Source organism: Delphinapterus leucas, chromosome 4 (genome assembly GCF_059928025.1).
Source record: "Delphinapterus leucas isolate spDelLeu-1000000601 "Yukka" chromosome 4, BTC_Dleu_Yukka2, whole genome shotgun sequence".
NCBI classification, from domain to species: domain Eukaryota; kingdom Metazoa; phylum Chordata; class Mammalia; order Artiodactyla; family Monodontidae; genus Delphinapterus; species Delphinapterus leucas.
In genome coordinates, this window is record NC_143132.1 from 78,374,433 (window position 1) to 78,446,521 (window position 72,089).

At 37.4% G+C, this 72,089-nt stretch overlaps 1 long non-coding RNA gene across 2 annotated transcripts; it reads left to right on the forward strand.

The window, feature by feature from the left end:
- Nucleotides 1-7,220: 7,220 nt before the first annotated feature.
- LOC149749363 (uncharacterized) lies at nt 7,221-37,901 on the forward strand. Of its 2 annotated transcripts, none has more exons than XR_016393024.1 (3): nt 7,221-10,813; nt 17,311-17,511; nt 27,328-37,901. It is a non-coding gene; the product is annotated as an uncharacterized LOC149749363 (long non-coding RNA). The 2 variants fall into 2 exon arrangements; XR_016393025.1 differs by having other exon boundaries at nt 7,222-9,460.
- Nucleotides 37,902-72,089: the final 34,188 nt, after the last annotated feature.

The window sequence follows — 72,089 nt, forward strand, 5'->3', positions numbered from 1 at the left end:
AATCCAGGTTCCTTTTTCTCCAACCAAATTGCCTTATCAACCACTGCTTTAGAGATGGAGAAATGGAAAGCCTGTGCAGTTGACTTGCCCAAGGTCATGTGGCAGAGCTGAGACAAGTTCTTTCCACTGCATCACCCTGAAATTTCTTAAACACTCCAACCAGACTTACACCTTTTCTCTAAAGAAAGCAAGACAGAGTTCAGAGCCCTTATTTTTAAACCTGCATTAAATGGAAACCTTTGGAAGAGCAGGTGGTGGTGGTAATGCTATGAATCCAGCTCAGCAAGGGAACACTGAGGTCATGATATTTTTCACATTTAGCAACTTCAAAAATATAGGGATGATGTAAACTTCCTAAGACTTGTTTCCAACCTAGTGATACTGGCAACTCTGGCAGCAGGGTATACCGTTGGTCAGGGCAGGGACATGTGTGGCCAATGAACTCTTTCTAGTCAAGAAAGATGCTCTGGTAATGCTTTCAGATGGCTGTCTTGGATTCACATCCTGCTTACAGTAACACTAGCAAGCCTGCTTAAATTTCCTATTAGATACATGACAAAAATATCCTATGATGCTAAGAAGTCACTAAGACCAAATAGTACCTACTTCATATAGAGCTGAAAGATTTAATGAGTGAACACATTTAATGTGCTTTGCACATACTCTGGTGCTTGGTTTTCTGAGTTAAATGGGGCTCTACTCATCACTCAGTCCACCCTGAGCTCTGTTTAAAGTAACCCACCCTCAACAGAAGAATCACACAATCGTAGGTCAGACCTGAAAGGGACACTCATAGTGACCTGGTTACAAATGAGACAACTGAAGCAAACAAAGAAAAACAACAACAACCCCAGACAGAGAAACTTAACCCAAGGCAGTGACAGAACTGGAATTAGAACCCAGATCTCTTTTTTCTCAAGTCCATTGTTTTCTTCTCTGCCCCAGACAGCAATGTTTTTTTTTATTGCACTTTGCAGTCGGCCAACTTTTAAAATTTTCTTCTACATTAAATACTCTTAGCTCCCTGAGGATACAATAAATAGCTCCACCTTTGGACTAGAGGCCCCCAGTATGTCTGTATTCATTCTACTTATCCCACTGGAAGATCACATGACCACACTACATATAGTTCATCACATAGGGGATCACAAGTAGTAGGTCATATCTAAGGACACTTTCAGATCTAAAATTTGGTGAATCTATATTCATAATGATGATTTCAACCAACCATTCTGGAATGGTTCCCAAATATACTATGTAAGAAATAGGTAAAGTAATTAACATCCAAAATGTTTGTTTAAATGACCCTTGAAAAGATAATTATCAATAATTTAGAATTATGTTTTATATAATATTTTGTTCCCAAGCAAAAAGGATAAATGATGAGTTACTGTAAAGGACAGAGGACTTTGGCTTTAAATGTATTTTAATAATAGTTCTGTTGCTAATATACCTCAAATTTGGAGGAATCAGCATTTTCCATTCATGGAGAACAATTCTTGAGCTAATTCTAATTAGAGCCTGTAGTTCATTTTGTAACAAAGTCCCCATGAATTTGTTATCAAAACTAAGAAAACTAAAGAAACATTTTGCGTGACTTGACTCCAGCAATATGCCCCTGTAGGTTTGTATTTTTTTCATAAATCAACTAATTTTTACTATTAATTTACATATAAACTACAAGGTGTTCTGGCTCCATTTGATTGACCTTCAACCAGCTTTTAAGCTTCAAAAGCTAAACAGTTCACCTCTGTGTAGATGGAGGTGGACAAAGTTAACACTCACCCCTCAGCTATTAGAGATGTCTGCTTGCATTCTCAGCAATTTGTCATATCAAGGGAGTTAAAAAAAAAAAAAAGAAGAAGAGTGTGAAGGGCTAAGAGTAAAAAACCTGGGTTTGAGTTCTGGCTTTGGTGCTTTGTACATTGATTGTCAGCTATGTCACTTCTTATTTCTGAGTTCAGTTTCTTGATCTTAAAGTAAGAGAGGCTTCTACTAGATGATTCAACTCCCTCTCCCAATAAGTCAAGAACCTGTCAATAAATACCAAAGGTTTAGGAGAGGGCACAGTTAAATTCTTTCTACACTTCCACGTGCCTAGGAATGACTTAGCAGCAGAAAATAGCCATGTTCCTCTCCATGTGGATTTAGCTTCTTCCAATTCCAAGCAGCTGGACAAGTAAGCAGATGTATTGGTGCTACTGCAAAAGAAAATACAAAGTTGCCTACACTTCTCAGAGTTTCCTTGAGAGGTAATTTGGGATTTTTTACTTCCAGGCTCAGTAGTTGCTAAACGCTGCCAAGCTGGTCTGTGGGTGTACGTGACATTTCTTGTGGGTCCATTCCCCCCTTGTAACACACAGCCAGCGCAGAGTTTATATCCCAGCTTCTCTGACCTGGATCATTTCAATAGTCTTCCAGTCGAAGCTTAGCTTCACTCTCCCTCAATCTATTCTCCTCCCTGTCCCAGTTTGATCTCTGCAGGACAAAAATCTGACCTTGGCCAAGACCTGATTCAAAAATAGATGACTGCTGATTGCCTTCAGAATAAAATCTAAACTACTCCCCTTTACTTGATTTGGTCCCAACCAGTGCTTCCAATCTTGGGTACCTCTCCTCTCATCCACGCATCCTATAGCATCAGATGCTATTCCCTCTGGAATAGCATCAGACTACATTTACCTAATAGTCCCAGGGTGCCAGGTGCTTTACATATATTTTCACACTTAATCAAAGAATACATTTCCAGATGGGTATTATCCCAGTTTTCAAGAGAGGTTGGGCAACTTGTTCAAGCACCCCCAAATCTCAGAGGGGTGAGTAGGGCTCAGACACAGATCTGTATCTCTGTGCTCTTCCTACTTGTCCATGCTGCCTTCCTAAAGACACCTTTCACTTTCACTTTTTCATGCTCTTTCTTCATTCTGAAATGTTCTTGCCATTTCTTCCTGTTCAAACCCCACTCGTTTCTTAGACCCATCTAAAATGTCATATCCTCTGTGAATATTTTTTACATTCTTCTAATGGAATAAATATTCTCTTCTCTTTGCCCCAGTATTTTGCTCATAGACCCACATAGCATTAGGAATTATAGCAGAGATATTTGTGTACATGCCTTAGACTCCTATGAAAATGGAAGCTCTGGAGGGTAAAGGCCATGTTAACTCCACATCTGGCATTTGGTACAATGCCTGGAACTCGGTAGGGAATCATCAATCGTCTTTTGGAATGAATGAATACACAAATAAATAAATTAAATATTTCGATTTTATCTTTCTTATGCTCATTACTAAATTTAGATCAGACAGAAATATAGCAAAATCAATCACTAAACACTACACAGTATTAGCTAGCGGTTGACACAGAAAGGAAACTTAGAAAAGAGCAAGGCTCAAACTTCAAAAATAACAAATCTGTACTCAGGAACATTATACTACTCATGATAAAACGGATTACTCCTAAAATAAACTGCAGCCATTTCCCTGTAAATGACTTAAAAAGAAATGGTTCTACTGATACCATGGTTAAACGTAGCCATTTTGTCTAAATTGCTCAAACATTAGTTGGCTTCCAATCTTGGAGCCAAATAAACTCCCGGTCTTTCCGTGGGGATAGGTGCTGGTGTTTTCTCGCATGAGCTCACAGCTAGGCAGAGGGTTAGGTGTGTCCCAGAGCGAGTGACACATTTTGAGTTTATTACAACAGTGATGACAATTACAAAGACACGAGCACATGGCCAAATCTAAGGCTTCTGTGGAAAGCATTACTGCAGTCAGGCAGCAAGACTTCCCAGATTTAGTCAGACATGGCTATCTACCCACTGAGGATAGAAAATATCTCAGCAATCTAACATGCCGAGAAGACATCATTTGTATGGAACCTGCTAGCTGTTTTAGAGAAGGTAAATAAAGGTGTATCCATGCCAGCAAACTGAGTTTCACACCTCTGAGATGGCATCAATGAAAGAGAAAGCTTTCTGCTGGTAGTAATTGCTAAACACACAGAGACTCACAGGCCCCTCACTTCCCTCTAGGTATCACTTCTCTCCAGGCCCTCCCATCTCTGTCCTAGTAGGGAGGGATCTATGCCACCGTCACCTTCCTGCCTCTTCTCTCTCACATGGGGGCTAAAATAATATTCCTAAAACACAGGTTGTGTCACGTTACAAGTTTTCACAGTAATCTAAAACACTCTCATCACCTAGAATAAGGAACAAGGCTTTCATGGCCTATCTCACTTCAAGCATGGATACCCTCCACCATCCCATAAAACTCCTACACTCCTACATTCTTCAAGTTATAGTTCAATTATCACTTTCCCAAAGAAGTAGCTCAGCTTCAATTCAGATGAAATCTTTCTCTGAATAGTCATATCTATTTTCTTCTGGGCTTTGTATTGAGTTCCTCACTTTTAAGCTGCAAAGGCCCCAAGGGCAGAAACCATGTCTTGTTTATTTTTGTATCTTGCAGAGCATTAATGAAGTGGATAATCAAGCAAATTTTTATGTTTACTGAATGAATGACTAATAAGCAAAAGAGTTTCTTGCAGTTAAACATAAGGAAGATTTAGGCATGACTGCCTTTTTCTCATAGGAAAAATTTCTGATCTCAAAGTTTAATCTCAATAAGGAAGATTCGAGTCAGGTTGTGGAGAAATATGAAGCTGTAAACACTGAGGCAAGGAGTCACATCAAAAAGAATAGATACATATATATGTATACTCAATCACTTTGCTGTACTCCTGAAACTATCACAACATTGTTAATCAACTATATTCCAATATAAAATAAAAAGTTAAAAAAAAATTCACATCATACCCGTGGACCACCTTCATAATTCCAAATGTGCTTTTGTACTATGCTGGTTCTTGGTGTCTTGTCCAAATCTAATTTTATAAATTCAGCAGGCTAGGCTTGTAAAGATTTTTTTAAAATAAAAAACAGGATATGAAGAAAAGATGAATGTCTTGGGTAGTAAAATCATTAAAAGTTATTGCTGGTAAATGCTTTTCAAAATGGTATTTTCTCTTCCAGCCTTTCAGAGTCTTCTGGAAGCAGAGCATCCTCAGTGTTTCATGTTACAGTTGAAGAAACAGGTGCAGAGAGATTAGTTCACCCAAGTCCATGGGGTAGCAAATGATGGAGAAACAATACGAATGCAGGATTTTGACACTGGGCTCATGTTATGATGCCTTGACTAAGCTACTCTTTCAGTTGCCTCCTCTGTGAAACAACACATTCCTCTGTTTACTTTGTTCCTCACAGAAATCATCTAAGAAGAAAGTTTAAGACCTTTCCCCAAATTTATGGCCTGTGCAAGGGCTTGTAACTCCAGAATGTATTCTTGGGATTTTGAGATATAACTTTCATATATGAGATCTGACTTTCCCAAGATATATTTAAACTTAGGCTAAATTATTTTTCAAATTGAAATAACAACATCTTAATTTTGCGAAAGCTCGATATATTTATTTAATCTCCATCAAATGAATTGCATATTTATGGATTTTTTTTTTTAAGTCACTGGTATGGAGTGGAGTAAGAGAAGCCAGGAATTAGGCCTGAGTAAGGATATTCTCCAGAGACAGTTGTCAGTGGAGCTGGAATAAGAACCCAAGACTGAAAAACCAAAAGGTGTTAGTTTCAAAGAGCAGTGTTGCCAACTCTATTTATTTATTAAGTGTATTGTTTTTCTGTTTCCCAGTCCATTGGTATTTGATTTTATCTCCGTTTAATCCTTCCTAATATTTTTTCAAGTTTGTTTTATTATTTTCTATCTAACTTATTATCTTTTATACTTGGTTACTTTCTTTTTTGATTTGTAATGCAAGCATTAAGAAATAGTCCGCCTTTGAGTGTAGTTTTGGCTCTGAATCATGAATAAATTATTATCACTATTGTCAGATATGAATAATGATATATCTCTAAGATGTAATATTATACAACACTTAAACCACTTCTAAGTGCTTTTTATCACAAGCAAAAAAAGTTCTAAACTATTTTATACAGTATTATTCCAATTTTTAATGTATTTTTATGTGTAAAATGTACTTCAATGATACTCAATGTTGATTATCTTTAAATGATGGTTTTATAGTTGAATTTTATTGTCTTCCTTGTGCCTTTATACCTTTCAGTTTTTAAAAAATATGATTAACAGTTATAATCACTTAAGAAAATTTTTCTATTCAATTTTCTGTCATTTTTCTAAATGATGATTAAGACAATAATTAACATGTATAGAAAATGCTTATAATAATTTTAAAAACACTATTAAGTGTGTGTTATAATCTTGACCCTGGAAAATTCAATTCCACAGACAAAAAGATTAGAAGTAAATAAACACAAATATAAACTATTGTGTTCCTTTAACTGGGGAGTTGTGGATTAATTTTCTTTTCTTCAGTATTTTTCCAACTTTTTGCAATGAGATAAAATGGATTCCATAAGAAGATAACAAGAAGTAGATGTTATGCATAATAAAGGCTTACCCCTTCTTTTTTTTTTTTTGTACATTTCTGCATGACCGCTAGGCTGCTGTTCAAAGAGAATTCCAACTACTCTCCTTGCCTCTTTTCTTGTCTGTCTCCCATTTTATTTTCCACACTGCCTATAGGTTCTTTAAAATCACTTTCTAATCACAGGGCTCCCTTCATCGGAACCCTTCAAAGATTCTTTCACTGCCTATGAGATGGAGTTTGAAATTTTGGGCATCAGAAACCAAGCTTTCCATTTCTATCCCCAGAGTGTGTGTCTATGCTTATATTCACTTTTTTTTTCTAAAAAAATTCTACATTCAGGTCAAACTGAACACCAAATTCAGCTCTCCACTTGTAAATACTTGAGTCCTTGAAAGAATAATCCCATTTTTTTGAATAACACCCTTCCCCAGTTGTCATGTGTCAAAATGTAATCAAAATTTCACAGATCCTTCCTGATCGCCTCAACTGGAATAAGCAATTTCTTATGTATTGGAATGGCCCTTACATCATACTGCCTTCAGCTGTAGTCATTCCTGTTATAGGTACATATTAAGTATCTATATACATGATTTTGAATAGCATTCAGTACCTATTTCTCTATTAGTACTCTTTGAAGTCCTGTGTCTTACCCAGCTCTCCGGGCTCACTAATACCATTCCACGGCAAAAGCTTCCTTAGAGTAGGTGCTTAGCAAGAGAGGATAGAAGGAACTTATTAAGTAACCCTTTTCTTTCCTAAGTCATGCTGATGTGATATACCAGAAATCCGGCTATTAATTTTGTTTTCTATTTCTGTTTACAGACCAGCAAATGGTTAAAAACTTGAGCATTCAAACAACAGAAGTAGGTAATAACCCTTTCCCTGCTTTAGGGCTATGAGATATTGAGTCCATCTCAAAAAGAAAATGATAGAAGAGTCTCTAATTCAGAAGTATGGGTGGTTACATAGGTGAGAGTTGTGTGTTTGGGGGAAGTGTGTATCTATCCAATGAGACACCTGAGCAAGTCAGCATTATAAGGACAGAAGAAAGAGCCAGGTGATAGAGACAGAGTGAATAAGCAGTAGGGGAAACTCTGGTAAGTCAGAAGTCCAGTCCTCAGCAACCATCCAAAAGAAGCACTATTGTCCATGCCTGCCTCTCGCATGCTCCCAAGGTGTGATGTGTAGGAGAGTTAGTAGCATTTATAGGGCCAGTAACAACATGGTCCCTTCACATTTATTTTCCCCTTTCTTGCATATTAATAATAAGAGGCATGTAGCTATCTCTAAAGATTAGTGCAATAGTTTCAAGACTTAATAAGCCTCCCCAATTGAATTAAAGGGGGTCTGTTCTTGGATTAAGATATGCCTTACAAAATCTTGACATCTTGGGGATGGGAATAAGAAATAAATTACGAGGACATTTGATTCAAAATATCAGACACAGAAATGGAAAGGGATGGCTGAGCACACTGCCTCGGTCATGGTCATCCTGACCTGTCTCATAGGCACTGTCTGACTCTGCAAACAGAAAGTCTAAAGACAGATTTCTCCAAAACTCTCAGGCACACTGTGACACTTCCTCAGAGTCTGTGTCAAAGAAATACTAAGGAGGGAATTGTCCCTACTTTTGCATAGAAGCCAAAATGCATTTAGTACAAGAGGACTCCAGACCCCTTGGGCCCCTTGAAACTTGTAGTGTATAGGTGCCAGCAAAGGTACAGATGGATCCCAGGGAAACCCAGTAGTAGGTCTCCAAACACTATGAAAAAGAACAGGTTGGCAGCTTCACATATAGTAACACCTCCAGTGATTCCAGAGCAGGAGAAAACAAGAAGTGATAGGTGTGATGTGATGAAGGCAAGCCAAATTCATAAACACAAATGAGAGCTAGTCCTTGGGGGTTCCTAGACGTAATGGGGGAGAACTTTCAAAGAGTTTAGGCCCTATATATTAGAAGATAGCAAGAGTCAACGGGTGGTATTATTAGGCAGCTATGAAAAGTGAAGGATTTGGAGCCAAACAACCTGTCTTTGAAGACCACTGTCTATCCATTCGATAGTGAACAAGATACTTAACCTCACTAAGCTGTGGTTTCCTCCTCTGTAAAGTACGGAAAGGGGACCCATGGATGGCTCTCTAATCTCTGTATTCACTAATTTGCCTTGACTTATGGTGGGAGCACCTCTACTACTTCTCTTACATCACAGTCCTTTGTCTGACCTCATTGGAATTTTCCTAGGGGCAGGGATCGTTCATGTAATTGATCAGAACTTAAGAGGATCATTGGAAAGAACGGCAATGTCTTAAAGTCAAATTTCATGACCTTTCTTTTCCACTCTTGGCATCTGTTTAGGAAGCTGACCACACTCTGTACTTTGTTCTAGGCTTTATTCACGCCGAAGGCTGAATGAGTAGACACTAGGTCTGCTGCTCCTAAGCCTCAGGCCTCAGCTGTTTTCTCCAGTTCTGTTTCATAAGAGTTTTCCTTTGTGTGTTTTCCCAGACATTATTAATATCAGCAGTTTTTTTCCTATTTGGCTGATTCTTTGGTGAATATGCTCTTTGGCTGGGAACCCTGGAGAGGAGGAGGGATGAATGGTAGGATTTGGGAACGAAAACAACCGCACCCTAAACCACACCCAGAATGCATCATTGTGCCTTTTTCATAGGATTTTGGGAGGATTAAAAAAGAAAAATACGTGTAAGTGCTAAGCACAGTCCCTGGCATATAGTACCCACTCAGTAAATGTTAATTATTGTTAATAATACACACGGATTCCAAATATTTGCCATTGGCTACCTGTACCTGATCAGACAGCTTTCAAGTTTTGAGAAAAGTGCTCTGGGTCTGGACACCTGAATGTTTGATTGGCGGAAAATGGAACAAAATAGGTATTTTAAGCTTACTGTGAATTTTCTTACTGTGGTTCAAGAAAGAAGCAAGAGTTCTTCTTTGAGGTACACTACTCTCTCTTCTGAGAAAGTTTTCGTTGTACACGTAAGTACCTACTTTTTGGTCTTTGGGAAGCCAATGCTGGTGAAGGATTACAAATGCAAATTCCTCAAACCCGCCTTGACAGATTTTGCCTAACGCATCATGGAAGTTGGGGGGTGAGATGCTCTTCTTGAAGGTTTTTCCCTTCTTTATTAAAAGTTCATTTTAGATTTCCTCTTGCAGGACTAAAAACGAGAATTGGGCCAAGGTACAGATACTCAGGGAAAGGATCTGGTAGAGACCTTCGCAGTGTGGTGGAAGGCCAGCCGGGAGCTGAGGACAAACACAGGAGCCATAAACTCCTTCTGATATGATTTGGCAGGCAGACTTCAGGAGGCATTGTTGTCTAATAGCCAATATCCAGTTTTCTCATTCCGGCTTTGCAATTCCCTGTTGCTATCTGCATGTCTTTGGCAAATGTTTTGCACCTCATGTTCAATGCTTGGGGAATGGCAGAAGAACATGTCCATGGCTAGGGGAGTTAGCAAGGGCCGAGTATGAGTAGCCCAAAAAAGTGGCTGTGAGACTGCAGAAGGCAAACCAAAGAGCTGGCTTTAGCCACAGTCTGGAGGACTAGAACATGTAAATATTTCTGAGGAATTCTCAGAGGTACTTCTGGAGGGGGCGACTTCTCCAGCAATGTAGATTAGAGTATTTTTTATTATCTTCAGATATGATCAAACAGGATGATTTGAAAGGAGAGAGAACTTGAGCATTACAGCAGAAACCCAGAACTGAGCAGCACAGACGAGCCTTTGGAGAAGTGGTCCTGTTCCTGCATCTTATTCTTTCTGACCTTAAATATTCTTTCTGACCTTTCTTCCCTCTAAGCTTCAGTATCCTCCTCGGTAAAATGAGGGTCAAGGTACATTACCTTTTAGACACCTTTTTACTCTGAATACCATTGACTGCATTATTTTATATTCAATCAAACATATTTGTTTACCATGTTCAGGTGCCAGAAAATAAAAAGATGAATAAGATATGGTCCCTGAACTCAAGGATCTCATATGTAAGGTAGAGAGAGGATGCATAAGTAGGTGATTTAAATACAGTGTAAATGTGTGCACAGGGTGCTATGAGAACATAAGGAGGGGAGAGATGCAATCCCAGATTGAGGACGTTAGATACAGCTTCCTAGATATGACGGTCAAGCCGATTCTTGAAGCTACCTCACGTGGTCCGTTTGGCTCATGTGCTCCCTTTCTTCAATTCAATTTACTGGAATATGGTGAGTACAGGAGGGAATTATTCTTGCTGGTAGGCTTTCTGGCACAAGTACAAATTAGGAAAGAACAGATTGCTAAGCAGTAGGAGCCATAGAGAGATACCTGTGGACTCGAGAGCCGGCACAGGGTAAGGCAATGGGCTGGTTTTCAGTAGATTCAAGTTCTAATTTTGACAGCCACCTACTTTGCTGTGTAACCTTGGGCAATTCAGGAGATCACTCTGAACCTCACTTTATTCTGCAGTGAAAAGGAGATAACTTGGATCGCCTCCCCCAAAGGGCTGTCATGAGGAGCAAATGAAATACCAGATATGAAGGTGCTTTCTAAAATATAAGGGAGCTTCCTCATGGGTGAGAAAGAGACTTTGAAAAAGTCTGGCCCTCCTTTAAAGGCGTAAGGAGAGTGGCTGGGGCAGGGGAGGAACTTTGGCAGAGAAGCAGGCAGTGTTTTACTGGAATGAGAGTTTCTATCAATTTCCTGAACAAGTGGTTCATTGCAGTCCTAGGGCAAGCATCAGGGAGACTGAGATTTTTCCCCAAGCAGTTCCATAGACCTATATGCCATCCACATGTATGTGGAAAACAGGGACAGCAGGGGATGAAAAACAAGAAGGAAGGACAGTGTCAGCAAAGGTCAGGGTGTCACGCATCAGTCACCGTTAACAGCTGCCAGGGCTCAGAGGGCTCCGGAGCATGATGAGGACAGGGGCTGGACTGGTTTCAGCCACATTCCCCAGGCTTTGCATCACACACCAAGGATGGTGGTCTTTGCTCATCTAAGCTCTTTCTCCTACTCAGCCTCCCCAAACGTGTGCTTTCCAGGCTGCTGTATCTGCTTTCCTCCCAGAAAGGATTACTCATCTGTACTCTCACGGCCATGCCCTCAACACCAGGGACAGCCCCTGGCTCCCTGTTGGGCCAGAGGCTCTCCAGACCCGCAGGTTATGAAACACAGAAGCTCCCCAGGCAGATTCCCTGGAAAGCGGACAGGGCTTATGTGGCATGTCCCTCACACCCCCAGTGTACCTAACACTTTACATCTTGTTTGTACATATTTAGAGAAGCAGAAAAACATGCTAGAAAGGGTGTTGGACTTTGAGCCACTCACCTCAGTTCACCTTGAGGGAAGGGAGAGTAATCTACCTTGGAACTATTAGTTGCTGGGTGGTATGTTAGATGTGATCCCAGATTTCAAAAATTTACCCTCAGAGCCATGCTTTGGGGTAGATATTTTAAGCACTGCATTTCAGATCCAGGAATTGAGGCAGAAAGAGGGTAGATAACTTGCCCCTAGGGTCACCCAGTGATTGTGTTGGAACTAGAAATTTAACCCAAATCAGGGCCACTGTAAAGTCCATGCCCTTGGCCTCACCCTCATCGAGCAAAGGAGAGTTGTGGTGATGTCTGGGGTCCCTTTGGTTTCCACAGTTCTATAATCTTATTCAGTCATATGCTCTGGGAGTAAATTATTTCATTTTTTTTAAACAGCAAAAACTATTTATATCTTACTATTCAGTGTGTCCTGTCTTCCTGGCACATATTAGGGGTTTAAAAAGTATTAGCTGAATTGAATTAAAACTGAATTTTCAAAGCCTCATTTTCTTCATCTCTAAAATGATGATAATGGTCTCTGCATCACCAGTTCCAAGAAGCTCAAATAAAATCCTATGTTCGGAAGCACTCTTGGGAACTATACTAGTGGCGTACTGTATGGAATATATTATTGCGCTGGCGTATAGAACATGCATGTCGGCAGGTAAGTCTATGTGTCATAACTGTGCTCTATGACCATAACAAAATGAACACTCAGCATCCAGAATAAGAAACAGAATATTGCCAGAATTTCAGACCTCTCATTGTGCTTCCTTCTAGTGACTTTCTCCTTACCCCAAGGATAACCACCATCCTGACAGTAGGGATAAATATTCTCTGCTTTGTCCTCTACTTAAATTAAATAATGCATATGGGCTTCCCTGGTGGCGCAGTGGTTGAGAGTCCGCCTGCCGATGCAGGGGACACGGGTTCGTGCCCCGGTCCGGGAAGATCCCACATGCCGCGGAGCGGCTGGGCCCGTGAGCCATGACCGCTGAGCCTGCGCGTCCAGAGCCTGTGCTCCACAACGGGAGAGGCCACAGCAGTGAGAGGCCCGCGTACCGCAAAAATAAATAAATAAATAAATTTAAAAAAATAATGCATATGCCCTCTGTGTCTGGCTTCTTTCACTTAACATCTTGGTTGTGAGATTCATCCATATTTTTGGTTGTAATTTTAGACTATTCTTTCTCATTGATGTATATAATATTCCATTGTGGGACTATGCCACAATTTATTTATCTAGTCTACTGCTGAAAGGTATTTTCAGTTTTCAGCAATTGACAATTACAAATAGTGCACCTGTGAACATTCTACTATGTGTCATAGACATATAGGTGGATTTCAATTGAGTATATCCCTGAAGTATATGTATATGTTTAACTTTTTTTTTTTTTTTTTTGCGGTATGTGGGCCTCTCCCACTGTGGAGCACAGGCTCCGGACGCACAGGCTCAGCAGTCATGGCTCACGGGCCCAGCCGCTCCGCGGCATGTGGGATCCTCCCGGACCAGGACACGAACCTGCGTCCCCTGCATCGGCAGGTGGACTCTCAACCACTGCGCCACCAGGGAAGCCCTATATGTTTAACTTTAATAGATACCTTGCCCAGAAATTACGTACCATATGTAGGAGATCATATGTAACCACAGATGAGGCTAGAATCTTGATGGGTCAGGATGGAGGACTTCGGGCATGTTAGTTCCTTATGGGAGTCCTCCAACTAAATAAGAACAATGTAAAGAAACACGTTTGGGCCTTTTTCACAATTTGGGTTCCGCAGGAAGTAGCATATGAGATGGAGTTTTTTTGTTGTTGTTGTGTTTTGTTTTCTTTTTTTAAATAGAGATTTCTTTTCTTTCATAGATTTATAGTAGAAAGCTAACTGGGGAGTGCTTTGGAGAGGAACACCTGTAGGGGAGCAAAGAAGCAGGATTGGGCAGAAGGGAAGCTGAATTGCAATCTAGTCCCATCGAAGGCTTCAGTCAGACTTACAGAAAGATTTGGAGTTGGGTTGACCCTTCAGAGGTGTCCCAGTTAGAGTGAGGGGCTAGACATTTATACCTCCACTTCGAGCAGTCTTTCAATGAGGGCTCCTTCTAGGAAGGAGAAGTGAGGACCTTGCGTGAGGCAGCTCTCTTTAGCCAACGGACAGTTCCAGGAAAGGGTCTGAGCTGAGAGCACTCAGCAACTAACACTCTCAGGACTCTAAATACTCTGTGGGAAAGAGTATTTAGGTTCTGAAGGGTGGCAGGAGGGTACCGTGTGGTACATCACGTGATATGTGGCCACCGTTAACTTTGATATATGAAGAAATGAATCTTCCAAAGTAATCTTCACCAATGGTTCTATTACCCGAGATTTCTGAAACTCAATTAGAAATGCATGTTGATGTTATGCCAGGTCCCTTGAACCCTCATCCCTGACACTAAAGAAACAATTAAAATATTGAGTAAAAGAAATAACGAAAATAAAAACTCCCAGAACTATATGCATAGTGAATTCCTTTGAAAATAATCTTCTTTCCTGATGCCTTTGTTGTAGTAGCCCAAGTTTTCAGAAAAACCAGGAGGCACACATACCAGGATTGATTTTGAAATGGTATGAATCCCTTCAACCAAACAAAGCAAAAAATCCAAAACTTAAAATAAGGTAAAAACTCCTTTTAAAGAAACGTATCACATATAGGTTTGATAGTTTATTTCAGCTCTTGCTTGTTTTAATTGCCTTTAGTCATCTCTCAAATCTGAGAATTAATTTATATTCAGCTACTTTGTTGAGGGTTGTTTCTTCCCTCCTGTTTTTGATAGGAACACTGATGTTGTGATTTCTCAGAAACTTAGATCTAAAAGGAATCGAAGATGTTATCAGGTTCCATCCCACATTGTGCAAATGAGGAAATTGTAACCTACATGATGCGAGTGGCTTGTGATTTCTAGTCCCAGTGCTGGGAGCAGAACTTGGGCTACCCATTCTTCCTAGCCCTCTAAATGCTTTCATGTTAAGCTGTCTACATGATACTGGAATTTTATAAACATATATTGACTGTTTATTCTGAATCGGTGATAGGTATAGAAAGAAGTTTATTGTAGAAATGAAAATGTAAGAGACTGTATTGGGGAAAATATTTTTCCAATATACTAATGTGCTTTTCTCTTCTGTATGGTTCTTATTCATTGATTCATTCATTCTTTTAATACACTGATCCTTTTACCTATGATGCTGGAGGCATTCATTTGCCTCATAGAGCTACTAGAAGAGGAAGACAAGGAAAGTGTTGTTTGTTTGTTTTTCCCCTGATTCTGACTTCTAAAATAGAATCGTTTAAACCAACTTTATTGAGGTACATTCTGATGACAAGAAAATACGTACATTTCACTATATAGTTCAGTGGGTTTTGACAGAGGCATACGTTCATATAGCCACCAGCATCTTTAAGAGATAGAATATTTTGAACATAACAGAAAGTTCCCTTGTGCCAAGTCCACAACCTAGCATCAAGCAACTACTGATTTTCTTTCTGTCACTATAAATTTGTCTTTTATAGAATTTCATATAAATGGAATTATAAAGTGCAGAGTCTTATATTTGACATATTTTCCTTAGAATAATGTTTTGAGATTCATGCCCACTGTTGAGTGTACTAACATTTTGTGAGAATTCCAGTTATTCCATAACCTCACCAACACATTAGACTGTCAGTCTTTTTAACTAGAATTTGTTCTTTTATCTAAGTTGTTAAATTGATTGCCCTAAAGTTGCTCATAATATTCCCTTATTATACTTTTATTATCCTTAGTACTGTACCCTATTTCATCTTGATAATTGTAAGCTGTGTCTTTTCCTTCTTTTGATCTGTAGTACTACAGATTGATCAATTTTATCGATCTTTTTGAAGAGACGCTTATGTTTTTATTGATTTTTTTTCTGTTCTTTGTTTTCAGCAGTTTCCACTCTCTATTATTTTCTTCTGCCTACTTAGTTTTGGTTTCTTTTTTTTTCCCATCTCCTATGGAAATGTATGCATTGCCTTTAGACATCTCATATAATTTAAGCATTTTAAGACATTTCCTTTTACGTGCTGCTTTAGTTAAATCCCACACACATATTGTTGTATCATGTTTTCACTTTCATGCAGCTTAAAATGTTTTCTATTTTCCTTGTGATTTCTTTTTGATCAATGGCTTATTTGGAAGTGAGTCACTTAATTTCTAAACATTCGGGAAAATTCAATGTATCCTTTTCCTTATTGCATTCTTATTTATTTCTATTGCAACAAAAGAAAATACTTTGTATAGTTTCAGTCCTTTTATATTTATTGAGACTTAATTTATGGCCCAACATATCATGATGTATGTTCCATGTGCACTGGGGGAAAAATGTATTTTGCTGTTGTTGGGGAAAGTATTTAATAATATCAATTAGGTCAAATTGATTGATAATATTGTTGTTCAGTTCTTCTATATTCTTATTTATTTACTTTCAGTTAGTCATTGAAACAGGAACATTGAAATCATCTATAAGTTGGACTTAGAGAAAACGACCTTATATACTCATTACTACCAGTAGTTTTTGCTTTTTTGTGTTACTTCTATTAGTTTTTGCTTCTTGTATTTTGAAGCTCTGTTATTGGATAAATATACATTAAGATTTTTATGTCCTCTAGATACATTTGACTTTTTATCTTTATAAAATATACCACCTTATCCCAGGGAATATTTTTTTTCCTGAAATCTAATTTGTTGGAAGTTAATACGACCACTTCAAATGTTTTATGATTCATGTTTACATGGTATACCTTCTCTTCAGCCTTTTACTTTATAAATATTTTTTGGAGTAATTTTTAGATAAAATGTAGTTGTGAAAATAGTACAAAATATTCCTATACACCCTTCACCTCGATCCCCCTAATGTTAACATCTTATATAACCATGGTAATTTTGTTAAAATTTAAAAATTAGCATTGCTATATTATTATTAATTAAACTCCATGTTTTATTCAAATTTCACCAGTTTTTCCAGGATCTAACCCAAGATATTATATAGCATTTATCTATCATTCCTCCTTTGTCTCTTCTGGTGTTTGAAAATCCTTCACCCTTCTTTGCTCTTCAAGACCTTGATAGATTTGAATAGTACTGGTCAGGTATTTTGTAGAATGTCCCTCAATATGGGTTTGTCTTACGGCTTTTTTATGATTATGATATAATTTTACATGATTACAGGGGTTTTGGATTTTGGAGAAAAGTATCACAGAGGTGAAGTGTGCTTCTCATCACTTTCTTGCAGGAAGTAAGTGATAGCAACATGATTTACCACTGGTGATGTTAACCTTGATCACTTCATTAAGTTAGAGCTCACCAAGTATTCTCCTGTAAAGTTACTATAATTTTCCTTTCCATACTTTATTATTGGGAAACAAATTTCTAAGTCCAGCCCACACCCAAGAGCAGGGGGATGTAACCTGCAGTTTCTGTAAGGAGGTGTATCTATGTATTCTTACATATAATTCTTTTTTTTTTTTTTTTTTGCAGTACGCGGGCCTCTCACTGTTGTGGCCCCTCCCGTTGTGGAGCACAGGCTCCGGACGCGCAGCAGCCATGGTTCACGGGCCCAGCCGCTCCGCGGCATGTGGAATCTCCCCAGACCGGGGCACGAACCCGTGTGCCCTGCATCGGCAGGCGGACTCTCAACCACTGCGCCACCAGGGAAGCCCACTTACATGTAATTCTTATGTAAGGAAGATTGTTCCATCTCTCCCATTTATTTACCTATTTAATCGTTTATACATATCAGTATGGCCTTAGCCTATTTATTTTATACTTTCATTTGTAATCCAATACTGCATTATTTGTTTTGTTACTCAAATGATTCCAGCTTTGTTCATTGGGAACACATTCAGATTGACTTCTCTGTTCCTTTGACATGCCCCATCCTTTCGGTTTTTTTGAGCACTTCCTTACTTCCTGGCACTGCAAGATGTCCCAGGTTAATTTTATGTTTTCCTGTGTTTGGCCTAGAATTAGTGATTTGCCTTGAAACTTTGGTTTCTGTATCTATGTAGATTCATGTTTCTGACCTGCATCATTTTCCCCTTGCCTAAAGAATTTCTTTTAACATTCCTTGCAGGGAACATCTGCTGGCAATGAATTGCCTCTATTTTTGTTTGTCTGAAAAATCTTTATTTCTTCCTCACATTTGAAGCGTAATTTCTCCAGATACAGAATTCTAGGTTAGTTGTTTTGTTTTGCTTTTCCTTTCAACACTAAAAATATCATGCTATTTTCTTCTAGTTTGCTTGGTTTCTGATGACAAGTCTGCTGTAATTCTTACCCTTTTTCCTCTATAGATGAAGTTTTTATGTTTTGGGGGGTATTTTTTGCTCTGCTTTCTTTCACGATTTTATTTTTTTTCTTTGGTTTTCTGAGTTTGAATATGATATATTTAGAGGTATGTGTGAACATAAGTTGTTTGTCTGTTTATTATTCATCCTGTTTGGCATTCTCTGAAGTTCTTGCATCTGTGTTTTGGTGTACCTGTCATTAATTTTGGTAAATTCTCAGTCATTATTACTTCACTTTTTTTTTTTCTTTTCTTTTCTCTGTTTCTTTTCCTCTTGGTATTCAAGATAGTGTCCCACAGTTCTTGGTTGTTCTGCTATTTTCTTTCTTTCTTCCTTTCTTTTTTTCTTTCTTTCTTTATTTCTTTCCTTCTCCCTTCCTTCCTTCCCTCCTTCCTCCCTTTCTTTTCTTTCTTTTTCTCTTTCCTTCTTTCTTTCACATTTTGTATTCCTGTTTACCTTTGAATTTCATTTTGGAAAGTTTCTGTTTGTCTATCTTGAAGCTCACTTATTCCTGAGCAAGGTCAAGCTTATTGATGAGCCATCCAAAGGCATTCTTCATTTCTGGTTACAGGGTTTTTTATTTCTAGAAATTCCTTTTGATCCTTAGTGTGTTCATCTCTCTGCTTACGTTACTCATTTGTCCTGGCATTTTGTTTACTTTTTCCTTAGAGCCCTTAACATATTAACCATGGTTATTTTATTTTCCTTACATAGCAAATTCAATATTTGCATTCTGAGGATGGCTCTGAGGAAGATTTGTCTCTTCAGACTGTGTTTTTTCTTAGCTTTTGGCATGCTCTAGAAGCTGGATATGTTTATTGAGTAATAGACACTGAGATAAATAGGCCTTTAGTGTGAGGATTTATATTAATTTGGCTAGGAGTTGGGCTACGTTTAATGTTTGCTGTAACTGTACATGCCAGAAGATTTAAATTCCTTTAGTGTCCTTGTTTTTGTCTCTTCTCTTGACTTTGGGCTTCCTTAAGTATTCCCATTAAGAGGGAGTCTGTGTCTTGCAGCTTTTTAAGCTATAATCCACTGTAATTTTACTGGAGCCCTACTGGTGTGGTGATAAAATGTGTGAGAGGGAGACTGTTCTTTAATCCTCTGATTAAAATCTCAGTCTTTTAGTGGGCCTCTGTCTTGGGACGGTGACCTTCACAAATGTTTCTCCAGTAGAACAGCTTTTATCCCCTCTGTCCCCTACTGCCTTTCCTGGCTACAGGATTTCCAATCTATTCTTTGAAAGCCATTACTCCTGTTGAGCATGTTTTATTTTTTTTTTCCTTAGGTGAGGCAGAAGGCTGGAAGGGCAGTGGGAGGAATTCTCTCCCCTCAGTTGTGATAAGCCTCTAGAAAAATCCTTTCTCTTGAATAGTAGACCTTTGTCTTGAAGGTTCTGGGTATATTTCATAATGATTACTGTTATGGGTTGAATTTTGTTCCCTTAAAAAGATATATTGAATTCCTAACCTCCATTATCTGTAAATATGGCCTTATTTGGAAAAAAAGGGTCTTTGAAGATTTAATCAAGTCAGATGAAATCATTAGGGTGGGACTTAATTTACTATGATTGGTATCCTCATACAGAGAGAATAATGTAATGACAGAGGCAGAGATTGGAGCAATGCAGCCACAAGCCAAGGGATACCAAGGCTCAATGAGCACCACTAGAAGCTAAGACAAGGCAAGGAAGGATTCTCCCCTATAGGTTTCAGAGTGAGCATGGCCCTACTGACCCCTTTTGTTTCAGACTTCTAGGCACCAGAACTATGAAAGAATAAATTTCTGTTGTTTTAAGCCATACTTATTTGTGTACTTTGTTATAGCAGTTCAAGGAGCAGCACAAACCATGTGACTTCACTGACCATATCAGCAAAAATATAGAAGATACCACATTCAGTTGTATCACTCTTACAGTCATGAAACTTCTTAAGCTACTTTTCCCCAGTCATATATCCATGTCATTTTGAAGAGAAACCAGGGTGGGAGTGGCAGACTAGAAATCTGAAGAACTCAGCATGGTCTTTAGTCCTTCAGTAAGAGACTGAGTTATCTAGAAAGAATGCTTAAATTATTAAGTCTGTCTAAAATTATATGATTGGAATTGAAATAATATTTTATTTTAAAAATAGTTAATATAAATAAATATAGTAAGAGTGCTATAATTAGTGATATGACAATGTGATAAGAGTTTTGGTAACAGTGAAAAATAGATGCTGGGGAAACACAGGAGAAATAAATATTAATCCTAGCCAGTACACTTGGAAAAACTCCATGAAGTGGATAGTGCCTAAAATGGGCCTTAAAAAATTAAGAATGGTTTCAAGCAAAGAAAAAGAGAGTGAGGCATTTTAAGTAAGTAAAAAAACCACAAGTAAAGTCAGAAAATATTAATATGTTTCAGGAATAGCAAATAGTCCAATATGTTTAAAGCTCAGGGTGTTGGAAAATGAATCTATTAAAATATATCAGAGTTAGGTGGAATAGTCTTAAATGCCATACTAAGAATTAATAACTTTCTTATTATTAATAATTTAAAAAGTATTGTTCTTAACACTTATCACAATACCTCCATCAATTAGATATTATTACCTTTATTTTAATACTGAGAAAATTGAGATGAAAAGAAATTAATTTTTGCAAGGTTATTCAGTTAGTAAATGATGGAGTTGGAAGCCAAATCCAAGTCTTTCTATTCTCAAACACTGTGCACACAGCATCTCTAAATATTATCTTTTGTTAGTGAGAGAGAATCATGCAAATAACTCTTTAGGATGAATAGTCCTGAAAAATGTATCAAAAAGGTGTTGCATATGTGGAAAATAAGGACTATGAGCTCCACAAGGGAAGAAACAATGAAGGTTTTGCTTACCACTGACTTCTAGGTGCAGTGTGTGGTATATAACAACTTTCAATAAATATATATTAAAAGAATAAGGAAAGGAAATAAATAAGGAGAAGAAGGGAAGGTAGGAGCTATCTGTAGCTATATATGAGTTGTCCAGTAGGACATATTGATATAGGTCTTTTGATGAATCTTGGGAAGCAAAGTTCACCAAAATCTAAAATCCTAGTTTTGATTACCAAATAACATGCAAGATTTCTTACTTTAGCCCAGTAGAGCTTTCTCTGATATGTACCCCTCTGATATGTAAAATGATCAGAAAGGGAGTAAGTATGAAATATGGGGGCAAGGGATAATGGAGGCGGCTAGCTCATATCTGAGTTACATAATTTTTTCTTGCTTACTAATAGAATCCCTATATCATTAAGACCAATAATATACCCAGACAAAAAAACAAGTTTTCCAATTTCCTTAAGAGCTAAGTCCTTAAGTGGCTATGTCAATAAGTTTTAGCCAATGAGATATAAGTCAAAGTTGTCAAGAAAGATTTCTTGAACATTTCCATAAAGGGGGAAGGACAGACATCTAGAATAAGACTCTATTTTTTTCTTTTCTTATTTCAGCCTGCAACATGGATGGAAGGTGGGAACTCTCCTGAGCTTATTGGGACATGAGATTGCCTTGAGGATAGGAGTCATGCCAATAGAATCTGGATTCCTAATGATGGAGGAGATACCACTGTTACTTTGTGGTGGCTGTTGTTTATAGTTGAATCTACTTCTAATTGATTTAACATAAAACTCAGAGATGGATTGGGAATCATATATAGGTCAGGGGTATCTGTTATAAAATATACTTGACAATTTTTTAAATGTTTAATATTTTTAAGCTAAATATCTCTGCATCAAAGTAGATAAATCAAAGTGACCATGGCAAATGTTAAGTGTTTGAAACATTCCCTTTCTTAACCACATAGCTCAAAACCATATTTTTCAGCCTCCTTTGAAGTTAGCGTGGCCGTACGATTGAGTCTGACCAATGGAAAGTGGGCAGAAGTGATGTGTACCACTTCCAGGATGGGCTATAAACTTCCAACAGATAATTCCATGCTCCCTCTTTTCTCCCTATTTCGGCTGAAACGAGAGGACTTTGAGACCACAGAGACTGGGAGAGGTACAAGATGGAAGAAGGCTAGGTTCCTAAATGACTACTACGTAGAAGACTACCAGCCTTGAATTTTTATATAAGGAGATATAACATTCTATTCTGTTAATCCTTGAGATTTGGGGGGTGCCGTTGCAGTACTTTACCTATAAGGACTAATTCAGCCAAATTCCAGCAGTGGCATCAGAGTCAAAATAGTGTGTAACCATAATGGTATCAAGTGTAATAATGGAAAGTCTGAGTTCTGAAACCAATGAACAATATAATCTAAGGGAAATAGCTTAATCTTTCTTATCTTTAGCTTTAGCATTGGCAAAAAGGGGAAATATCACCTATGCTAGAGGGTTATTGAAAAGACTAATAGAATTTTATGCAAACCTTAAGCAATTATGGAAAGATTGGCTACAGACAGTGCAGCAATCCAGGGAACCGTTAGGAAGTGGTGCCCAGAAAACCCTCTGCGGAGGCCAGTTGGCCAATTTAAACTACCCTGAAGTGACTTGCTTAAGGATTCATTCTGCTTAAATTCCTATTAAAAAAAAAAAAAAAAGTGTTCTGGAAGAGAGCCTTTTTTTCTCTGGCTTTCTCTTGAAGAAATGGAGGGAATAATTAAAAATGATATTACATGATGAGGCTGTTCCAGGAAATGCTGTAGGTTGCAAGCACCACGGCATCTTTTGGTGTATGCATGCTCAGATATTCTCACCACAGCTTTATATAGATGGGCACAGGCACTGATTTCCTGGTAACTATGGCAAAGCCAATTTTGTTTGCTAAATATTGGCAATGGCCAGGAAAATGAATGAGAACAGTCGCCAAATCCAGAGTACTGTCTCTTCTCTTTGGTGATACCAAGCTGCAAACAATGTAGCATTGCCCTCAGAATGTGAATTGTGGCTGTTATTGTGATTTATAATAAAAAATATATATTTGGTTTTCATCCCAGTTTCTGACACAGAGCTTCTAAAACCCTTAGGAGCAATCAAGTTGTCTTTTGTTATGTTAATGAGGTGAATTTTAGAAAGCGACTAAGGATGGGGGCTGGTTGCCAGGACAGCCAAAATGTGTGATGAGAAGGTTGAAACTTCCCGTCGTACCCCCTGACCTCCAAGGAGGGGAGAGGGACTGAAGATTGCGTTTAATCACCAGTAGTGTCACCTGCTGGCGTCTGAGAACTGCTTGGTGTTGTGTGGGAACACCCTCACCCCAACACACACACACACACACACACACACACACACATATTGGAATTTGGTCCAGGTACCTAAAAAAGTGGCCAAGAGAGATATTTTACTTGGAACAAAAAGTCTTGAGTAATGAAAATGATAGAATAGTACATAATTTCCAGTTCTATAAAATAGCAAAAGGGACGTGTATTAGTCAAGGTTTTTCAGAGAAAGAGAACCAGAACAAAGAGGATATATATGTATATATAGAGATGTTGCAGGTTCAGTCCCAGATCACCTCAATAAAGTGGGTCTCACAAATTTTTTGGTTTCCCAATGGGTATAAAAGTTATGTTTACACTATAGTTCAGTCTATTAAGTGTGCAACAGCATTATGTCTAAAGATATGTACACACCTTAATCAAAAGATACTTTATTGCTAAAAACTGCTAACCACCATCTGAGCCTTCAGCGAGTCATAGTAGTAACATCAACGATCACTGATCACAGATGACCATAACAAATATGATAATAATGAATAAGTTTGAAATAGTGTGAATTACCAAAATGTGACACAGTGACACAAAGTAAGCAAATGCTGTTGAAAAAAACGGCATCGATAGGGTTGCTTGATGCAAGGTTGTCATAAGCCTTCAACTTTTTAAATTGCAGTACCTGCAAAGTACAATAAAACAAGGCACAGTAAAAGGAGGTGTGTATATATATATATATATATATATATATATATATATAGAGAGAGAGAGAGAGAGAGAGAGAGAGAGAGAGAGAGAGAGAGGGAGGGAGAGAGTTAGTCCAAGTCTGAAGGTCTGAGGACTAGGAGGAGAGACAACAGTATAAGTCCTAGTCTGAGGGTAGGAGAAAACCCATGTCTCAGCTCAACCAGTCAAGCAGAAAAAGGGGCAAATTCTCCCTTTTACCACCTTTTTTTCTATCCAGGCTCTCAATGGATTGGATGATGCCTACTCACACTGGGCAGGGCAATCTGCTTTACTGATTCTACAGATTCAAATGCTGACATCATTATAAATACCCTCATAGAAATACCCAGATGTAATGTTTAGCCAAATATCTGGGCGCCTGGTGAGCCAGTCAAGTTGACACATACAATCAACCATCTCAGGAGGTTTATGGCTTCAGATGATAAAGACCTTTATTGTAGCATTAATTCACTACACGTGATCATGGCTGACAAGTCCCAGGGCATTATGACCCTAAACTCTTTCTGGATATTTTATTCTGAATTCACATCTTCATACTAAGACATGTTATGCTCCATCACAACACAAACTCAATATTCCAAAAAATGAATTCATCATGTTTTCTCTATTAATCAATTTACACACAACAACAACAAAATCAACCCAAAATGGCCTGAGACAAGGAGGGAAATAATAGACTTATGTAACTGGAAAATCCAAGTAAAACATTAGAAGCAACTTGATTTATGGGCTATATAATTAGACCTTGCTCTTTCTCTATTTCTCAGTTCTATATTGCTTCATTCTTAGGCAGATTCTATCCTTTTGGAAAAAAAGGATAGGCAGCAACTCCACATCTATATACCACTTCTCAGTAATGCCAACCACAGAATAACACTTTTAAAAGTCCAATAATTAATATAATACACAATGCAATAAAAGTATAAATCAATATCAGAGACATCAAACTTCTCATCTATTAGAAAACTAAAAAACACACTTCAAAATCAATTATGGATCAATTAGTAACTTCATACTTATTGAAAGGGAATGATATACTTCTGCTTCTGGTTAAGATGAATATAGAAATTCAAAGCTCCCTAACAAATAAAACAAGCCATATAAGCTACAAAATCAGTTTCTGAGGGAATTCCCTGGCGGTCTAGTGGTTAGGACTCAATGCTTTCACTGCCAGGGCCCTGGTTGGAGAACTAAGATCCTGTAAGCTGAGCAGTGCGGCCAAATAAAAATAAATAAATAATAATAACAGAAAAAATAAATCAGTTTTTGAAACCTACCAGAAGCTTGAAGGTATAAAAATACTAAAATAAACTCAAATCTTTTCTAGGATAAAAGAGATCTGCCCCTATTTCCATGCCACTTAGAGTAGCTGGAGGTGGAGGATTCTTCCATAAATGAGAGTAAGCACCCTTTGTGCTTTTTATGATTTATTTATATATATGCTGTAAAACTACAATATTTTATTATTATTTTTACCTTAAACAGTTAATAGTCCTCTAAACAAAATTAAAGATAAATGCTTAAATGTTTATATAATAAAAAATAATAGAGATCTTTCATATTTTTCTAGATATTTACCTTTCTGGTACTTTTCATTCTTTCCTGAAGATCTGTGCTTCCATCTGGTTTAATTTTCTTTTCTCCCATAGAATTTATCTCTATCATTTCTTATAGCACCAAAATAATGATAATGCATTTATAGCACATAAGTTATTTACCCAAAAGAAAGCATGAAAGTATTAAGAGAAAATCAAGAACAGATTACCAAGATAGTAGACTTAAAACACAATTATATCAATAATTATATTAATGTAAAGGCACTAACTACTTCAATTAAAAAGCAGATTGTCAGGGCTTCCCTGGTGGCACAGTGGTTGACAGTCCACCTGCCGATGCAGGGGACATGGGTTCGTGCCCCGGTCCGGGAAGATCCCACATGCTGCGGAGCGGCTAGGCCCGTGAGCCATGGCTGCTGAGCCTGCGCGTCCGGAGCCTGTGCTCCGCAACGGGAGAGGCCACAACAGTGAGAGGCCCACGTACCACAAAAAAAAAAGCAGATTGTCAGATTGATTTTAAAATGTAGGATCCACTGTTTGCTATTTACAACATTATAAAGTTTTAAATTTATCCCAAATGAAAAAAAATTATTGCAATTCTAATAAAAATCCCATAGGAATTTTTAAAACTAAATGTGACAAGTTGATTCTAAAAGTCATATAAAGAATAGAGATCCTTAAAAAGGTAAGACAATTTGGGATAAGAAAAAAATGTGAGGGATATAGTCATCTCTTTTTAGCATCTGTAAAGCTACAAGAACAATGTGGTAGTGCTGGCTAATTCACACAGTTCTAAGCAAAAACTACATAAGAAGTCTGCTGGGGTGAGGATTAGCGACTTTTTCTTTCCTGATAAATGGGAACAGATTCAAGAAGAGAGTGTATGAGCCCTCTCTCTGCCTCCCCGTTTTTCTCTTGAACATTGAAGTGATACAGTAGCAATCATCTTGCAACCGTAGGATGATAAGCATGAAGAAGAAAAGACAACATACTTAGGATAATGTAACAGAATGATGGCTGAGCCTAATTTTCTCGATTACATTAATGATCTGCAAAAGCAATGCTAGCAACTTCTTATATGAGAAAAATAAACCTCAATTATGTAATCACTGTTATCATGAATTCTTTTGATTACCACCATACCTATTTCCAGCTATTCTAATTTATAAAAAGAGAACTGCAAATTATACAACAGTAACTTTCACTCCCCTACCATCATATTGACAAAATTAGCAAGTTCAATAGTGCCAAAGGGTGAAGTAGAAAGGATAAAGGGATTCTCATGTTGTGTAAGTGGGTTTGCAAATTGACACAATCACTTCGGAGAACAATTTGGCAGCATTTAATAAAGTTTAGAGTCAGGTATATGCTACAACACAGAAGTTAATCTTCACTTCTTTAGAGAAACATTCTCATATCTATGCAAGGAAATATGAAAAATATGTTTATTGTGGCATGGCTCTTAAGAGTGAATAATTGGAAACCAATATACTATAATGTAATATTATATATATATATATATATCTCAACCAATCACATGGATTTTGAGAGAAATTAATTAAGACAATGAAAATGAAATATGTACACATAAATAAATGCATGGGAAGTCTTTTACACGCTATTATATTTACCTTAAGTTTCTTTAAGTAAAAAGCACATTTTTCTAGTGTGGGTATGTTAACATGTACTTTCATGGTATCACTGATTTATTTGTATATCCATTTTAATCTAAAGATTTCAAAGGGAGGCCTTCAAGATGGCAGAAGAGTAAGACGTGGAGATCATCTTTCTCCCCACAAATACATCAGAAATACATCTACATGTGGAACAACTCCTACAGAACACCTACTGAACGCTGGCAGAAGACCTCAGACCTCCCAAAAGGCAAGAAACCCCCCACGTACCTGGGTAGGGCAAAAGAAAAAAGAATAAACAGAGACAAAAGGATAGGGACGGGACCTGCACCAGTGGGAGGGAGCTGTGAAGGAGGAAAGGTTTCCACACACTAGGAAGCCCCTTCGCGGGTGGAGACGGGGCGGGGGGGTGGGCAGTGGGAGGGGAAGCTGTCACGGAGGAGAGTGCAGCAACAGGGATGCACATGGCAAAACGGAGAGATTCCCGCACAGAAGATCGGTACCGACTGGCACTCACCAGCCCAAGAGGCATGTCTGCTCACCTGCCGGGGCGGGTGGGGGCTGGGAGCTGAGGCTCCAGCTTTGGAGGTCAGATACCAGGGAGAGGACTGGGGTTGGCTGTGTGAACACAGCATGAAGCGTGCTAGTGCGCCACAGCTAGCTGGGAGGGAGTCCGGGAAAAAGTCTGGAACTGCCTAAGAGGCAAGAGACCATTGTTTTGGGGTGCATGAGGAGAGGGGATTCAGAGCACCACCTCAACGAGCTCCAAAGACTGGCACTAGCTGCAGCTATCAGCATGGACAAAAGAAACGGGCATGAAATGCTAAGACTGCTGCGGCAGCCACCAAGAAGCCTGTGTGCAAGCACCGGTCACTATCCACACCTCCTCTCCCGGGAGCCTGTGCCGCCCGCCACTGACAGGGTCCCGTGACCCAGGGACAACTTCCCCGGGAGAACATAAGGCAGGGCACGGCTCAGGCTGGTGCAACGTCAAGCCGGCCTCTGCCGCCACAGACTTGCCCCGCATTGCGTGCCCCTCCCTCCCCCTGGCCTGAATGAGCCAGAGCCCCCGAATCAGCGGCTCCTTTAACCCCGTCCTGTCTGAGCGAAGAACAGACGCCCTCCGGAGACCTACACGCAGAGGCGGGGCCAAATCCAAAGCTGAGCCCCGGGAGCTGTGCGAACAAAGAAGAGAGAGGGAAATCTCTCCCAGCAGCCTCAGGAGCAGCGGATTAAATCTGCACAATCAACTTGATGTACCCTGCATCTGTGGAATACCTGAATAGACAATGAATCATCCCAAAACTGAGGCAGTGGACTTTGGAAGCAACTGTAGACTTGGGGTTTGCTTTCGGTGTCTAATTTGTTTCTGGTTATATGTTTATCTTAGTTTAGTATTTAGAGTCTATTACCATTGGTAGATTTGTCTATTGATTTTGTTGCTCTCTTCTTTTATTTTTCTATATGTAGATATATATATATATATATTTTTTTCCTTTTTCTTTTTGTGAGTGTGTAGGTGTATGCTTCTCTGTGGGAGATTGTCTGTATAGCTTTGCTTTTACCATTTGTCCTAGGGTTCTGTCTGTCCACTTTTGGGGGTTTTTTTGGTATAGTTTTTAGTGCCTGTTATCATTGGTGGATTTGTTTTTTGGTTCGGTTGCTCTCTCTTTCTTTTATTACTTTTTAATTTTTTTACTTTTTAATATATTCTTTTTAATTTTTATTTTAATAACTTTATTTTATTTTGTATATTTTTTTTCTTTCTTTCTTTCTTTTGTCTCCCTTTTCTTCTGAGCTGTGTGGCTGACAGGGTCTTGGTGCTCCGGCCACGTGTCAGACCTATGCCTCTGAGGTGGGATAATCGAGTTCAGGACATTGGTCCAACAGAGACCTCCCAGCTCCACGTAATATCAAATGATGAAAACTCTCCCAGAGATCTCCATCTCAAAGCTAAGACCCAGCTCAACTCAACGACCAGCAAGCTACAGTTCTGGACACCCTATGCCAAATAACTAGCAAGTTAGGAATACAACCTCATCTATTAGCAGAGAAGCTGCTTAAAATCATAATAAGGTCACAGACACCCCAAAACACCACCAGATGTGGTCCAGGCCACCAAAAAGACAAGATCCAGCCTCATCCACCAGAACACAGGCACTAGTCCCCTCCACCAGGAAACCTACAAGACCCACTGAACCAAACTTAGCCACTGGGGGAAGACACCAAAAACAATGGGAAATACGAATCTGTAGCCTGAGAAAAGGAGACCCCAAACACAGGAAGTTAAGCAAAATGAGAAGACAGAGAAACACACAGCAGATGAAGGAGCAAGGCAAAAACCCACCAGACCAAACAAATGAAGAAGAAATAGGCAATCTACCTGAAAAAAAACCTCAGAGTAATGATAGTAAAGATGACGTAAAATCTTAGAAATAGAATAGAGAAAATACAAGAAACGTGTAACAAGGACCTAGAAGAACTTAAGAACAAACAAACAATGATGAACAACACAATAAATGAAATTTAAAATTCTCTAGAAGGAATCGATAGAAGAATAAATGAGGCAGAAGAACAGATAAGTAACCTGGAAGATAAAATAGTGGAAATAACTACCGCAGAGCAGAATAAAGAAAAAAGAATGAAAAGAACTGAGGAAAGTCTCAGAAACTTCTGGGACAACATTAAATGCACCAACATTCGAAATATAGGGGTCCCAGAAGAAGAAGAGAAAAAGAAAGGGACTGAGAAAACATTGAAAAGATTATAGTTGAAAACTTCCCTAATATGGGAAAGGAAATAGTCAATCAAGTCCAGGAAGTGCAGATAGTCCCATAAAGGATAAATCCAAGTGAAAACATGCCAAGACATGTATTAATCAAACTATCAAAAATTAAATACAAAGAAAAAATATTAAAAGCAGCAAGAGAAAAGCAACAAATAACATAAAAGGGAATCCCCATGAGGTTAACAGCTGATCTTTCAGCAGAAGCTCTGCAAGCCAGAAAGGAGTGACACGACATATTTAAAGTGATGAAAGGGCAGAACCTACAACCAAGATTACTCTACCCAGCAAGGATCTCATTCAGATTGGATGGAGAAATTAAAAACTTTACAGACAAGCAAAAGATAAGAGAACACAGCACCACCAAACAGGCTTTAAAACAAATGCTAAAGGAACTGCTCTAGGCAGGAAACACAAGAGAAGGAAAAGACCTACAATAACAAACCCAAAACAATTAAGAAAATGGGAATAGGAACATACATATTGATAACTACCTTAAATGTAAATGGATTAAATGCTCCAACCAAAAGACATAGACTGGCTGAATGAATACAAAAATAAGACCCGTGTATATGCTGTCTAGAAAAGACCCACTTCAGACCTAGGGACACATACAGACTGAAAGTGAGGGGATGGAAAAAGATATTCCATGCAAATGGAAATCAAAAGAAAGCTGGAATAGCAGTTCTCATATCAGACAAAATAGACTTTAAAATAAAGACTATTACAAGAGACAAAGAAGGACACTGCATAATGATCAAGGGATCAATCCAAGAAGAAGATATAACAATTATAAATATTTATGCACCCAACATAGGAGCACCTCAATACATAAGGCAAATGCTAACAGCCATAAAAGGAGAAATTGACAGTAACACAATCATAGTAGGGACTTTAACATCCCCACTTTCACCAACAGACAGCTCATTCAAAATGAAAATAAATAAGGAAACACAAGCTTTAAATGATACATTAAACAAGATGGACTTAATTGATATTTATAGGACATTCCATCCAAAAACAACAGAATACACTTTCTTCTCAAGTGCTCATGGAACATTCTCCAGGACAGATCATATCTTGGGTCACACATCAAACCTTGGTAAATTTCAGAAAATTGAAATTGTATCAAGTATCTTTTCTGACCACAACACTATGAGAATAGATATTAATTACAGGGAAAAATCTGTAAAAAATACAAACGCATGGAGACTGAACAATACACTACTAAATAACCAAGGATCACTGAAGAAATCAAAGTGGAAATCAAAAAATACTTAGAAAAATATGACAATGAAAACACGATGACCCAAAACCTATGGGATGCAGCAAAAGCAATTTTAAGAGGGAAGTTTATAGCAATACCATCCTACCTCAAGAAACAAGAAAGATCTCAAATAAACATCCTAACATTACACCTAAAGCAACTAGAGAAAAAAGAACAAAAAAACCCCAAAGTTAGCAGAAGGAAAGAAATCATAAAGATCAGATCAGAAATAAATGAAAAAGAAATGAAGGAAACAGTAACAAAGATCAATAAAACTAAAAGCTGGTTCTTTGAGAAGGTAAACAAAATTAATGAACCATTAACAAGAATCATCAAGGAAAAGAGGGAGAAGAATCAAATCAATAGAATTAGAAATTAAAAAGGAAAAGTGACAACTGACACTGCAGAAATACAAAGGATCATGAGAGATTACTACAAGCAACTATATAAGAATAAAATGGACAGCCTGGAAGGAATGGAAAAATTCTAGGAAAGCACAACCTTCCGAGACTGAACCAGGAAGAAATAGAAAATATAAACAGGCCAATCACAAGCCCTGAAATTGAGACTGTGATTAAAAATCTTCAAACAAAGAAAAGCCCAGGACAAGATGGCTTCAGAGGTGAATTCCATCAAACATTTAGAGATAATCTAACACCTATCCTTCTCAAGCTCTTCCAAAATATAGCAGAGGGAGGAACACTCCCTAACTCGTTCTATGAGGGCACCATCACCCTGATATCAAAACCAGACAAAGATGTCACAAAGAGAGACAGCTACAGACCAATATCACTGATGAACATAGATGGAAAAGTCCTCAAGAAAATACTAGCAAACAGAATCCAACAGCACATTAAAAGGATCATACACCATGATCAAGGAGGTTTATCCCAGGAATGCAAGGCTTCTTCAATATATGCTAATCAATCAATGTGATACGCCATATTAAGAAACTGAAGAATAAAAACCATATGATCATCTCAATAGATGCAGAAAAAGCTTTCGACAAAATTCAACACTCATTTATGATAAAAACCCTGCAGAAAGTAGGCATAGAGGGAACTTTCCTCAAAATATAAAGGCCATATGTGACAAACCCACAGCCAACATCATTCTCAATGGTGAAAAACTGAAACCATTTCCTCTACGATCAGGAACAAGACAAAGTTGTCCACGTTCACCACTATTATGCAACATAGTTTTGGAAGTTTTAGCCACAGCAATCAGAGAAGAAAAAGAAATAAAAGGAACCCAAATCAGAAAAGAAGAAGTAAAGCTGTCACTGTTTGCAGATGACATGATACTATACATAGAGAATCCTAAAGATGCTACCAGACAACTACTAGGGCTAATCAATGAATTTGGTAAAGTAGCAGGATACAAAATTAATGCACAGAAATCTTTTGCACTCCTATACACTAATGATGAAAAACCTGAAAGGGAAATTAAGGAAACACTGCCATTTACTACTGCAACAAAAAGAATAAAATACCTAGGAATAAACCTACCTAAGAGGCAAAAGACCTGTATGCAGAAAACTATAAGACACTGATGAAAGAAATTAAATATGATACAAACAGATGGAGAGATATACTATGCTCTTGGACTGGAAGAATCAACATTGTGAAAATGACTCTACTACCCAAAGCAATCTACAGATTCAATGCAATCCCTATCAAACTACCACTGGCATTTTTCACAGAACTAGAACAAAAAATTTCACAATTTGTATGGAAACACAAAAGACCCTGAATGGCCAAAGCAACCTTGAGAAAGAAAAACAGAGCTGGAGGAATCAGGCTCCAGACCTCAGACTATATTACAAAGGTACAGTAATCAAGACAGTATGGTACTAGCACAGAAAACGAAATATAGATCAATGGAACAGGATAGAAGCCCAGAGATAAACCAACACACATATGGTCACCTTATTTTTGATAAAGGAGGCAAGAATATACAATGGAGAAAAGACAGCCTCTTCAATAAGTGGTGCTGGGAAAACTGGACAGATACATGTAAAAGAATGAAATTAGAACATTCCCTAACACCATACACAAAAATAAACTCAAAATGGATTAAAGACCTAAATGTAAGGCCAGACACTATAAAACTCTTACAGGAAAACATAGGCAGAACACTCTATGACGTAAATCACAACAAGATCCTTTTTGACTTACCTCCTAGAGAAATGGAAATAAGAACAAAAATAAACAAATGGAACCTAGAGAAACTTAAAAGCTTTTGCAAGGCAAAGGAAACTATATACAAAACGAAAAGACAACCTTCAGAATGGGGGAAAATATTTGCAAATGAAGCAACTGACGAAGGATTAATCTCCAAAATATATAAGCAGCTCATGCAGCTTAATATCAAAAAAACAAACAACCCAATCCAAAAATGGGCAGAAGACCTAAATAGACATTTCTCCAAAGAAGATATACAGATTGCCAACAAACACATGATAGGATGCTCAACATCACTAATCATTAGAGAAATGCAAATCAAAACTACAGTGAGGTATCACCTCACACTGGTCAAAATGGGCATCATCAAAAAATCAACAAAGTAAATGCTGGAGAGGGTGTGGAGAAAATGGAACCATCTTGCACTGTTGGTGGGAATGTAAACTGATACAGCCACTATGGAGAACAGTATGGAGGTTCCTTAAAAAACTAAAAATAGAACTACCATACGACCCAGCAATCCCACTACTGGGCATATACCCTGAGAAAACCATAATTCAAAAAGAGTCATGTACCACAAAGTTCATTGCAGCACTATTTACAGTAGCCAGGACATGGAAGCAACGTAACTGTCCATCGACAGATGAATGGATGAAGAAGATGTGGCACATATGTACAATGGAACATTACTCAGCTATAAAAAGAAATGAAACTGCATTATTTTTAGTGAGGTGGATGGACCTAGAGTCTGTCATACAGAGTGAAGTAAGTCAGAAAGAGAAAAACAAATACTGTATGCTAACCCATATATATGGAATCTAAAAAGAAAAAAAAATGCTTCTGAAGAACCTAGTGGCAGGACAGGAATAAAGACACGGATGTAGAGAATGGACTTGAAGATACGGGGACGGGGAAGGGTAAGCTGGGACGAAGTGAGAGAGTGGCATGGACATATACATTACCAAATGTGAAATAGATATAGCTAGTGGGAAGCAGCCACATAGCACAGGGAGATCAGCTCAGTGCTTTGTGACCACCTAGAGGGGTGGGATGAGGAGGGTGGGAGGGAGACGCAAGAGGGAGGAGGTATGGGGATATATGTATATGTATGGCTGATTCACTTTGTTATAAAGCAGAAAGTAACACACCATTGTAGAGCAATTATACTCCAATAAAGATGTTAAAAAATAAGGATTTCAAGGTAATTTATAATTAATAGTAGTTATGTACATATTACAGGCATTTACAATTTGGAAATCATGTTAACATCCATTATTTTCAATATTAACAATAACCCTGTTAATTACACAGGTCAAGAACGATAAATTTGATGGGGAAACTGAGACCAAGAAGGATAAAGTGTTCCCCTCAAGGACACATAGCAAGTTATTTTCTCCACATCTATGTCAAATGGATTTTTCATATTAACCTTAATTCTAAAGCTCCTTCATTTGAAATTTTCCAGTACATTTTTCTTTAGTTTTAGTAGCCAGAGCAGGGTTGCATGCCACTCCAAACCAATTACTGGCAAAAGGGAAAGACACTAGCAAAAGCCTTAGCCTTAAACTAATAAAGGTTCACCCTTTGATTATTATTGAAGATTGGGAGCCACATTTCTTGAGTACATTGCTACTGCAATCCCCAACAGAAGCAAATTTTGTTAACAGAAAAGAAATAGAAAAAAGCCCGCTATATGGGCAAGCTAACAGTGTCTTCCACAGCAACCATACTGTACTTTTATTTCATTTAAACCATTCCTTTGTGCTAGATGATGTCAGGTAGAAAAAAGAGTCCATGAGGCAAATGCTGTTCTCTGAGTATGTTGATGAGGAGAAGATGTCCACCATTCCCTCAACTGCTTAAATTTTGGTCAACTTATTTTAGCTCCTTTGAGCATACATACCAGAAAATACATGTTAGTGCTGCTAGAATTTTGCATGAAATGAGAGACATTACACTCATTTAGCTCAGTTAAATCTCATCATCTGATTGTGAATTCTTTGAGGGCAGGAATTTTCTTCACCATTTTGTTCCCAGAGTCTTAGCCAGTGCCTTCTACATAATATGTGCTCAACTTGTATCCTAAGTTGTTAAATCTTGTTATTTCATACCGTTTCTCATCATCTTCTTGTCTCCACTGAAACTCTCCCCTCTAGACACTTTGTTCCTCCATAAAATGTGAAAAGTAATAACCAATACTTATCTAGTATTGATTTTGTGCCAAGCACTATTCTATTTTATTTGTAGTATGTATAGTCCCCTAGTTAAATTAACCAGAATAATCACTCAGAAAATCCCCAGCCACATCTAAGCTGAAAGTCATGAAGTCACATATTCCATGCAACCTTAATCTTGGAACTAGCAATCACAGACAGAGGAAAACAGAGCACCCTACCAAAATATCTTATGTATAAATTTCCATCATAGTGAACAGATAGTACAGAAGAGAAATAAATGTTATTAAGATACCATTTACACCTAAATTCATAAGCCCTGGAACTCACCCCTTCACCCAGTGATTTGAGTCTAGAGAATTAAGTGGGCCAGGAAGTTACCTCACACCAGACACAGGACACCCATGGCTGTGGAAAGTCCCCTGAAGTCACCGGAACATACACAGAAGTGTGTGTCTATGGATCTAAATATAAAATGCTTCACTCACCTCGGCCCCCAAATCAGGCCTTATTTGTCAGTACTACCTTGGCTGGGTCTGGAGGGCAAAGGAAAGAAGAATATCTTGACCAGCTGATGCTTTGACAGATGCAGAAAAGGCATGTGTTCTCGAGATGTGGAGGAAGCTGGCATGGTGTGCCTGCATCTTTACCTTTGCTGCCCTCAGCGTCCTATTGGCAGATGAAGCCATACCGACTCAAGTGGCCTCTTTCTCCAGGAAGTTCTAAACACTTTCTGTTCTTATTTTTCTCTCTAGCACAATTGCTCCTTGTAAAAAGAACATGATGTCAATTTTTAAAATGGTAATTAGAGAAGAAAAAGGAACATAATCGCCACCACCGAGCATGATCATTTTAGCACTTAAAAAAAAATTCTTTATTCTTTTCCCTATGCTTTTAAAAATGGAATTGTGTTTTGTCTCTAGTCTTTGTTCTGGATATAAAGCAGCAATATGGAGAAATCCCTCTGCTATATCTAGGGTAATTATAAAATGTGATCAATCCAGGGCAACTTTGAGAATAAAAGGGGAGTTAAAATTATGAACATCTTTAAAATCTTTATTTATTGATCCATAAAATATTATATGATAGCAATGTACCTAAAAATAGTACTATTCAAAACCTATATTCAAAAATAAAACTGAAAAATTTTTTCACTAAAAAATTTAAGTTACATATATCCATGTACATTAAAACTGGAACAAAGTCTTCATGTTAATTATCTGAACTCAGCAATCTAACCGAATGACCATTGTTTGTATATGTTCACAAACTTTACTAATTTTCTTAGTTACATCTGTTTCTAATACCATGACACTGGTGTTTTTTGAAGAATACATTTTTTCAATAGATATTATTTTAATTTTTTCAGACATTTGACAAATATTTCTTTAAAGTCCCAATTTACAATTTTTTAGCTCCTTTGAGCATACATACCAGAAGATACATACTAGTGCAGCTAGAATTTTGCATGAAATGAGAGACATTACACTCATTTAGCTCAGTTAAATTTCATCATCTGATTGTGAATTCTTTGAGGGCAGGAATTTTCCCTCAAAATTTATGACAATAATTTGACATATTTGAAACTATGTCATTTTCAACTGACTCTTTTCTATAGACATATTTTTAATTGAGAAAATACTCTCTTCATAGCAGCTGAAATATTTGATATACTCAGTGCAAAGTTTGTAAAATGGAAGATATTTTCTAATATAGTTTATATATAAATATTTCAGCCCAAATATCTTCAAAGATACTGTCTTTTGCCTCTGTTTAGAATACCTTTCTTTGATAAATATTTTTACAAGTCAAAACTCGTTAAATAAGTTGTCTCTTTTTTCATTCGTTTGAAAATTTCACCAAACCTCGATACTACAAAATAAAAGAATTTCTCTATTTTATTCTGTTCTAAAACAGAATATAAATTCATCTAATATAAACAGGAGCTTCATTAAAATCCTCTTTCTACAAGTTTACATATTCTAAAACACAAATAATTTCAAAATTAAATTTTTTACACAGTTTGAACTTTCATTTAATTTGTTTTCTCTCTTGCTTTCACAGGGATAAATTTCAACATCTTCCTGTTTGTAAACTTTATTTTCAATAATTATATTTATCTAAAATTTCAAAGCTGAAGTTTTGTATTGCTTCATTCACTGAATACTTAGATCAAAAATTTCCAACTGATTTTGAATGAAGTGCAAACAAAATGTATAGTCCTCATTTACAAAAAGTTCAATTCTGTTGCAAAATAGATTTATCAGCAAAATAGATCTTAAATATTAAAATATTTCAAAAATCAATGGATGACAAGCAGAGCAAGGAGAAAAAGCTCAGATTTCCATGCTATTGTATTTTTTATATTCGAAGTCAGCTTCCTCACAAAACTCTCTGTCAAAAGAAGGGTACCTCAGTTTATTTAAACCTTTCTTCATTATTAGACATGGAGTCTATGTGGACCTTTTTGCCATTGTAAGCAGTATAGTAATGGACACGTCTGTGTCACCTTTGGCACGTTGACCTTCCTGGACCATCTCATCCTCATTGCTTGCACAATCTTGGAGGTGGCCCTAGTCAGAAGGCTGGAGTTCTTTAGTGCTTTAAGCTCCATCATGCTCTGAATATGAAAGCAGGCGATTATCCCAATTGTCTTTGGGTTTCTCCCTGTTTATTTGGGTATTTCTGAAGGAACCCCTAGATCTCTTTGCACACGTCAATATAGTTGGTCCTTTGGATGGGTAAGAGAAACATGGTGCCTGATCTTGGTTTCTCTTCTTTCTCTTACAATCACTCAAACTAGAAGGAATGGGCTGGCCCCTCTTTCTCTTCCTTACATGACTAGTATCTTCCTTAAAAAGTAAGACCAAGTCTTTCAAGGCTTAAAGTAGAAGGTGGGGGAATTCAGGAAACCTTTCTCTCTCTTAATAAGCCTTGCTTTAAATTTCATTACCTTTCTGTGGACATTTAATTCCTATTTGAGTTGCCAGAAAGTGAATATTAACTTTCTCTCTCTCTTTCTTTGCATTCCTGTTATACCAACCCTAAGTGCTCTCTGTACTTCCCCACTCTGCATCCCCATAAAAAGTAAAAGAGTGCTTCAGGCTGACTTGGGTTAAAGTCAGGTATATGAAAAGGCAAAAGAGACAAGCATATTCATATATTTCCAAAATGATCACCCTTTCTTACTAAAGAAACTACTTCATTACTAAAGAAACAATTAGTGGGTCAAAAATATGTGTACAAGAACACTGTCATCTGATAATATTGATAGGTTGAATTACAAAAGATTTCCTATTGCTACAAGCTATATATGAGAGCACTAGTTTCACTGTATCCTGGTAAGGATTATCATTTTGAAAAATTTTGCTAACTTAATAATTAAAGAATAATCAAGGGTTAATCTTTAGATTTTCTTAGTTTTATTCTAACTTCTCTAATTCTATAGGCAAGTAAACTTGAACTCATGAGAGATGCAATAGCTTGTTCTAGGGATGGAAAACGGCAGGGCACTGAGAAAAACCAGGATTGAGAGATTTTTGTTACTGAGAGATCAACAGCTTTCAAATTTCACTCTCATTTGAAAGCAGGATTTGGTAACCTGGGCTACTACACTGGTTATTTAATGATACGATAATCTCTTAGATTTGCTTAGCTCTTTCAGGTTTCCAAAGTTGTGGCTGTTTTACATATATGATTTTAATATTCTATGAATGCTATGAAGTATTATTAATTCCATTTTACAGCCAAACTGAGACCCAGAAATCTTAAGTGCTTTGCTCAGAATGGATGGAAGGAGAAGTGAGGTATAATAGGAGGTCAGTCTGAACTGGGATTCTGCTTCTACCACTGACTGGTTCTATTACCTTGGAGAATTTCTTAGTATCCCCAAGCTGCTTCCTTGTCTGCCAATCAAAATTAACAAAGTTCACCTCAGGGTTGTAACAAGGGACAACTATCTCCATGCTCATAAAGGACTTTTGGTCCAGAGTTTGAAAGGTAAGAACCTTTTAATGAATGATCACTCTCATTCAATAATAGTGCAGTGCTCTTTCTCTTCTATTCCACTCCTTTTTTAAAAAAATAAATCTTTTCACATCTAGAACAATGTCTGACTAATTTACAACTTGTTGTGTCAAGGATCAGTAGAGATAAAGAAAGAGAAATTGAACTAAAAGGGATTTTACATTTGAATTTACCTAACAAAATAACAGAATCACAGAAAGCAAGAACTAAAAGAATAATACGCATTAACCCCTCTAACCACCTACAGAAACACAGGAGTGGCAGGGAATAGGACACTGGCACAGAGTGCCACAGGGAGTAAATTGCACATCTGCATTTCTTTTAAAGCCCTGGTCTCTGAAATCATCCAAGGCTTTCAACACGACGTGCATTTTCTCCTTCTCCAACAGGGCTAGAAGAGCCCTAGGTTTTACCAATGAAAAATGAAGAGGCCTGCCAAAATTCCAGCCAATCCTGCACACTTACTGGGCATTACTGAGCTCCAGGACTCTGGGAGAGCCAGTTGAGAAAGGCACGGTCACTGCTCTCTCGTCTAGTGGTGGAAGAAGGCACACACACACACGTAACCTGATTCCAAGACAGACTGATAAGTGTTATCTTAGATCAGCGGAGGAGACAGGTCACACGACTGCAATAGCATGAAGTCAGGCCCGAGTCTGAGGCCATGCTGTTGTTTAGGAAGCCTATCAGGTTCATCTTGCAGCTTGGCAGTGATCCAAAAACCCTGTAGCTTCTTGTCCTGGGTGTACTGGGTCATGGGATGCTTCCACCGCCTAAATGATCCTAGAATGCCTGGCATTATGGAAAAATGGCCTGCTCCAAGGTGACCTTTTTCTCCCCTAGCATGTCATAGGAGGTGCCAAACATCAGAGCTTCCAGGTTTCTATCCATTCAGGAAGTGAACAAAACCAAAAATATTTTTTGTTTCTTCTTTGACAATTATTTCCTCCAGCTTTGCCTTAACTGTTTGCACACCTGTCTCCCCGACGGGGCCCGTGAGGGGCTGGAATACAGAGCCCCTCTGACTCTCCTTGTGTCCCACAGCACCTAGAAAATGCATAATTGTATTAAATTCTCAATCCAGGTCAGTGGAATGAAATTCAGTCTTCCGCTATTCCTTCGACTCTTCCCCATTTTCCAACTTGTTGGCAACTTTTCCAAAATGCCCTCAAACTTAGAATTGAACATGAAAGAGAAAGAAAATGACTCCTTTCTCTACTAAATAGGATGTTGTGTTAAATAGATTGCAAAACAGCAAGGGTGGGGAGAGGAGTTCACTTGGCTGAAAAAAGGAAAGAGGACCTGACTGAAAGCCTGATGGTTTGAGCGCTACCCCTGGCTCTGCTAGACATCGGGCAAGCTGTTCCCCTCCTGGTCGCCTCAACTGACAAATGAGGGCCTAACAGGCTTATTGCTAAGAGTTTGTTTTTTTCGAATGACTTAACATTTTAATATGGTTCCTCTTTATACTATCTGCAACAAAAGTAATAATGGTATAATTTATAATTTACAAATCATTTATAGATGCATTATTCATATATATACATATATATATGTATATATATGAAACTGTGCTTTCAACTTTGTAATTCTATAATTGGGACTTGACCATATTGAAGAGAGAGCAAGGTGAGCTGAGCAATCTTCCTCTCCGTGAGCTCTCTGAAGCAGAGTTGACCTGTAGACCTTACTCTGGCTGAGATCAGATGCTTGTGGTCACACCCTGATCCAAACCAACCGCTGGGGCTTTGGGATGGACTAGTCATTGGTGTAAATGTAGCCAAGGAACCCACAAATCTGTGCTTGTATGTGTGCTGGCCAGACCCGCCCACCAGAGTTCAAGGGAAGCTTCAGGCAGAAGCCATTTCTTCCCTTTCTTCTTTACTCAGTTATCGCTGCTCTCACGCACACTTATGGTTTCAATCACCACCTAACAATGATGGTAACCAACTCAGGTATTCTAACCTGAACTGGGGTTTCAGCTTCAACCCCCTTTCCTAAGTAACTAACCAACATCTGCAATGCATCCTTGAAGCTCAAGGTGATCTGCTCAGCCTTTACTCCCTTCCATCACAGCAGTGCCTCTTCGCAACCTCCCTGGCTCTTCCAGCATCTGCCTTGTTAAGTTGGCTCAAAACTTACCGTTAAGCTCTGATTTCTTTTCTTGGACTTCCATTGCTAATCACTGGCTGAGTCTGGCATATTTTCCCCTTGCAATATCTACCCTGTAATATTTAGGTATCATCATTTCTTACTTAGAGAAATACTTAATTTTTTAAAGTAGTCTTCTGAGCTATTTCACCACGCACATGTTTTTTGTTTTTGTTTTGTTTTTTGTTTGTTCTCTAATCTTGCCACATTTCTAATCAGAAACATTCAGAGGCCTTCTATTGCCTACCACACAGGCCATATTTTTAACCCTGGTGTCCATAGTCTTCCATGGTCTAGCACCATTAGCTAGTCCAGTGAGTCAACGGTGCACCATTCTCCATGCATGCCTCCCCCATGCCTATACCTTTGTAACATTGTTAAGTTCAGTGTGCTCTGCCTTATTTCTCCTCACCATTCTTATTAAAACACAATGCCATCCTCCAAGGTGCAGCTTGAATGGCCCCTCTCCCATTATACCTTTCTCAGGCTGAATGTGTGTTCTGCATCTTCTGAACGCCACCGTCTTTCTGCCTTTTTCCTGGAAAGAAAGCGTACTCATCTTATTCTGCTTTATTATTTGGTCTTTTGTGTACTTATTTGTCATTGCTCTTCTGCTAGACTCTCAATAATCAGAAAGCAAGGTTTATACTTCACTCACCAGCATGCTCTATGGTGAGCAAGAGGCAATTGGGCTGGAATAGAAGCAGACTGACATGGGTAGCACATAGTCAAGCAGAAAGAAACTGGATAGAAGATAAAGGGTCAGCTTCTGAGTTCCTGGTTTACTTGTGGGAGCACACTTCCAGAATTGTTTTTATTATTCCAGGCTGCATGTCAGTGGACATTATTGGAGAACATGACACACAAAATAGCTCAATACAGCTTATATTTGAATAGGGTTACAGTGAGCAATCAAAAAGGTAAGGAACAAGAAAGAGAAGAAAGAAATCAAGGGCCATCATGGTCTTTTACCTATGATTTCAGCTGGGAGGATACAGTTGTAACATGGCTACACTTCACTGACTCTCACAGATATGCTGTTTGTATGAAAATAAGAAAATGCTAGAACTGGGTGGAGATGAAGAAAAAATGAAATTTGGTGCAAGGGAGTAACTCACCCCAAACCACAAATTTCAGTCAGCTGCTAAACCTGGATTAGGACCACTTACCCAGTATCTAGTGTATCCTATATCTACTATAATTCTTTTAACTATCTTTTTACCAACCTAACTACACATGAAGGCAGAAGGCCAAGTGTCTACATTTAAGTAGTATTGATCTTAGAGAAATGGGTGACCAACTGGATCTCCAAAACTCACCCCAAGGTCTCCCTTCACTGTGGTCAAATCGTATGAGCTGTTTATATGTCTGTCTCCTGGGCAGGAACTGGAAAGTCCTGGAGGACAGAGTCCCTGTTTGTCTCATAACACCTAGAAGGTGCTTTGCCATATTAAATACCCAACAATGGTCAATTGAATTGATGTAACCTTCTACTGTTCCATAGCTCTTCCCCAGGTCCCAGCTTTCATTGTAGTCGCTAAAGAGTCTCTGACTTGTGCTGGCCAGGTAGAATTCCTCTTGCAAAATAATTAATTTGTTCCCTGCATTCCTAATAGTCATTCAACCCCGCAACACAAGAATCTGGCTCCGTAAACCTAAAAGGCTGGCTTTGGAACAGGAAGCGAGCACACTGTGTCTAGCCAGCCTTCATTGCAGGGACAGCATGTGCTCTGGGGCAGGGCCTGACCCTCTACCCAGAAGCTGCACCCCAAGCCCCAGGACCAGGAGCATGGCCACCTGGTGCTTATCCTCTCGTTCCACCAGACAGGAAGATGGTTTAAGCTTTCTCTTGCACAATGCACTGGAGGCGGAGGAGGCAAACAGACAAAAAGAGTGGGTCATGTGTATTTCATCAGCCATAGCAGCAGCTCCTCAATATTTCTTTGCGAGAAGATGTTTGGCAGCTAAGGCAGTGCGTGCTCAGGCAGATTCCATTTACCAGGACACAAGAGCGCTCTTCAGTCTCCTCCTCCCCTCTTTCACCTCTCTTCTTTCTCCTGGCCCTAGGCAAGTGTTTTTTTCTATTGGGGGGGGGTAGGCAGGGGTAAATCAGATGTTAACAAGCAATGTCTATGGATTTAATTTCAATTAATGTGTACTTTTCTTCAATACCGAGTGCTCAACAGTAGATCTTTAGAAATAAGTATGCAATGCATTCTCCTCCCTCTTAAGAATTTTTTTTCCTGGACACAAAAGTAATGTGCAAGCTGTAGAAATTTTGGAACTTTTATTATATATGCATGTATATGTATACAGATATAAATATACATGTATATGTATATATATAAACACACCTGTTTATGCATACATACAAGTATACATATATGCGTGTGTATGTATATACATACATAACATTTAATGGATCATTTGATATAAACAACTTATAAATTTTTAATTAAATATATATTTAAAATATTTTTATGCTAGTAAATTCTCTTTCACAGCATAATTATTTGGTCACATAGTACTGCATTGTAGAGCTACAACAAAATTTGTGTTTCTACTCCATAGGTTCTATTTCTTGGTTACTACATACAACACACGGATAAATACCTAGTACACTATCTTCTTCTGTCATGTGTATTCATGTTGATTTTCTTAGAATGTGTTCTCTTTCCACTTTGTGAGTCACGGCACTGAATCTGGATTTTTAAATTTAGCCAACAGATCCAAGATTGGACCATGAGAGGTTTGAGAAGCTCAGGAAGAGTGAAAAAAGGAAAGAACTGAAACTACAACCGCCAGCTCTCTGGGCTCATTCCAGCCCACAGTTTACTGCTGCCAAAATTCCTGCTCATTAAACAAACTACCCCAAGACTCTCTCAGACTTTAATTGATCCGCAGTTTCACTCATCCCTTTAATTACAGTCCTAGAGCACACAGAGACCCATGTGGATCAGTACATGAGCCCTGTCAAGTTCAGCCAGCATAGTTCAACAGGTGAAGGCAATTAAAGGCATTCCATTCTTTACTTTTATCCATATATGGACTTTGGCAGGGCCCCAAATAACCAATCCAGAGCAAAGCTCAACACAATTTTAGCCACTTTCCTTAATCTTGCAACTACTATAATACCATTCTCTTAGCCCTTTATTGCATAGATCAACTTAATCTCCTTCTCAGTAGAAGAATCTTTCCTCATAAAAGAGAGTAAAATGGGAAAGGGGAGTAGAGGATTCTATTTGGTGGACTAGGGTGAAGAAATGAATGTTAGTGAACATTCACTTACATTCAGTTCACATTCAAATAGTGAACTATCTGACAAGAGGATTGGTCCTCCATTACAGAAAGACAAGGATTATTGAGTTTTGGTGCCTTGTCTCTGTTGATTCAAATTGGTGGGGGGACACACCCCCGATCTTTAATGTCATAAACATCATTTTATTTAATAGATGTAGGCAAGGAAAGCCCTATGGAGGGTGCAAACACACTTGACTAACCTCCAGAAATTTATAATCTAGTTAGATAAATGATAGACTTACACATAAAATGGTGAATAAGCAGTTATTAAGGGAATTATATAAGCAGCAAGTATCAACATCTTTTAAAATAGAAAGATAACGTTTCTTGTGGGGTTGGTCAGGGAGGGTTTCAGGAAGGGAAATGGTAGGAAACTGGACTTTGAAATTTTTTTCCTTCTTTGTTGTTTAAGTAGAGTTGCTAGGGGATATCAAATTGGAGTTGCCAGGATTATCTTGAGGTAACATTACTCTGTAAAGTGAACTTGGATTCCATTTGGTTTTCTTATTTCACATATGTTTGGTAAGTATCTAAGATGAGTGATAAAATAGGTCAAATTCTAGTGATATGACGATTCACAGCCATGAAGCTAAGTTACTGTGAGGGAAAGACCATTGTTTTTGTATCCTATTTTACAGTTTACAAATCTTATTCACACATATTATTTCAAGCTCAATAAAAATGTTGTACAGTTGGTATCACTATCTCTATCTTACCCATGAAAACAAAACATACCACATCAAAAAAACCCTCAAGACCAAATAAACAAACAAAAAAACTAAGTCAGGGTTTGTCACTTGCTCTAGATTACACAAGGCTCCAAATAATTTTATTTATCCTATACTATAGCTACTGCTGCTGAATGTTTTGTATAAACAAAATAAACTTTGGTCTTTGATCAACCATGATTAGTTATTCAGCTTAGTAACTGCACTGATCATTTTTATAGTTTATTCCTTAGATACTTGTCTTTTCCTTACTTTAGAAATTCATTATTCCAGAAATTAGATAACAGAGATCCTAGCATCTGAGAATAAATTGTCTGCTTTCTATGACATTTACTAAAAGTCGAGGAGTTAGTTTAGCTCATTAGTCATCCTTGCAAAATTTTCCATGTATTTTCATTAAATTTTGTATTGAAACATTCATTTAAATTTATTTTTTCTAGATTTTATAACTTCAAAGAAGTTTTAATCTCCTACTATTTTGATATTAAAATATATTGATACATTTTATTTACTATATATTATATACTTTAATAAATTATTAATAATACAATATATAAAGAGATTATTATAATATCCTAATGTTTGTTGTAAGGTATAATGTGAGTAATTTTCTTTTAAAAATACATTTTTATTAATGTCTGATAGAAATCAAATGACTATAAATGTATTTTCCATATTTATATTAAAACTTGAACAAGATCTATGATATCCAAAGATCTTGCAATTGCTATAAAATTTAGGGACAGACAGCCACACGACTTTTAGGATATGTTTTTGGAGAAACAATTGTGCACCAGGTATCATGCTCAGTGCTTTTGTACACCTTGTTGCATTTAATTCTCAAAACTAGCCTCTAAGTTTGAAGTACTAGTCCCTATTTTACGAATGAGGATATGCTCTCAGAAACATTATTTGTAAGCTCAGCCAAGATCACATATCTGACAAGTGAAGGAACCAGGATATGTCCAAATGAATGACTTTTCTCCAAGGACTGGGAAGTGGGAAAAGAAGGCATCCAAGACATTATTTTCTTTTACTGCTCAAGCTGGTCACCATGACCAGTCTTACACTAGGAATGAAATGTCAGCAAACCCCATCTATTAGCTTATTTGCTAATAGAACTCAGTTGTGGAACTGCATTATGGAAAAAGCAGTAAGTCCATAGCTACTGTAACAAACTTCATTTTTCTTCCTTATGGATTTGCTTTAACTCTGCAACTGATTTGCTTTAACTTTGTGACTTTTCTCATGCAAATGGCCTCATCATCTGGGCCACCAGTAATCTCCTCTCACCTTCACAATTTCCACGCCCACAACGTACTCATCTTCAATAAAAACAATGCCCTAACAGAAGGTACTTGTGAGAATTCCACTGCAAATAATATTGCTGCTCGAAAAAATAACAACTTGTAATAACTTTAATGAAAAAGAATCTGAAAAAGAATATATAACTGAATCACTTTCCTGTAAACCTGAAACTAACACAACATTGTAAATCGATTATACTTCAATACATTTTTTTAATTAAAAAAATGACTGAACGTAAGGGATTCTTGCAAACATTATTGATAACAATCCTCACAAAATACTTATGACATGACACTAGAGGAAGTGATAGCTACCATTTATTAAGCATACACTATGCATTTCAGGCAATTCTCTTTTAATTGTCACAGCTGGGTATCACCAAACAGATAAAGAAAGAAAACTGAATTTGAGCTGAAAAGTAACTGCCCCATAGTCATACAACTAGTTAGTGATAGAACCACGCAATGTCTGATCCTAAAGTTAGGCAACCACTTATTTTTTATAAGAACTTAAGGCAAGGCTACTGCTTAATTTTTCCAAATTTCAAGTTCCTCCCCTTTAAAGGAGGGTGGGTAATAGCTGTCCTGTCTACTCTACAGGCTGTTTGAGGACCTCAGAGGAGTTAACAGATGGAAGTAAGAATACTTTCCACAAAATATAATGCAGTACAGAAATACTTGGTTTTGTCAGCCTGTCTGATGCATCTCTCCTTTAAAAAAAAAAAAGAATAGATATTTATTAAGTACGTATTTACAGTAGGAAAGTTCTAGGCTTTGGAACTATGCTCAAAGATGGACCAAATATATAATGCTCTATATAATAAAAAAAGTTTGAAGTTAAGATGAACATGGAGAAGTAAGAGTGAAGTCTAATGCAGTTATGGAGGTTTGGTTCAGAATATCTATTCCTATTTTCTTCTTGTGTGATCTCTCTTTCCTGTGGAGAACATAAAGCTAAAAAAATTTTCCTAATTCATTTTCAGCTGGTGACCCCAAGTTTGATTCAGGTTCCATACCAGATATAATCACATGAGACTTGAAATTTGAACTGAGATAAATTAGATATTGAGCATGTGTTTTTTCAATATGCATTATAGCAAATAGGGCATGGCTCTGATGCCTAACTTTGTCCCTGAGGCTTGCTGATTTAACAAAAATGGCTTCTTGATAGTAGAAAAGGTGGCATGATGGGGAGCTCTGAAACTCTAGTGGCAGTTTCCAACTTTGCACAGGAGGTTCCCTGATTGGACCACAATGATGCTGTTCTAGAATCAGTAACTCTAGCTAATTTAGCAGCTCAGATTGAGGCGTTCCTATATTCATATATGTAATAAGGGTGCCTCCTGATTTGACAAGCAGCTTCCTGATCATGGCAGGAGAAGCAGCTCTTTTGACAGCCTGGCTCTGCCGTATAGATTAGAGAAAAGATTCTGGAATCTCATCCTACAATTTTTTTATCCAACTATTTTAATAATTCTGTAAGCTATCTGACATGCTATAATAAATTCTTTTATTCAAATCATTTATAGTGAAATCTGTTTTCTGCATCCCCATACTGACCAATAGAAGCCCTAAAGAGTATATATGGAACACATAAAAGGATAATTTTTAAAGGCGCTTTTTTTAAGTAAATCAAGTCATTAAGTTGAACAATAGTTGACCCTGACAATAGGTCTCCCATGGTGATTCCTCTCCTTTTCACTGCCAGTTATTTCCTGCTTTCTTCTCTCTGTTCCTCATCTGTTGTCTTGCCATTCAGAGGAAAGGTGAGATAGACTGTACTTAAAGTTGTAACATCTACAAGGAAATGTTCTTTTGAAATGCAATGTCATATTTCTAATTTGCATTGTTTGATTCCTCCGCAATATGCTGCAATGATTTTCATTCAAATCAAATTCATTTTCCACTTTATCCTCAAGAGTACATTCTCTTAAAAACCCTTCCTGCTAATGTATCTCTCATATAATTGAAGAGGGGCTTTGATGAGTAGAGACATTATTTTTCTTGGATACAGCCATGTACCTTTCAAAGCAGTATTGGGGCTGCAGTTTCGTTTCAAGCTCAGTGTAAGGATAAACAGCAATGCATAATCAGATCTGTCCCATCCCACTCACAGTGGCTAATCTTAAATGAGGTGGTGGTATTGTTCCAGACTAAAGGCACCCAGTGTTTCCCACACCTTAATTTAATTCTGTACAGTTAACTGCATCCTCATAGGAGATGGCGTTTTAAAGAAACACTTCTCGTATAATTTGAAAATACTAAGGTGGCCTGGGCTGTTAGAAAGTGTGCTATAAGACTCAAAAGTTAAATTCTATACATGGCTTTGCTACTAATTAGTTGTATAAACATAGACTTGTCATCTTCCTGAGTCTCAATTTTTTCATCTATAAAATGAGAAGACTGAACTGGATAATTTCTGTGTTGTGTTATTTAGCCATCATTTGTTGGAACCTACCAAATGCCAAGTCATATGCTTAGAGCTGATGTTATAGAGATGGATGGCACTATGATCCCAGCTTCAAGGACTGTGACATCTGGTAGGGAGACAGACATAAACCAATAATAATAACTCAATATGATGATCTCTAATGGCTCTTCCAGTTATGAGTCAAATGAAAGTTTCCCTTTTCTTCATAACGTGTGTGTGTGTGTGTGTCTGTGTCTGTGTGTGTGTGTGTGTGTGTGTGTAAGCTCATGCACATGCTCACACAGGAGCAAATTAATTGCAGAAAAGATCAAGCAGAGATAGACTTTACATGGATGATTGTCAGTTAAGGAAGGGCTATCACAGAAGGCATAAGAATAATACTATTTACTCTTTGGATTTTATTTACAGTTACTTTTCCATATGGAATGAGGCAATCTGTGGGAGGTTCATAGAAGGCTGGATGAAATTGAGTTACCAGAGTGAAAAAATGTGTCCACTTAGTTTCATAATTATTAAGTCATTCCTGAAGTCACCTGGATTCTCATGCGCTGGGATGTCTTCCACCATCAAAGCAACCCAGGACGTGACTTTCCTTGGTTTCCTGATATGCAGGAAGGAAATTTGAGGATTCTCTGATAATAATCATACAGGAGGGTATCAAGTCCCAGGACTCAAACTCAGAACATCTGAGTACTGTGTCTGCTACTTACTAAATACATGTCTGGTCTAAAAAATGACCATAGACAAGTCAATTGATCCATCTTGGCACTTTTTCCTTTGTAATTGAAAAATAGTGACCACTTTTGTCTACCTCATAGGAGGACTGGGACATTCAAAATGCTTGCAGTCTTTAAAGAGGTTCACAAATGTTAGATGAGGCTATATATTTTGTGAGATAAAATGGGAAAGAGTGGTGAGTGTTGGGAATGGGAAGTTTCAATAAATAACTTATCCATATCTGTTCAGAGCTATCAGAGCCTTGGAGATAACTTGGTCCATATTCTCATTTTGCAGATGAAGAACAAGAGCCCTTTCAAGGAAGTGAGGCTTGTACATATTCTACTTGCACATATTCCAGCCAAGTACTAAGAATTAGAAGTAACAATTAATCATACAGATATTTCATGAGCTCAGGAACGTTTAGGACATTGACCGTTTCAACAATTTTTGTTTTGTGCTTTGATATTTCTACAGTGAGTACTTTTCATATTCTACTAATTCACTGGGCTATTCCTTTCTAGATAGTGTTTCTGCTCTAAAAGTATACTCTTTCAAGACAAGCTATCGCTCAGGGCAATGAGGCATTAATTTTTTTTTAAACTTCAAATCTGTAAATAGTGTTTTGGAACTATCTAGGCTTCTGAATTCTGATGACTTTAAGCGTTTGCTCTTGGAAGAGTGATATCTTGGCTTTGTTTAGGGGAAGAGTCTGCCTCTACACCAAATCAGGCATTTCCAACCTGCCCTTATTCACTCTATTCATTCACAGACAATTTTAAGATAGGAAAGTTGCAGCGGTTGTTAGGAGACAATCATCCCTGGGTCTTTCCACATTTCTGTACTTCCTCTGAGCAGAGACACAACTCTATCCCAGAATATATCGTCAAGGGTGTTCATGTGGTGAAGAGCCTTGGAAGAGAGTGAGAGCGCCTCTTTTTCAAAAAGGGGAAGGCAGGTTTATAGGTCATTATGAAATATTCAAGTTCACTAAACTCAGGATTCTTCTCCTATAATGTACCTAAGTATGTCCAGGTGTTACCTGGCACTTTTTTGGCTGTCCCTTAGGAGGCGGGCCTCAGGGAACCTGTACAAAATTGTTGATGCTCAGGCTGCTTCTCTTGCCATGAGTAAGAACCTGTCCTTTGTTGCTGACCAAATAGGCTTATGTCTTCTACCAGCACCCATGAACTGGGGCAGGCTAACTTAATAGCTTGCAAGTAAAATCTCAGACCCTTCCCAGCTCTCAATAGTAGTTATGGTGACTTATTCATGAACATGCCTTCCATCAGAAAGAATTAATTGAATCCCATTCCTCTTTGATAAAAACGGGTTCACAAATATGCACGTGATGCCAAACTAGCTGAGGCAATGTGTGGGGGACTATGGGAGAAGTCTTCGAGAGAGAAAGCCAAACGTGATCCTTGTAAACATTACAGCAATCTTACTTCAACCCTGGGAATGACAAAAAACACACGTGGAAAAATGCGGACACAAAATCGCAGAGATGAGGAACCATCCCTGACTTAAGGAGCTGAAGTCACGTCACCTAACTGCTACTATGTTGGAGAACATATTTTCTTATTGTTTAAGGTACTTTGCTTCAGGTTCTTCTGCTTCCTCTTAACCAGATGCCCTCTGCTAATATGGCGGTCCATGAGCAATATCTCACAGTACTGAATCACAGTACATTTCCTCTTTGACCCACTAAAATGAGACTTCTGCTCCCACCCCTATGCTGACATAGATCTCCAATTACTTTATTTTGTTTTAATTTTTGTTATGATATACACACAGAAGGGAACATCAAACTTATAAGTACAATTTAAAAATTAAAAATAAAGCAAACCCAAACCACCACCCATGTTGGGTAATAAAATACTGACAAAAGCTGACACAGGGGCCTCTTCACAAGCACAGTCCCTCTCTGCCCCACTAGAGATGACCATTCTTCAAAATTTTCTCATAAACATTTTTTCTGCTTTTCTTTATAGTTTCACCCTGTACAAATGCATCCCTAATCAATTAATTTAGCTTTGCCTGTTTTTGAACTTTATATAAATGGAATTGTACTCTACAGATTATTTTTTGTCTAGCTTCTATGTGACACAATTTGTTGTGTAAAGCTTCCATTCATTTTTTGCTTGCATTGTTGCTCAGCGTTCCATTTCATGAGTATGCCACTATTTATTTATCTATGCTATGGTTGGCATTTAAGTTGTTTTTATTTGGGGCAGAGAATAAAAATTCTGACGTCTACATTCTTGTAAAGATATCTTAGTACCTATCTCCAAGACACTTTCTAGGTTATATACATAGAGGGGAATTTCTGGATCATAAAATGTGTATATTTTCTATTTTACTATATAGTGGCAAACTTTTTTTTTAACGCCATACCAATGTATCCTCCCACTTAAAGTATATGAGAGTGTCCATTACAATATATTCTTGAAACACTTGGTGTTGTTAAACTTTTGAGTTTTTCCTAAACAATTGAGAAGGTAATCTTGTTATGTTTTTAATTTGCATTTTTCTGATTATGAAGGAAGTTAAAGATCTTGGTATATCTTTATAGGTCATTTGGCTGTATTCTGTTGTGATTTGCGTGTTCAAATGTTTTGCCCATTTCTTTATTGTGTTGTCTGCTTTTTCAAGTTTATTTGTAGGAGCTCTTTACATATTCTGGGTCAGACACTGTGGTGCAATATTTTCTTCCAACATCTGTGGCTTCCTTTTATTTCTTTATGCTGTTTGAATGATATAAGTTCAAAATTTTAATACAGATTCATCACTTTTTCCTCTATGATTACTACTTCCAGGGGACTGGTTTAAGAAATCTTAAATCTTTGTGAGGTCACAAACACATTCTATGTTCTCATGGAAAAGCTTAAAACTTTGACGTCTACACTTAAGGTTTTAATTTGCATGAAATTCATTTTGTACATGTTGTGTAATAAAAGCCTTTGTCTCAGCACCATTTGTTATTCACTTACCTGTGATGCTATCTCTGTTATAAATCAAGTGTCCATTTACGTGGAGATCCATTTCTAAATTCCTCACACAGTTCATCCAAAAGATGATGAGGTCATCACTCAACATAAAAAGACAAAGCTGTGTTTTTTATTTACTAGAGTAGGGGAGATATCTGTGCTCAGTGCTTTTGGAAACTGTGGACTTTCAGAAATGTAAGCACATTGGAAAAGTGTGGACTTTCAGAAATGTAAGCACATTGGAAAGTGTGGACTTTCAGAAATGTAAGTACATTGACATAATCTGGAAATGTGTGCTTAACTCAGGTAAGACTGCTATTGACAGATTGGCATTCAGAGGCGGGTTTATTAGAGTATGTACGTCACTGATTGGCTGACTTCCAAATGAGAAGGATGATATCAAATTGGTTCTCTTACAAAAGTGTGCTCACTAGGCAAGTTATTGTTGTTTATTTGGACAAGCTCGGAATTGGTTCTTGTTATGGCTACAGAATAATCAACCTTTTCCTTCATGGAAACTTTTTAAAACATCAGTTCCTTTGTTCTATTTGTCTAACCAGGTACCAATATAACGCTGTGTTAATTACTGTAAATTTAGATGAGTCCCAATATCTGGTACCACAAGTTCTCCCACTTCATTCTTTGTTTCTTCAAGAGTGCCTTGAGTATTGTCTATTTTACTTATGTATAAATTATAGAAAATGCTTTTTAAAATTATACACACACAAATTTGTGATGTTGCTTTTATTCTATTGAAACTCCAGATCAATTGTAGAAAACTGACATCTCTATGTTATTGGCTCTTCTAATCCAAGAATATGGTGTATTTTTTTTTTCATTTGTTGATATCTTCCTTCACGTCACTCAAAAATTTTTAGGTTTTCTTCATCTTGTGCATCTTTTGCTAGCTTTATTAGCAGGTACATCCTATTATTTCACAGTACAGTGAATGGCATATTTATTTCTTAACTGCTTGCTTCTGGTAGTGTTTTGCAATTGATTTGTGTACATTGATTTTGTAACTAGCAACATTGTTAACTTTTCTTACTTATTTTCATTATTTATCCACAGATTTGGGGAGATTTGCCATGTACACAATAATGTATCCAGTTTTGTTTCTTCCTTTCCCATTCTTTTAACTTTTATCTCTTTATCTTGTCTTTTGCTTCACTGGCTGAGACCTCTGGTACAATGTTGAATAGAAGTTGTGCGAAGCAGAATTGCCCTGGCCGCATTTTGGACTACATTTCCAAGCTTCTTTCTGTAATTACAGGTGGACATATGACTGAATCTTTATCAATGGAATTTGGGGAAAAAATGTGGCATGCTACTTCCAGGATTTATCCATCAAATAATTTCATGTAATATTTCAATTTCCCCCTCTCTTTTTCTATTTGCTAGAGGGAGAAGGCTCTGAGAACCTACAGGAGAGCAAGCTACAAGATGAAAGGAGCCTAGGTACTTGAATGCCATATAGATTGTCACCTAATCAGGATACTCATGCTGCATTGTCGGATAATGAGGACTGAATTTTATTAAGTTACTTGGCTTTTGGATTTTATTTGGTATATGAACTAGAAAGCATCGTCTTAATTACACACATTTAGTTTATTAATTTCAGCCTTTCTTCCTTTCTAAAATATGCATTTTTAAGGCTAAAAATTTCTTTCTAAATACTGCTTTAGCCACATTCCACAAGTTTTAGTATGTAATGTAGTATTTTCATTTGCTTAGTTCAAAATATTTTCTAATTTCCATTTAATTTCTTCTTTAATTTCTAATATAGAAATGCACTTTTCATTTCAAACATGGATATTTTCAAGTTATCTTTAAAGTCTGTATTTCTAGCTTAATTATATTGTCTTCAATGTTCTGTATATATTGAATCCTCAAACAATTGTTAAAACCTACTACCCAAATTAAGGTCAATTTTTATAAGCAGCTGTAAGAATAGGTACCAGAAAGAGTGTTCTGCAGTCATCAGATGCAATGTTCTATATGTCCTTTAGGTCTAGTTTGTGACAATAGTGCTTAACTATACTCTGTCCTTACTGAGTTTTGATCTGATTTGCTTGATCTACCAATTACTCAGAGAAATTTGTGAAAATCTCCCACTGTGATTGTGGAATTCTTTTATTGCTCTTACAACTCTGTTGGTTTTTTGCTTTCTACATCTTGAAGCTGTGTTATTAGCTGAATATAAATTAAAAATTGTAATTTCCTACTGAATTAAAATGCCTTATCATTATAAAATGACTCTCTTTTACTTTAATAATGTTTTTTCCTTATACTTTATTGTCTGATATTAATATAATTTTCTTTCAGTTAGTAATTTCATAGTATACCTTTTTCCATTCTTTTAGTTTCAAGCTTTCTGTGTCTTTATGTTACATACATAATTTTTAAAGAGTATTAATTATATATTTTTCTAATATAATATACCTTTATGTTTAATTATACAATTTAATCCATTTAAATTTCAGTGTTTTACTAATACACTTTACTATCTTCCTTCATCCTTTCCATTAAATACTTTCTCTCTTCTTTTTGGCTTTCCATTGGAATTTTTTCTAATTATCTTTCGCTATTGACTTGTTTGGAAGTCATGCATTCTATTACTATTTTTCAGTGGCTATTGAGAAAAATTAAAACATAATTAACATATCAAAGTCTACACTTAATTAATACACTTACCCTTTTTCTGAATAGTCTAGGGCCTTAAAACTTTCTTTACCATACCCATGACTTATATGCTGCTGTTTTAGTGTATGTTAATTGTCTTTTATTTAACTCCATGATAATTTATTTCCCTAGATCTCACTGTTGCAATTCTTCTGCACTCTGGCAAAGATGAAATGTCTGACTATAGGGCATCATGTGATCATGCAGCCAGAGCTGTCTGTCATAAGCTGGGTTTCATCAGACTCACAAATCATATGGTCAGGTAGACCTAATAATGGTCCATCATAACATGGAGATTGTACACTTGTAATTAGACACAAGCAAGGCTAGAGGACATGACTAAGTCACATGAGCGAGTAGCTCAGAAGCCCATGCTATTTACCACGGTTGCACCAACACCTCCCACTGACACCTCTGGTTGCATGGGAATTTTTCCGACCATCTCATAGAAAAGGGGAAAATCTGAGCTTGGTTTATGGATAGGTTGGTTCCATATGTGGATGCCACCTGAAAATGGAAAGCATCTGCACTAAAGCTCCACTCCAGAGTAACCCTGAAAGCTAGTTGTAAGTAGAAATCTTTCTAATGGACAGAGCTTGGGGCTACTATACCTAGTCATCAGCATTGTGTGGAAAACAAGTAGTCTGCGGAAAGAGTATATACATATTCACGGTCAGTAGTAAATGGTCTGGTTGACTGATCAGAGCCTTGGATAGAGAAAGATTGGAAAATCAAGACCAGGAAGTCTGGGGAAGAAACTTGTGGATGGACATATGAGAAAGGACAACAAGCGTAAAGAACTTTGCATTGCATGTTAATGCCCACCAGAGAGCACCTGTCATAGAAGAGTCAATAAACAACCAACTAGACCAAATCACCTGGCCAGAGGATATCAGCCAGAGGCATTCATTGTCCTCTACCTGCTCTGCTCAGTGACACCATGGGTTCATGGGGGAAATAAAAGGGCCATGGAAGTAAGCTTGGAAGCAATGGATGGACCCAATAGTATGGGGTCTCCCTTACCAAGTCTGATCTAACTACTGCTACTGCCTAGGACCCAACATTCCAGAAGAGAAGATCAAAGCTGAACTCCAAATATAACTGCATCTCTTGAGGAGACCAAATCATCACTTGGTCATAAGTAATTCCAACTTGGAAAAGGCAGAATTCCATAATGGTTGGAACTGACAAATGTGCAGGAATATATTTTTCTTTTCCTGCCTGTAGGGGCCTCACTGACATCATTAACAAGGGTTTACAGAGCATCCAATATACTGATACAAGATCTTATGAAGCAACAACCCATGAAGGAACAAAGGATCCATATTTGCAGCAAGTGCGGTGCAGTAATCGGTACACAATCAGTGGTCCTATGAATACTGCACGACCCAAACACTGCTGGCATGATGAAACAACGACATGTTCTTTTGAGGATATGGCTCATACACCAGCTTAGAGGTGATACCTGTGAGACTGCACTGGCATCCTTCAGGAAGTGTGTACACATATGAACGGCTATTACATGGTACTGTCTCTAGTAGGTAGAATATAGGAGTATAGGAACCATGGGGTGAAAATAAGAGTGTCCTCATTGCCAGTGACACACCTGAGGAATTCATGCTTTATGTCTCTGCAACACTAATCTTTCTAAGTCTAAAGATCCTCTTTAGTGTCAGGCAAGGGGTTATCTGAAAGAATTGGTAGACAAAGAGGATACCATCTCTCACAGTTTACAGTGATGGAGAGAGAGAGGGAAATTAAAATATTGCTAGTATAATAGTACAGGTTATTATGAAAACACAGAGAAGAGGATTCTAAGTCAAATATATATATTGGTGGGCAAGGATGAGGTAGGGATTGAAAGAGAATTAGGAAAGGCAGAAAAGACTTCCAGGGAAAGGTAATGATTGAATTGGATTGTGTAGAAAGAAAAGTCAGTTAAACATGTAGATGTGAAGATGAGAGTCATACGGGCAAATAACAGAGAAACTTACCTGAGGACAAGGAGATGTACAGATTTCCATTCCAGTAAGTGGAATAGAGTTTGAAAGGGAAAGGGATGTGCCAGAAGGTTAAGCTGCAGAGGAACACAGAAGTCAAAGCAGAAGCCTTTAATGCCAAAGGTGCCTGGGGGTAATAGGAAGCCATCAAAGGGTTTTAATCAGGAGAAGGAGGTGGTTCCCTGTGCACTGAGCAAATTGAACTGAGAACATCCATTCACGCATGTCTTGTTCTCATCCCGCTCAGAAAACAATAACCCTCTCTTTGACAAGGAACCCATATCTTCAAAAGATTTATAAACTTCTGGAGAAATTCCAGTGTAATACTTCAAGTTCAGAACCAACTGTTCTTTTGAGAGAGAGAGAGAGAGGAGAGGAAGAGAGAAGAGAGAAAACTGCCCTTTTGAGAGTGTGTTATTTTACTTTTTGGAGGGGGGAAGAGATTACTTCAGATTTTTGGATAATCAGGCCCTGATTACAGAGGCAGAGGGTATAATTACTTCAGTAATGAGTTGTTTTAGGAACTAGGATTTCCATTAAGAAAAGAGGACAAGAAAAGCTACAAGAAAATTCCTCCTGAGCTGGAACACTGTGTTTTTAGTTTTGCAAAGGGTCACTAATGAGTTACATCAAGGACGACACTTTGCTAAGAGATTACTCTCAGGAAATAAATAAATTAATTAATCAGTTCACTAAAATGCACTTGCTAATTGGCCCTCAGTTAAAACTGACTCCGTCTGGGGAGCCATTAAGGAACATCTCCCTCATGGAGAATACTTTCTCATTGCCTTCGGGGTTTCAAAGTTAAAGCCCTGATGCGTTAGAAACCTTGTTCCATGGAATATATGCTCCCCTGTGTGGGCCAGCCTCCCTTTGGACTTTTTATATTTATCACCAATTAGTCCTTTCTTGGCATTCGTGTAGCACTTTTTCACAACCAATCTTTTCATCTGTCTCAACTCGCAAGATTGTAAACACACTAGTCAATAAGACTGCGGATTGCAGGAAGCATGGAATTTTAGTCGGAGGGACTTTGAATTCCAATCCTGTCACCTGCTAGTGGCCCAAGGCAATGAAACCTCTCTGGGGCTCAGTTTGCCCACCTGTGAATTGTAGACACGAGGCCCCTGATGAAATGTTCTTACTGAGTTCCTTTGACAAATGATTCTCAACGCAAGCCAGACATTAGCATCACTTGAGGAGCTTTTTGAAAAGAACTTTGACAGGGTCCCATCTTCAGAGATTCTGCTTTAATGGACCAGGGCATTAGTATTTTTCAAAAACTCCTCAAGTGATTCAAACATACAATACAGCAGACAACCACTACCTTCAAACAGGCCATCCCAGCCACACACAGGGAAAAAGCGCAGAATAAAACGGGCATCAGGCTTCATTGCACAGTGCTCTTCACACTGACCTAGTGAAGAGAGCAGAGAGGTGGGCTCAAGGCTCTCTTTCACCTGTTTGTTGGTAGCATTCGAATGGCTCAGCAATAGGAAGGAGAGAAGAGTCTCCATTTCAGACTGGCAAAGCATTATTCACCTGAGAAGAGAGTATGAGAACAGAGTCAGGGTGGATGAAGTCTGATCCCTTTACTCCCTATGTAGTGGTAGAACCTGGGAAGAGCAAGCAAAAGGTCTAGTACTGTTGCCTTTGAAACCACACCATCTTCCTTCTACAAACAACGAGCCCTGGCAGGAAGCTTTTTCTCTTTCCTGGAGCCCTGGAAAAGCATCTCCTATTAAGAATGGGAACTAGTATTTTGTGAATGTTTGCTAGGAGTTGGGAATTCTGCTAACACAGAATTCCGTGCACAGCACTTAGGCCTCAAGCATCAGTCTGTAAAGAGGACCTGCCAGCTTTCAATGGGATTGAGAAGACTTGAAGGTAAAGCAGGTGGTATAAAACAGACTTCTGGTCTGCCACACACCAGTCTCTCAGCTGCTAGACTCCTCAGGCCGACTTGAGGCCAAATGGTTCTTACACTTTAGCGTGTACCAGTATTACATAGGAGGCTTACACTTACCCATATACAAAGCCATAAATATAAGCTTAATAAGTTTTTAAAATTCAAAAATCACAAAGATAATATTCAACAATAAAATATAAAATGTAAGCATGTAGAAATGTAAAAATGCAAATGAAATACAGACTCCTGAGTCTCTCCACAAAATTCCTAATTCAGTAGGTCTGTAGATGGGCTCTGTAATTTGCAGTTCTAACAAGTTCTCAAGTGAAGGTGAGGCTCTTGGTCTGGGGACCACACTTTGAGGTCCACTCTTCTGTGGCACTAGTACAGCAAGCTCCTTCCAAATGGGTTATCAAGGATCAGATATGTTTGCTTCCAAATCTCTTTATGATTCTCTTCTTTTTGACATGCTTTAATTAAATATTAGGTAAATAATGAAATACAAATATAAATAAAAGAGTTCTGTTTTTCTCTGAATGCTAAGTAGCATATTTTGGAAATACCCCATAAGGAGGGTCACTTTAAAAAAATGTCAGGTTAGGTGCCTGCCAGGTGAAAGATTGAGGGTGGCAGGTAGGGAGAGAGACTTATAAAACTCTTTAATTTCTGCATTCAGGGTGTTTCACAGGTGTTTTATAATTTCTTTGTTACACTGTAAAGATATTGAAACTACGAAAAGCCCCAGCACTACATCAAAATATAATCAATTAAATGTGTATGTACATACATTAAATTTAAAAACAGTGTTTCTGAAAAACCTTCTGAAAAGCTGTGCTTAATATTTTTATTCTCTTTAATTCATATATTTTCTTTATTCTTATTCATGTAATTAATTCAGAAATCAACTGACCAATTATTGATACCTATAATAACTAAACTCAGATCATACTAATTTTTTGCCTGAATAGGAATTATGGAGATTTCTCTTCATTTTAAGGCAAATAGAAACATAAATTAACTTGGAAGGTATGAATGGATTCTGCAGCAAAAGAGAAAAAGTGACCATGTTGTGAGGATTTGGAACACACACACACACACACACACACACACACACAAGCATATGGTGTATCTCTATATCTCTGTCTACATCACAAATATTGTTACGTAGGCTTTTTTAAGAATAAATAACTTCTTTTTCCTTTAGCCAATATTTAATTACATTAAAGACTTTTATAATTTCTACATGCTATCATTTTATATTTGTTTAACATAGTGCAGTTTCTCTTTTAAAATATTATTATTAATATTATTATAAATGACCCTTAAAGACTTCATTCAGACAGCATTTTATTTCTTGTATTCAAAGTAGGATATATAAAAAATTAATACAAAAAATAAAGGTGCCTTAAACTAAATGGAGGGAAAATAAACATAACAAAAGGGGAAACAAAGTTAGCTCTCAAACATGGAAATAGGTTCCTCTCGCTAGTAATCAGAAAAGGCAATTTAAAATGAGACAGTTTTGAGCTACCAAATTAAAAAACGTTTTTATGACGATTCATAAAATCATCCAGTGTGCAGTGAAATTGGCACTCCTGTCAATTACAGTTTGAACTCTTTGGAAAGTAAATTTCAATGATGTATGAAAATACCCATTCATAGTTCTTTATATTTTGGGAAAATCATCCTAAATAATTTAGTAATAAATGTGGATTTATGAAGGAACCTAGCTGTGCACCCAACATTCATGTTTCCTTTCCATAGGGTGGAGTTGTCACTAGAAAGTGAATTCCCAGCCGTTTTGCATTTAGATGAGCCATATGGCTAACTTCCAGTGAACAAAATGGGGGTAGATTTAATCTAAGCTACTCCCATTACTGTCCAGACTTTCTAGGTTCCAAGCTTACACTTCCTCATGACTAACACGTTGTGCTTCAGTCTCCTCATCTGTAAATTGTGTTTTATAATAGTGGCTACCTCATAGGGTTAAGCATTACAAATAAGTTAATACATACTAAATTCTTAGACCAGTGTCAGGAGACCAGCAGTTCAGAGAAGTAAAAGCATTACCAAATGCATCAAGAATGTCAATATAAGGTGTCAGCCCAGAGCAGATGTTGTCTGCCTTGGTCCATAGGGAATGGGCCATGGGTCTCAAACTGAAGGAGACTCAGACCGCCCAGAGTACGCCCTCCCTTCTCCTGAAAAGTCAGGACAGCAGTGTTGAGATCATTAGGCAGTGTTCCCAGTGGTGTGGAATCTGTGTTTCGATCCAGCAGACCCTCTCAAGGCCATCTGGTCACCATGGACCTGGGAAGACCAGTCACCCTAGCCCCTTCAGGGAACCAAAACAAGAGTCATCTGGTTGCAGGTTTCTAGGGAGTTTGGGTGAGAATTCATGTAAGGTCCCTGGAGGTGAGACGTTATTTATATAAGTAAAGGTCTGTGGCTAGAATTGAGATAGGAAGACAGCTAAAGGAAACCGCAAGAAAATACCCCTATTGTCCTGAACATACATTTGCCTTGAAGTAACCAATATCTTTTTAAAAATTATTTATTTAACAACCACTTATATAGCACTTAGTATGCAAAAGGCATTAATCTAAGAATGCCACATACATTAACCCATTTTTTAATCTTCATAGCAAAGCAGTGGGGGATATTCTGTTATTTTGCTGATGAGTTTAGGTAACTTGCCTAAGGTCACAAAGATTGTAAATGATAAATCTGTAATTCAAACCCAGACAACTCCCCAGTCTTTTGTCTGAGTTGCTAAGCTCTCCTGCCTCTCTCATTATACCAGAGAGATGGCCATTAATGCTATTTTTAATACTACTTCATATTAGTGTAGCATAATTTTAAATTTACATAAAGCAGTTACAGTGATTAGCCACAGATTCTCACCATCATCCCAGGAAGTAGATAAGACTATTATTAATTCTCATTTTCCATAAGAAAAAACTGAGGTTCAGAAAATCAAAGAAACGTTCAGAAGAACACATATCTGAAATTCAGATCCTGGTTATTTGACTACTGATCCATTATTTTTTTCTCCACTCCACATTAGTTTTCTCAGTTCTCTATTTTCCCTTAGGGAGAATTTAAAATCAGAATTTTTTTTTTTTTTCCATTCCCTCCTGTGTTGGCCCAGTGATTAAATCAAAGAGACGAACTTTATTTCTTTAAACCCAGAAACTTAAGCAATTCTCAAAATTACTAGGAATGTTTGATTTCAATCTTTTCACTCTTACTTATTAAGAGTCAGGAGGGCTTTTGAAGCTTGATACAATTGTACAGGATGACTGGGTAGAACATGGCAGTCACTTTTCCCCTTCATCTTCAGCCAGCGCATTGAATTGCTTTTTTTGCCAGCTAGTAAGGCAGGCATGTTGGGACAGCGTAAAGGCAGGAACAGAAATATTGGCAGAGGAAACCCTGGGGCTGCAGGGAGAGGCCTGAGTTCAAGTCCCATATGAACTCACCATGCACTAGGGAAGCCTCAGCAAATCATTTACCCCTTTAGGTCTCATTTCTTTCATCGGTTGAGTATGGGTTTTGGCCCAGGTAACTGCTGAGTTCCCTCCCAACTTCCCAGTTCCTTTGGTGGCTTTAGCTCTTTCTGGCTTTCCATGGGACTCTGGACATGTTGGGCCTCAACTGCTTATTTTGTAAACCAGGAGTCATGATATTTATCATGATCATCTCTCTGGATTGATGAATGAGTCTGAGAGGATGCTAAATACAAATGCCTTTAAATACAAAATATGCTTTAAAACAGGCAGATACTTACCACCATTAACTAAGTAGAAAAAAAGTTGCTTAATAATTCAGCAAGTGAAAGCATTGCTACTGATCTTCATAAAGCCCTTAATGGGTTAAAGGTTTGGACATCTGGTGAAATACTAGCCTCAGCTATTTAAGTGACATCTTTCTTGGGTCAAATTTCTCTCCTCTCTCCAGTCCATCTGCTCACAGCCTGTCATGATAAACACTTCGGAGTTACAAAGCAAAGAGTACACAGCAACAAGAGAGGGACAGCATCTTGGATCTTAACTAGACAATAATATCAGAGCAAAAACAGTACCCAGTCAACTACTTTTCATTGCCCCAGCTCCACCCCACGCTACCCACCTCTGCTCCCCACTCTTCTTTGCTTCATGTGTCACAGCCACATGTCAGGCTGGAGACAAGTTGAAGGTAAGAAGTCAAAGCCACCCATGAGTGACTAAAGAAGAGAGACAGGCTTAATGGGTAAGAATAATGCCAGGTTTAAAATCTAGGTGTCACTTGCCCTTGGTTCAATGAAAGTAGGATGTGTTGAGTGATTGATACTCCCTAGAGTAGAATTATCCCAGTGTAGTGTGCTGGGGATCAGGGCACTTGGCTTACCCAGGCACTGTGGTGATTTGTTCTGAGACTTTAAGCAAAAAGTGCTGAATGTTCAGCCTCAGCTTCTTCATTTGTAAAATCAGATGGTTTTTGGTGGTAGCAATAAACACCTGTATCACTGTTTTCATTAGGCATGAATAGAGAAGTCTCTGACCGAGCTTGGCATGTAGCAGGTAGTAAACATTTTTTATTGACTGAATGTTTCATACTGGAAAGAGCCCTATACTAAGTTCTTGCATACCCAGCTGAAGACCTGGACCTCTCTTCAACTCTTTAGGAGCACTGAAGTTTCAGAGCAAGGACGTGTAATCATTATTGTTGGGGTTAATAGTCTTGGGGAACGATTTAAATGTTCTGTAATTCTCTCCTTGCTCTGATGTTCTGAAAGTCCATGCTACTGCTTTGAATATCTGATTACATTTAAAACCAAAAAGCTGTGTCATTCCATATGCATTCTGTGTGAATAAGCACATTCCCAAAAGCTAGTTCCTCTAGCCTAGAAGTCACTAACATCAAAATGACCTCAGTAACAAATAGATTACGATGCAACCATACAATGTTAATAGTGGTTATTTCATAATGATTCGATTTCAGATGATAATATAAAAAAAAAGTCTTTAACTCTAGTTTCTTATTCATCTTTCATGAACATGCATTCCCTATGCACTAAAAATGATAAAAGAGAGAGTGTTGTCCAGCCAGGAAGAAAGGAAGGAATAATGTTAGCAAGAAGCAGAGCACAAGCTGGAAAGTGACCCAGCACTTACCATGGTAGGTACAAAAAATAGAGTTTTGCCTACAAATACCTTCTTTAGCAATAAGGTTATCTGTCTCTTCCCACTGGAAAAAAGGTGTATGTTCTATAACAATCCCATCTTTCTCTGGCTTTGCTTAAGTATCAGCTCTCTTCATTCATTCATTTGACCAACAACCATTACACTGTACCCACCATGGTCCAGGTGTTGTGCTAGGTGATCAGGACACATAAATGAAAATGATGGCTTCTATTTTCAAGGATATGAAGTAATGGAAATTGTCACACATTGCTGGTGGGGGAATAAATTGGCACACCCATTTTGGAAAAGCAGTTTGATTAGTTGTTACACTTCAAGACGTGATTTTATGTTTTAGGACCCAGCATTTTCACACCTAAATGTTCTTGAACAGACGCAAATATTGCCTGTGTGCACCTAGCAGTCATATGCAAGCCTGTACATAGCAGCATTGTAATAGAAAGGAATAAACTAGAAACAACTCAAATATGCATGTGAATGAACTACAGCTGCAAGAATCAATAGTAATGAATTTCAAAAACATAATGTCGAATAAAAAATAAATCACAGAAGACCATGTATAATATGGTTTCATTTATATAGAGATCAAAAAGCTAAACAATATATAATTAGGGACACATGTATCTGTGGTTAAACTACAAAAGAAGCAAGCAAATAAAGAATAATTAACATTCAGGATAGTGGAAACCTCTGTAAGAGGAGAAACAAGATTCTTAATAGATGAAGACGACTGGGGGAATTTCAAAGATATTGGGAATGTAATGGATATATGAGTAATAACAGTGCTATTATTCTTTAAGCCATATAAATATAATGTATATAGTCTTTGTATACATAATATTTTGATTTTAAAAATAAAGTACACAAAAATGGGATGAAATACACCTCCCTGAAACAATCTTTTCTTTCAAAGCCCAAATCAAACACTTCCCCTTTGTGGAGTCTCTCCTGACTTGATTGATACTCCCCCCCCCTTTTGATTGCTTTTCTATTTTTTAATTGTACTTGTCTTCCTACAGCTCTCAATTTCTACCTTATGTGAGCACACTTTAGGTAAAGATCTTATATCCTAGAGACTGCACACATCTTGAGTATAGTATCTGTGTCTCATTATCTCTGCTTCCCCACAGAAACTCTCTTGGGAATCACCTGTGGTATAGTCCACAGAAATTGGGATTTGCCCTCAAGAGATTTGAGTTCAAATCCTGACTTTATGACCTAAATCATATGAGATGTTGAACATCAGTTTCCACGTCCATGAAATGCTGATAATGTCCACCTATTAGCACCACAAATTCAGGATTTTTCTGAGAATTCATTGAGATACTGTTTGCTAAACTGCATTATAAAGCATTATATAAATGTTTATTTGGGCCCTTGAAATAGAAAGTTCTCAACAAATATTTGTGAAATGATTTGGATACAGTCTTACTTTATTATGTCCCAAGCCCCTACAGGGAAGAGACGGGTCTCACAAAGGGTGAAATAACTTGCTCAAGGAAGGTAGTGAGTCACTCAAGAATAACTCACTCAGGAATATTGACTTTTTCAGCATTGAACCTTCTAAGCTAGAAAAGCTTTTGGTCACTTTGTTTCCCAATCTTTTATGACCAGGGAGCTGTCAAAGGCTACCACACTTTGAGGTCACGTAGCAATGTAAACTATACTCTAAGTCATGAAGAAGAGTGGCTATGAAGCTGATGCATGACAGATTTGATAGCAATTAAAATACCTGAACCTGCTTTTACCTTGAAATGAAGTCATTATTTGTCAACAGTTTTCTTAAAATATAAAATTGGAAATTTTTAGACTCACTATTATAGACTTCCAGTTTGTTAAAAATATTTTAAAATATGTTCTAAAGGTGTTTATTAATGTTTTTCTAAACGAAATTGTTTAAAGAGAATAAATAGGCAAATTCGTTTTACTTCATTTTGGATCTTCGTATATTAAAATGACTACTTTGATTAGCATTTTCTTATTTCCAAAATTCTTTAGGATATATTGTTTTATTTAAACACCTGTGAAGTGAATATTATAAATCCCACTGGACACAAGATAAATCTGAGGACAGACACAGTAGACAGTAAGTGACAGACCCAGTTTCAAACCTAAGTTTACTGACTCAGGATCCCAGGCATTCTCCATACTATTACATAATATTCTCCATACTATTACTATTACTATTACATTACCCCAGGCATCCTCCATACCATTTACCTTCAACATTTACCTTGGAGAGATCACCTCTCTGACACTCATGTATTTTCTTCAAATGTAAACTCTATGCCTAGCACACAGTAAGCATGCATTATGTACTTATTGAATAAACAAATTCTTTTTTTATTCAACATCTTCAAATTCCTACTATACGTATGACATTGCGTTAGGCACTAAGGCAGAATCACAGGCTATCCCTACCTTCACAAATATAGCATCACAAATATTTTCATCTTTTGTGTGCATCTACTGTAAGCAAGAAACTGCTCAGATAGTTAAAATTTTAAAGGTAAGACATAAGTTTTAGTTCTTCACCTAGAAGTTGGACCCTTTGATTCCATTCTACAAAGGCAAAGATACCCGCTTAGCAGATACAAGTGGGAAATTATAAATAACATTCATATCTTTCTTAAAATGTGACTGTTTATCAATATAAGTTGAAACATCTTATTGATCTTTATATCCTCCAAGTTTCTACCACCTTTTCTGACACATAGTAGGTGCTTCATAAATATTTATTAAAGAAGTTTAAGTCTTGACAATTCCTATAAAATGGCCAAGCCAAGAAAAGAAACAAAGGGAATAGAGCTCTGTATGTGAGTGTGTGTAGTAAACTTTATCTTGAAGTAATTTTAGATTTAAAAAGAAGTTGAAAATATAGTAAAGAGTTCCCATATACATCTCAACCAGTTTCTCCTAATGTTAATATCTTACATATCTGTCCAAACCAAGAAATTAACATTAATACCTTACTATCACTTAAATTTGAGATTTTTCTTGGATTTCATTAGTTTTTACACTAATCTTTTTTGTTCTGTTCCAAGATTGAATCAAGGATATCACATTGCGTTTAGGAATTTCTAGGTTCATCAACCCAAATAACAAGTTGAATCCTAATTAAATCGTTCACATTTATCTAGAATAGAAACAAAGTAGCACAAGACCTGTGGGAAATGCCATCAAATAAAAAACAAAGATGAACAAAGAAAAACTGACCCCAAAGACACAAGAATGACGCAGGAAATAGGAATAATGTTTATATTTGTAATTATATTGTTAGAGAGATTTGAGTAGATAGTTCACCTATTAAATAAGAATGAAGGCAAAAAAATATACCAGCAATCAAAGAATCAAAAAGACCTGTTGGAGATTAAAAATTCATAGGAATAGAAGCTTAGAAAAGTATTTGAAGCATAGTTTGAGGGAAAAAATTCTTAGATTGCAAAGGTAAAGAAATAGGGATAGAAAATATGAAAAAAATACAAGTGGCAGGGCAAAGCAATCAGGCAGCATGGTACTCAACAAAAAAGTTTCGGAAAGAGAAAAAAGAGAAATGATGGGAACATATTCTCAAAGAAATAACAGGATAATGTTTCACTGAAGTAAAAGTGGACACCAGTCTTCATACTTCGAGGGCTCAAAGTATAGAGAGAGCAGGGATGAATGAAATAATATACCTACTACCTACCTCTTCAGAATTTGAGAATATCAAGGATAAGAGAAAATCTTAAAATCCCAAAAGCAGACAGAGGGAAAAGAAAGAAAAGTATACCTACGGAAGAAAGCATGAAACTGGTCTCAGACTTCGCATCATCTAGCTTTATAAACTAGAAAGTAGTGGAAAAATAGCTTCAAAACAGTGAGGGAAGATTATTTTAACATGGAATTCTCTATCCTGACAAGTTGTTAGTCCAAGTTTTTGTTACAAAATAAAGAGCTTTTCAGACATGCAATAACACTGAAATTTGTTTCTTATACATCTTATCTAAGCAAGTCAACAGGTAACATACTCCAACAAAACAAGGAAATATTAAAGAGAGAAGAAAATATGGAATCTAAGAAAGAGAGGTTCTGATCTGGGAGGACAGTGAAGCTCCAGGATAATACCCTTGCAAGTAGGCACAGAGGACAGGCAGTCCTGATTGTAGTGGGGTGTCAGAGGGTCTGGGAGAGAGGATTTCAAGGAAAAAAAAAAAGGAAGAAAAAGGGAATTCCATGTAATTGACCATGTGATTAAGAGCCTGAAAAAATGTGGGGATATGGTGAAGCCATGCTATTGATTTTTAAAAATAAAGAGATGTTAATTAAAAAAAGAGCTATGCAGAGTCACGGTACAAACATAAAATAAATTAAAATGGACTATGATTTTGAGCAATTGATGGGGTATAAAAAAGCAAATCCAGTTAACACAGATTCTAAGAAAATTACACACCAAGTAACAAAAAGGGATCATTACATTAGATTTTTAGAGAAGGAAATTCATCCTAAAACACGTCAGCATATTCCACTCTGAAATGACCAAGATTTATCAAATCGTAATAGTGCTATCTGCTTATTGTAGTTACCTTTTAGAGTCAATGTATATACGAAGTAAAAAACTCATTATCTTTAACTTCAGAAGACAATGCAAATGCTAACCTTGAAAGTTATGGTCAACAGGAATTGAGAGCTAGAAGGGGAAGGCTGTGTAAACATAAGGACAGGAATGCTAATTTCCTTACTTTCCATAGCGAGCAGCTAAACAGCACTGTCTGAAGTTGCTGAAATGAGAAACAGAGGTGTAAATACTATACTTATAAGTAGTTTAACTTACATTTAAAGTTACCATCAATAGGAGAACTAAAAATAATATGAAAACAGTTTAAATATTGGGAAGAAATGAGAAATAGTGTAATAATGTTAAATTCTCATCTTGTAAAATTAGAGAGTCAAAAGATGTCACAGGACAGGAATAAAGACACAGACCTACTAGAGAATGGACTTGAGGATATGGGGAGGAGGAAGGGTAAGCTGTGACAAAGTGAGAGAGAGGCATGGACATATATACACTACCAAACGTAAGGTAGATAGCTAGTGGGAAGCAGCCGCATAGCACAGGGAGATCAGCTCGGTGCTCTGTGACCTCCTGGAGGGGTGGGATAGGGAGGGTGGGAGGCAGGACCCAAGAGGGAAGAGATATGGGAACATATGTATATGTATAATTGATTCACTTTGTTATAAAGCGAAACTAACACACCATTGTAAAGCAATTATACTCCAATAAAGATGTAAAAAAAAAAAAGATGTCACATAATATTTTCAAATAAAAATAATAGAGGTATAAGCACATCATTTAGTGTTTTGGAAGCAACCAGCAGATGAACTTAACCCATAAAAGGGGAAATGTCCTAGACAGTGTTAAAGGCTAAGACATTGGAAGCGTTTGCGTATTTTATTTTTCATGATGTGCATATAATTTTTAAATATTATAAATATATGTCAATTGCAGAATTTTTTAAATTAAAAATCTTTTAAAATAAGTCCATAACATTTACAAAAGGATGTTAGTTGCAGTATATTCATGAAGTGTCAAATTGGATTTGACAACCAATAGATCAATAGGAGAATATTGTATGGAGTTTAATATGGAGTTTAATGCAGCATTAAGAATAATTACGTGGGGACAACTGTACTGCCATGGGTGGATTTCTAACAAATGTAGTTGGTGAGAGGAAGGAAGCTACAGAATATGTTCAGTGTGATAACATGTATAAGAAGCATATGGTTCCATTTCTACAGATACAAATGCATAAAGGATTTCAGGGAATGGGTCTGGAACTGACAGCAGTGTGGTGTGAATTATAAGGGGAACTTAAGTTCTACATAGTTTTGTTTTGTTTTCTTTTCCCCTATGACTTTCATTCTTTTTTTAAACTCTGCACATTTTTCTACTTTTTATTGTGGGAAAGTAGAGAGACTAGTATAATGAACCCCCATGTATGCATCTTTCAGTTTTAATACGTATCAACTTAAAGCCAATCTTATTCTATCTCTACTCCTACCCATTTTCACCGTTTATAGATAATTTTGAAGAAAATCTCAGACATAATATTACCTGTAAATATTTTCATGTTACAAGATAATTACCCAGATTTTAAAAATTAATCATCTCATGTCATCAAATATCATGTTCAATATTCTGAAAGATTCATATGTGCACTTTTTTACAATTTGTTAAAGTCATTATGCTTGATTTTTTAACGTTTTAATTTGTGTCATGAAATATTTAAAAAACAAAAATATGGAAAATAATTAACAGGCATGCATATACATACCAACCAGATTTATATGTTGTTATATTTTACCATTTTGGCTTCAGAATTTTCAAGAAATAAAAACATATTTTGGGGAGAAAAAATACAATCATTCTTTAAGAAATACAACATGTTTTCAAAGACATAAAAATGCTGAGGAATAAAAAGTTCATGATACAAATTTATCCTATGCTTCCCTAAACTTCTATTTCCCCCTTCTCTCTCCCCAGAGATCATATCTGTTCTATTGTTAATATATATCCTTCCCATCATATGATTTATAAGTTTAATACATACATAAGCACATACAAATAATATCTTTTACTAATTTAAAAAACTTTAAATGGTACTATATTGTATGTATCCAATGATATCTTTTTACCCTCAACATTATGTTTCTAATATTTATCCATCTTGATACATTCAGGTCATTTATTTTAATTGCTGCCTAGAATTTCACTGTGTTTATATATTCATTCTCTCATTGATGAATGTTTAAGTTACCCCAAGTTCAGTCCTGCAAATTCTATCATAATGATTATTCTTATTTATTTATTTTTATTTTTATTTTTTGCAGTATACGGGCCTCTCACTGTTGTGGCCTCTCCCGTTGCGGAGCACAGGCTCCGGACCCGCAGGCTCAGCGGCCATGGCTCACGGGCCCAGCCGCTCCACAGCATGTGGGATCTTCCCGGACCGGGGCATGAACCCATGTCCCCTGCATCGGCAGGCAGAC